At 32.6% G+C, this 59567-nt stretch overlaps 3 protein-coding genes and 1 long non-coding RNA gene across 4 annotated transcripts; 1 reads left to right on the forward strand and 3 right to left on the reverse strand.

Annotated features, from left to right (window-relative positions):
* Nucleotides 1-7508: 7508 nt before the first annotated feature.
* Nucleotides 7509-11022, forward strand: LOC132738007 (uncharacterized). The gene is made up of 2 exons (XM_060725420.1): nt 7509-7753; nt 9799-11022. Exon 2 carries the CDS (start codon nt 9860-9862, stop codon nt 10970-10972), a length of 1113 nt encoding a protein of 370 aa, XP_060581403.1. The 5' UTR covers nt 7509-7753; nt 9799-9859; the 3' UTR covers nt 10973-11022.
* A 1561-nt stretch (nt 11023-12583) lies between these two features.
* LOC132738009 (phosphopantothenoylcysteine decarboxylase-like) lies at nt 12584-17390 on the reverse strand. Its single transcript, XM_060725421.1, has 4 exons — nt 17267-17390; nt 15951-16079; nt 14363-14531; nt 12584-13119 (listed from the first exon to the last, which is right to left on the reverse strand). The coding sequence occupies exons 1-4, from the start codon at nt 17360-17362 to the stop codon at nt 13040-13042; spliced, it is 474 nt and encodes a 157-aa protein (XP_060581404.1). The 5' UTR covers nt 17363-17390; the 3' UTR covers nt 12584-13039.
* Nucleotides 17391-33822: 16432 nt separating this feature from the next.
* Nucleotides 33823-37184, reverse strand: LOC132738010 (arginine kinase-like). Its single transcript, XM_060725422.1, has 2 exons — nt 37041-37184; nt 33823-35882 (listed from the first exon to the last, which is right to left on the reverse strand). The coding sequence occupies exons 1-2, from the start codon at nt 37100-37102 to the stop codon at nt 35372-35374; spliced, it is 573 nt and encodes a 190-aa protein (XP_060581405.1). The 5' UTR covers nt 37103-37184; the 3' UTR covers nt 33823-35371.
* Nucleotides 37185-37398: 214 nt separating this feature from the next.
* LOC132738011 (uncharacterized) lies at nt 37399-49387 on the reverse strand. Its single transcript, XR_009626808.1, has 3 exons — nt 49172-49387; nt 38420-38584; nt 37399-37453 (listed from the first exon to the last, which is right to left on the reverse strand). It is a non-coding gene; the product is annotated as an uncharacterized LOC132738011 (long non-coding RNA).
* Nucleotides 49388-59567: the final 10180 nt, after the last annotated feature.

The following is a 59567-nucleotide window of genomic DNA, read 5'->3' on the forward strand; positions in this document are numbered from 1 at the left end:
AATATTCTTATCTAATGTGCATGGTAGTTCCATTTCCATTTGAGACACCTTATGCTGTTATTTCTTTTTAATTTCAAGTTCTTCCAAGCTAAAGGAAGGTGTATATTCATTTGCATTTAACGTTAACTGATTTCACAGACGCCAGAGACAAAACTACAGACTCATACTACTAATTTATAATAATATTGTTCCCTTGCTAAATAAATATGTGAAGCCGTTTAGAAAATTATGGAAATTTCCATCAAGAAATTACTTCATTTACAACTGATGGTTTCATAAAATCATTAAAAGGTCATCCGTGACAAATTCACCTTTGATATGTCCAACGGTTTATAATCTATAATAGGTTCAGTGATATTTCATTATCGTCTTTGTTCTTGCCTTGTCTTTGTTTACGTTAAAACATATTAATACATATTATATGTATACATGTAATTGTACGTATTTATGTTCAAGAAGTGTCTTGTTGACCATGCAATCAATCTGTCTATCTCCATTAATCTTTTTGAAGCATGCTGTACAGTACATACTGAAATTATCTAATTTACTTATCAAAGACTTTTTCTTTTTTTAAAACTAATATAAGAGTATAGGCATTTTCATACAATTATTAAAATTTAACCTTGGAACTTGTAAAAAATGTCTTAAAACCAGTTAACGATAAGTTAGCGCTGACATCGGAAATCGAAATTCATTATAATAGCAAACTTCGAGCAAGCTTTGAATTTCGAACCAACTCGAATTAAAATCGATATTCGTCAAAATTAAGTTTGCTTAAATTTCGTACCAACTCATAGATCGATATTCGTCAATATCAAATTTACTTTAATTTCGATTAAACTCGGAGATCGATATTCGTCAATATCAAATTTACTTGAATTTCGATCCAACCCGAAGATCGATATTCGTCAATATCCAGTTTACTTGATTTTCCATCAACACAAAGATCGATATTTGTCAATATCAAGTTTACTTGAATTTCGACCCAACACAAAGATCGATATTCGTCAATATCAAATTCACGTGAATTTCGATCCAACCCGAAGATCGATATTCGTCAATATCAAATTTACTTGAATTTCGATCCAACCCGAAGATCGATATTCGTCAATATCAAATTTACTTGAATTTCGAGCCAGCTTGAAGATTGATATTCGTCAATATCAAGTTTGTTTGAATTTCGATCCAACACGAAGATCGATATCCGTTAATATCAGATTAATTTAAATTTCGATCCATCTCGAATATATTCGTCAATATCAAATTAACTTAAATTTCGACACGAGTTAAATTTCAACACGAAGATCGATATTCGTCGATATCAAGATTACTTAAATTTCGAGCCAGCTTGAAGATCGATATTCATCAATATCAAGAAAATCGAAATAAAACTATGTATATAACATGTATAACTATCACGATTTTCAAAAAATAATTGTTACTTTTTGAACAATATTCAGTAATTATGATATAAGCTAGGAAACCATTAAAGTTTGAACATGTCATGTAATTATTGATGAATAAAAGATTTTTGTATTTAACATTCAACAGTAAAAGTTTTTTGTCTGTGTTATTCTTCACATGAAAGGTCAATATAAAATGTTCAGTTATGTAGACAATGTACGCTTGTCAGAACAAAAACACCAATGTCTGACATTACCTAAGATATATGAAGAAAGTTCTTGTGTTCATATAATTATATTGCCTTAAATGTCAAAGGCGATGTTGAAATTTAATCTTTTTTAATATCCATGGCGATAGCAATAAATCAGATATGATTTCTCTAATTATTTAGAAACATGCAGTGTAAAAACCCAAGTACAAATGTAAATTAATCATTCCCTTTAATAAATACAGGCGTGTCTTCTTCTCTGTTTCCCTTTAAGAAAAAGATATACATATATTTCTGAATAGAGGGACCAAAATCAATCGCAACTTTCGACCCTGTCCGTGTATCTTCGGATTTTGAATAATTTGTGAGGTTTTCCGAATTTGACCGAAATGACACAGAAGGCGATGCAGTTTCAACGACATCACTTGCATGTAAGCTATTTGACATTTTAAGAGTGGATTACATAGGCAAATTAGATCATCGTTAAGCAAATATCTAGAATATTTATTGTGCTGAGATATTCATATGTTTTTGAAGTAACATTTAATTTAGTCGGATCGGTCGGCTTGCAACTTAAATTCATTCACCGGGAGGCTAACCTGATTGTTTTATCCTGTACACTTAAGCAATATGATAATTGCGTGTACAAGTATATGAGCCGCGTCACATAGTGCGTTTGCGACCAGCATGGATCCAGACCAGCCTGCGCATCCGCGCAGTCTGATCAGGATCCATGCTGTTCGCTATCTGTTACTCTACTTGTAAAAAGGTTGGTAAGCGAACCGCGCAGTCTGATCAGGATCCATGCTGGTCGCAAACCAATTATGTTGGTTTTTTCGTGACGCGGCTCATATATCCCAACAGTACAAACACGTTTAGCTAGCCTTCATTTATGGTTCAATTTGATCAGGCGTTAAAGTTGACTGATTTGGCTTAAAAGTATGTATGCATGTACATGATATTGAACTCTTTCAAATCTATAACAAACCATCCAAAGTACAAAGCACGGCATGTATTATGCCTGGTTTCCAATACATAATAAATCGCTTTTTAACATGATATTCATGTCATATTATAAAGAATGCATGTCCGCGCGGACAGAGTGCACCACTTGTCTCAGAACCGGGTAGTTAAAAAATGCAACATAGCAAGAGGTTATAAATTTGAAAAGTAAATAGCAGACTTACCTGCCCTTTATAGCTAACAAGGATTCCAAGCTTTAAATAATGATTTTTGAAAAGAGGAGCAAATGTTCTAAGTAAAACAGGAGGATATTTAAGCAAAAATGATTTTCAAGATTATCTGTCCCTTAGAAATAAATTTTGAACAAATTTGATAGTGAAAAAACACTTCAAGAGAATGTTTTTGATATTGTTGGTGAAATGTACATTAATTTAAATGTTCATCCAGGAAATCAAAGACAGACAAGGTTGCACAACTAAGACAAATAATAATGGATAATAGAGCGCAAGTGCTAACCATTAAAAATATGAAACAAGAATAATTTCATATATATCTGCATTTTCACGAGAAATCTGTAATCTAATGGTTTCTTTTTAATTGTAAGAATACTCTGTAGGAAATTGCAGCTGCATAGCAATCATGCATTAGAATTAATCAAAGTAAAATGGCACTGGGTGCTTTCCTATCAATTAACTCATACGATCGCATATTTTCGAACTTTTCCGGCAATCTCCGAGTGTTCACTATTCGTCTGGTACCCAGCGCACTTTTACAACAGTACATGTGATCTAGACAACATTATGCATTTATTTATTGCACGTGTAATAATTACGGACATGCAAAAGTTATGTTTGTGCCACGGCAGGTATACGCACAAAATTGAAACTTAATATGAAAGCATTTCCCTCCTGTGCAGTTAACAATTGAACCGTTTACAACAACTTTTAATGGCGTCATTGAAAAGGCCTCAAGGTGAATTCTTGTTAAAAATGGTATTCATGGAGCCCATCTTGGATTTCGCAGTTTCCCGGGAGTGATTTTTTTGGAACTTTGTGATGCTACAATCTTTCAGAAAATATGACTTTCAATTAAGTCTGTTCAAATTTTGTCGGGGTTAAGCCAGTTTTTTGTATCTATATCTGCAGTTAGGTTTTGAGTCTGAATCTGCTTGCAAATAAATTAAAGAAGTGCAATGCATATTCGCATTCATATTAATATCAGTATGGAAAAACACCGCTAGAATTTACATTTATTTATTCTTATATAGCAGGAAAAGTTTGGCATCTTCAGTGATTTTCTTTACTCGTGTGGTACATGTGTAACGTCGAACCAAAATGAATATTCATTACGCATGTATCAATCTCATGAAACTCTTTTTAACATTTTTGTCTAGCATTGGCTTAATTGCTTTCTAGCAAAAAAATAAGTTATGATGAACATGATGAACACCTGAGTTACGTTTGATTTGTTTACAGTGTGTTATTCGATTCGTTTACGGTACCACTTAAAACAAAAGACATTGTTGATAATGGCGTCTGTTTGTAAGTTCAACAAGCATTCATCGGCAATTTTTCGGATGTTGATTTTATATGTAATCGTGATTGTTTTATTATAAGAGGTAATTATTTACTGAGAAAGTGTGCTGAAATTTAGCCAGAGTATTATAGGCGTTCGTTTATATACCTGAAATGTCAATTCGAGATACAATACATGTAGGTTCCTCCATTAAGAATAACAATCTAAAATTTAGATGTTTGTTTTGTTTGTCTTATGTTTTGTTTGTTGTTTTTAAGGTTTAGTTTCGCGTCGTAAAATAAACATGGCGACGTTCCGGTTTAGCTTGTGCATGAGGAAGACCTCTGTTCATTACTTCAGGCACGATCGCACCTGAGTACAACCACCGTCATTCCGTTAGCTAACTGACTAGCTTTCTTATATCCCACATTAAAGAGACCAAAGTCCCTGCATGGTAGAATTCGAACCTACAACGGTGTGTCGTAGTTTGGAGTGTACGATCTTAACCAGTCGGGCTTAATTTGTTTGTCTTTTTGTTTGTTCTTATAGTCCTCAATTAGTCGAGTCAAAATGATACTTGTTATACAGGTGCTTCATTAATTTTATTCCTTAAATTATTAGAAGCAGCACGCGTACAATCAATGCAACCTTCATTGCACAATTAATGACTAATATAGGAAACATTGAAACATTTCCAAATATGAATATAATATGATATCATCTGCACAAATCAATTTATTTTCAAACTATGAATGAAAATAAACGCCGTCATGGTAACTTTAGCTGCGTTACAAAATATCTTGATACTATTTCCATGACAATGATGCTTGATCGATCAACAGGGAAACGCACGTCTATTACATCATGTACATATTTAATTCTATTCCTTCCTAACACCTACGCTTATAATTTCTTATTTCAGTGGAAAATGCCTGGTGGTTGGAGAAATCAACAAAGTCTCTTGAGTCGTTTGGAATATATTTATGTTGCCTTATTTTTCTCGCTAGAGTAATTTTTGCATGTCTTCCAACAGGAAATGGAAACTCTCATCTTTGATATGTCTATCCATCAACAGGGCGAGCAGGCGGTGTCTTGTTTTATCGCGGATACATGTGTTGGCTAGCCTTGCTCTGCACTGGCCACATGGGTAGAATCTGTTCCCACCAGCACTCTAATGGTCAATGATTACATGTATTACGTGATAGAACGAATATTTAATTGTTGTCATACACTGATGTTGTTATATATAGCATACTATTATTTACAAACATATATTAAATTACAATGTATCTGTGGTTTTTTACAATATAAAAATGTTATTATACGAACATTGTATTACGTTTATGCCATTTAAAATAAAATCTTGAACCTTGTTAAAGTATTATGAAGAAATATAGTGACAAATATTACTACTAGACATGTTTGATTCAGAACTATCGACATTCATTGGTAGTAGATTTGGCTTATTTAGAGACAGTTAGAAACATAAATATACACAAGATATAAAACAAGATTTTCATTTTTCACTCTTAATCACAGACTTTGCTAACACCTAACGCAAAGTATGTTAGCGTCTTCAAGAAAATTAGGTAAACAAATAAATATTAAACAGGCGACATTTTCAGCAGACGACAAATTTTCCAGCGTACAAAGGTGTAAAACCGACATCGTTGTAACTTAATATTTATGATAGATAAAGAAAGGCACAATTAAATCCATATTCCACTTGTTGCCAGCAAAAGACCATCTTACATACATGTATATATACATGTAGTAGTTCTTCTCAAGCATGTACGTATGTTAAACATAATATACCTGTACATCTACGATAGGTAATAACTAAAAACAAATATGATATAAATATTTTGTATAAAATAAATACTCTTATCCTGGCGCATACTGTCCGTTTTTTAACCTTTGGTTTTATACAGAGGTGGAAATTTCTAATGAGCAGTTTTGCTTAGCAAAGGATTCTATTGTTACTGAGTGCGAAGAGTGTGCAGCCTGAACGGGACTCGTACCTGGGACCCTTCTGGATACCTGACCGCGGCTCTACCGACTGAGCTACTAATATCCATTATCTCCTGTAATAAGTGAACAATTCAGTATCGTGACATGAACTTTATCGTACATTTGTCATAAACATCAGAGGATGATGCTTTAAAAAACAACAACAACAAAAAAACAACAACAAAAAAAACCCTTTTTTTATACAACTTGCGAAGAAATTAGTAATTATAATTACTGGTTATAGTTATCAAGGGAGACCATCGAGATTTGACAAAAATGCATTGAAACCTGACGATACAAACAAAACAAGTTTACGGAGGGTAAACAGTAGTTCTCGTCGCCAGAGAATGTAATGCTTTATAAACAATGCTCATATATAGCAAAATGTCTCAAAAATATCAACAAAAAATCACCCCAAAACATTCAACCAACAAACATAATATAAGAGAAATAAAAAGAAAAAATGCTTTTGAAATTATCATAAGTTTAAAATGTCAAAATATTGAACACTGAGTTTCACGCATGTCTAGGGATTACGATGTTTTTTCCCAATCAGCGCATTATTTAAGTAGAATCTAATTTGCTGTTTAAGTAAACATATGATTTTGTGTATTATTAAATCATAAATTATAATTATTATACTTATTGCAAAGCTATGAATCGCATAACTCATTTGCTTAGAGGCGATGCAGTAAAGATAGTGTTAACAATAGTAGCAAATTTCATTAAACTGCAAATCAAAATTTAAATTATAAAAAATAACAACACAATATTCACGTCTATTATGTATTAATGTAAAAAACTAAAAATATCTTCATCTAACTTTATGACTGTTAAAGGAAATCCGCTGAGGTTTTTTAACCTGACTATACTAGAAATATATTTTCAAAATTGTTGTTCTATTTGGTGTAGGTCAAGACTAATAACTTGTAAATGTATACACAATTTCAGATCATTCGCGCTCGTATGTTTTTTTTCCAGAAGAATTATTTTCATTGTGAACAGTGACGCAAAACTGAAAATCGTTGCAACGTTTTTCACATAAATCAGACTAAGAATAACGCTATTTAAAGTACGATTTTAATTTATTCAGAGTATATTTCTTAATTATCTTGTGTATACTTTATGTTTTTCAAGTGTCCTAGCTGATCTTAGAAAAAAAAATCAAATTTTGTTTTAAATATTTTGGACCTCAGTGGAGTTCCTTTAAGTTCGTTTCGAAATTTTTGCTTTTCATATTTATGATCGACATTTGATAATTAATTGAATTATTTCTCCGTTGTAAATAATTATACTTTCCCTGCCTAAATGATAACACTGATTAGCGAAAGAACATATTTCATTTGTTCCGGTGCCAAGAACAATCTTGTACAAGACATTCTTCATACAAAACTGTGTGACTGACAGTGTAGGTATATGATGAAAGCGTTCCTATTAATAAACAGCGCGTACATGTGTTCATGTTAGCACACGCAGGTATTTCTCTTTCCATGTTATGTGGTTGTTATATTTTTGTTACTGGTCTGATGTGATGGCATATACTCAGGTATTGTGCGATTGTGGAGAAAACAGGAACCAGTTTGACGACTTGATATGTCGTTGTATTTTGAGACAGGTTGCAGAGCGGGATTAATGTGAAGATAAGTTATTACGGTAAGAAATTATATTTATAATATTAATCGTGAATTTGTTGTTTACAAAGGTATTATATAAAGAGAACATTTGAATATAATAATTATGCGCTGTATTAAACGCCATTCTAAAATTAAAATATTAATCAAAGATTAAAAAAAGAAAACAAAAATGCTGTTTTTTTTCGTCGATAATTAAAACATGTGTTAAATAATCCACCAGCCAACTGTGCGTCCCGCCCCATCCATTTAACATGTCTTTGGGTAGGTTTTGTGATACAATTTTACCGACTGTTGGGATTTGTTTTGTCGGAAAATATGTTAAACGTGCAATTTGAAGGCATTTAGGGAAAGTTTATGAAAATTCAAGCACGATAGAATGAGGGGAACTCGAAGACTATTATATTTCTGTTACATAATTAAGACGTACTGAAATAGAATATGAATAATATTAACTTAATAAAAACATAGAAAAAAAAAATATCAAGTAAAAATTATTTTACCTTTAAATTGCAAAAGGAACTGTAAAAGTTACCTCTATGTACACCATTACCCCCCCCCCCCGCAATTTCCCAAAGACAAAGAAGTAAATTAATATTTCTTGATGAATTCTTTTTATCCTAAGATACAGTTTCCATCAACAGTATAGAGCCTGTGACAAAGGCTAAAGTTAGTGTACATTTAGTTTTCATTGCAAAGAAGTAAGAATCCGTCTGGTTAGCTTGATATAGGTAGAGCGTTGGACTGTGAATCGGGCGATCCAGGTTCGATCCCCGGAAGATTTTATTGTGATTGATCATAAAATCTTTTCTACAGTCATTCGATCTAACATGTACAGAAGTTTCAGTGGAGGCAACGAGTACAGGTAAACTGCTTGACAGTCTGTCCAGGAACAAGGCCGTGACTTAACTTTGCTCTGGTAAATTCAATGTGGCCTACAGTCAACATCCCCACCACCATCGCAGAGGACTATTTATATAATTGAGCCGCGTCACGACAAAACCAACATAGTGGGTTTGCGACCAGCATGGATCCAGACCAGCCTGCGCATCCGCGCAGTCTGATAAGGATCCACGCTGTTCGCTTACAAACCCTATAACAAGTAGAGAAACTGATAGCGAACAGCATGGATCCTGATCAGACTGCGCGGATGCGCAGGCTGGTCTGGATCCATGCTGGTCGCAAACCCATTATGTTGGTTTTGTCATGGCGCGGCTCATATGAATTTTAAATCAGAAATACATTGTGTATAAACAGTAATATCGCGAAAATGGTAATGGTCAATGTCATTTTTGAACTGAATTGGTGTGGATTTTGTTTTACCAGTTAAGTTCATTATCGATATATTATTGTCAATCGGGCCAAATAATAGCGATAATTATTCTTACTATAACAATAACATACTAGTTGCTGAATTTATGTTTCATTTTCATGCGGATAATGCTAAATCAATATGCTGCAGACTCACCATTCTTATGTTACAATAATTAGCTCTTGGTATTGCACGATTTACAGTCTTTTTAATGAACTATGAATCTCTTTTTGTCGTAATTGTAATTTGTGAGGACTTGTGAAAACCGGTCGTCATGTATTTGAGAGGACGTTTTTAACATCATTCTCTGGCCATGGCTAACTATTATTTACGGGTTTTATGATAAATATATTTTTCATATACATTAGATGTGAGACTATACGAGTTATCACTGAACTGAAAATAAAATTATCGATTGGTCCTCGCTTACAAATTTAAGAAAAATGACAACTGATGTTTAGTAATCAGTATTTAGTATATGTTCACGGGAAGCAAGCATTTCTAATGAACAAATAATAATCTCAATCAATGTGAGTCAACATGAATATAGTTATTACAGGTTCACTTATTTGTGCGTCTATTTAATACATTTTTGCATTTTCCCGATTACAGCAGACAACAGCCATATCGTCTGCTATTATAATCGTCTGCCGCAATAAACGTTTAATTTCAATATAACAAAGTCGCCTTTGTTACTTAATTTGCATGCTTTGTACAATTAATGCAATCTGATGTGCTAAAATCTTTTATTACAGAATAAAAATGGAAGTGTCATAGTCGTATAATAATCCAAGTTGAATAAACACCGACAAGGACATGTCTACAATAAACACTAGTTTAGATCAACATTCGAATTACAGCGTCCCTGAAAATGCGACTGAACTTTCAATTGATGATGTTCTTCATCTTACCATAGTTCCAGTTATTACCGTCGGAAAATATGTGCATTTGGTGTGGTACGCTATCGGTTTTGTTGGAAACGTCATTTCCGCTAAAATATGGAACGCAAAGCGCATGTACGAGGTGTGCTCATCGGCGCACTATTTGGTGACGATTTCCATATGTGACATCATATGCCAAATTTTACATGTGTTCTACTATATGAAATTTTACTGGCGTGTTCATCTATTCGACAAGCCGGAACTCTGTGAATTCTGGAGTATCATGTATATGATTCCGTTATATATCAGCGAAATTCTGGTTCTCGGTTTTACGGTAGAGAAGCTTATATCACTCCGCAATCCGTTCAGGAGCGGCTGGTTTTCAAGGAACCAGAGGGCTCCAAAAGAAATAGTATGGATAGTCGTGTCCGTAACGGCATTTTCCTTGCCTCAAGCCTATTTCTGGAAAGTGGACAACAAAGGATATTGTGACGACAACAGGCATGATGACGTCATGGAGCATCCAATATGGATCTGGCTAACAGAATCCATTATTTACCTTGTCATTCCAACCAGTGTAGTTATTCTGAACTTTATAATAATTCATACAGCAAAGCATTCCATAATTCGTGTACGACACGGATTAAATAAGCAGGTTCATGTTAGAATAGCAGAAAGACTGAGGGAGTCCACAGTTGTTTTACTAGAGCTTTCATTTTTCCGCGTATTGACATTAGTTCCCGCGGCTGTTGTGGAAAATCTGCAACAGCTGGACTATTTTAAGCCTATTAAACTACCACCTGTGTACAGTGTTGATGAGGTATGGGGAAATGATAGGTGGCACAGATTCGTAATCTATTCAGCGATTTCAAATTGTTTATGGACAGTATGTGCCGCCAGATTGGCGTTTAGTGTCATCATTTACAGCAAGTCGTCCAGTCACTTCAGAACAGAACTAAAGAGAATTTACCATAATTTCATAAATGAGGCATGGACATTCATACGGAGAAAGTTGAATTATAATATTATAGTCCGCTCTGAAGACTAACCAAATAATTATACTACAGATTTCCGAATAAAGAATTAATATCAAGTCTTTCTTTGAAAGTTTTAAATTTATTACTATTCTATATTCATAGAACTGAACAGAACGGAACAACAATTTTATTCATGACTTGTACAATAAGTACATTATCACATATACAAATGAGCCACGTCACGACAAAACCAACATAGTGCGTTTGCGACCAGCATGGATCCAGACCAGCCTGCACATCCGCGCAGTCTGATCAGGATCCATGCTGTTCGCTATCAGTTTCTCTACTTGTAATAGAGTTGGTAAGCGAACAGCATGGATCCTGATCAGACTGCGCGGATGCGCAGGCTGGTCTGGATCCATGCTGGTCGCAAACGCACTATGTTGGTTTTGTCGTGACACGGCTCAAATATATACAATTTATAATATCAAATCTATATTGATAATCTGTTCAAAAATTAACAATTGATATAACCACATAAAATATTACCTATATAATTGAACTCATATAACGTACGTCTTTCAATATATAGTTTTAACAAACGGTGTTTGGTGTTCGTTGTGTTTCGGGTATAGTCAGTTTACTCACGGACTTTAATTGACAATTGTAATATAAATCCGTGGTTTACTGTAGGATTGAGGATTTTATTCGACCAAACCTCTACCAGTTGAAATATATTATTCACAAGAAATCTTATAAAATGAACACAATGATTAAATCAAACTTTAATACATCCGTGTATCGTACAGTACATGTTTTCTCTTTCATTTCAACACGAATCATTTTGTAAGTTAATAAACATCCGGTCTTAGTGCAAAGCAACTGTTAGCATCGTAAAAACCTTTGTTTCCTTTATTATATCACAGAGCTACATTGTATATTAAAACAAAAGTCTCTGTCAGGTACGTTATCTTTTACCGTGTAGTTGTTGCATACCAAATCACCTTAATTTTTATCAATTTCTTTAATAACTTTCATGATTGCCAGAAACCTTTATATTTCTTTAAACTTACTAAACATTTCACATTCACTCTGATCAATGCTTTAATTACATGCAATGAAAGTTGTATTTTTCTGTAAACTTACGAAGAGTTAAGCAAGGCTTGCGTCATTACAAACCAAAATATGCATTGGATGAAAAAAAAATCACTGAAATACCATATCACAGCTACATGGGTGCAAGTTAAAAATATCAGAAAATCTGAAAACCCTGAATTAAGCATTATTTTGACAGGTTTTACAATGAAGAAGAGTGCTTTTAGGAGTATAAAAAACCTGAACTTCAGGCATATTCCTGAAAACTTGTACCCATGCAGCTAACATATTATACCAAAGCTACATGTAGTAACATTTTCAATTCACTTTGACCAGGCAGCTTTAATTACATGTAATTAAAGCCGTGCCTTGATTAACTGGCCTTTAAACACAATTGAAGGTTTGAGAGCAACTAGAATCCTTTAACTTGGAACTTCTTACTGAATTTGTCTAATTTTAATGAGAGAATACACGCTGGTTAAGTTAATTTGGTCTATGTATTCATACAATCTTTCCCTGTATTATGTAGGGTTATAAATATAACATATATTCTCTGTACGTTTTCAAAAGATTTAAATGAGACTGTATACATAGCAATTATCAGTAATTTCAAATATATTATTTGAACATAATATATCTTTAAAAACTATGCTTATTGACCGATCAGAGTTCAACATAAGACGGCTTATCCAGTCAGAAATCAAATGCCTGTTTATATTATGTCCAAGAATAAACAAAAATTGTTCTTGCAAGCTTATATTGTAATATATGTGCCCCTTATGTATGTGGGCATAACATATGTGGTATAACATAAACACTATCCATTTAGAATGACATGGTGAATTTAAATTAACACCTGCTGATCGAGTTCTTAGACACTGCACTTATCATCACTGGACCAGTCACCTTTAAAATTGACTGAGAAGTTGTGCACATGTAGTGGAGAAGACACTCTAGTCACATCCAGCAAAATTCTGTAGACAAGATAGAATTCAACCTCTATCATTGATGAACTTGTGAACAAGGTCAAGGTATTGCAGCTGCTATCTTTCATCTAAGAGTTTACCGCGCTCTTCTAAGATAACTTCAACTATAGTGGAAACTTCTGCCATTGCACCTGCTCCTTAATAACGAAAAGAACAAAAATGTCAGATAACTTACAGAAATTAAATAAAAATTATTTATACTGAACAAAAGTCAAGGGTGTTATTTCAGTTCAAGGGTTGGTAATATGCAATTTTAGCCTATGCAACATGCAGGGTTATTTTTCATTATATCGAACCAATATTTGAATGTAATATTTCTCTGCTATGCATTATTACTCAGATAGCCATTCATCATTGATTTTTACCATACAAAAATGTACACTTTTTAAATGTATAGCAAATGAAGACTATCAAAAAGCATACTAAACTTAACAATATTGATAGTTTCGAACTTTACAATTTAATAAAACAACATAAAACTGTAACAATGAAATGCTGACTAATTGTGAACATTATTTTTCGCATTAGAAAAAAAAATAATCAAAACTTTGTAACACTTGTCTTAACAAGTCAATCACAGAATGACAGTAATATTTGTCTGACGCACACCAAGCAGAGCAATCAGGGGAGAGCACTAGAACATTACATTTTCTTAAGACTATATAGATTACTCTCCACTTGGAAATATTGAAAAAAAAATTGACCAGGTGATATTCATTTCAAGGCTGATTGTAATAAAAACCATGTGAGTTCACATTAGGCAATACAGTAAAAAGTTTATGTGAGGTATAACAATCTGATTTGGTCCCTCTGTCCTGATGGGCAATCGAAACATACAACATTGAATTTACAACTTCTTGATTGAAGGGGTAGTGCAAATCAAACGCACAGCATGTTTTAGAGAACAAATTTACAAGTACATGAATGCATTATCAAGTTCTCTTTCATGTCCATCCTAACATAAATTGAGAGTATTCTGATTATTTCATAAAACACAAAGGCCTACTTTGAATTTTTGTTGAGTTAATATTCATTGCATTTAATCCATTTATATAAATCCCTATGACATTTAAAGAAATTTTGCAAGTAAAATATTATAAACTTAATTCCAGAAAATCTTAAAAATTTCCAGGCATTATCTTTGCAGCAAAAGTGTCAATTAAACTTGCAATCACTTTAGTTTTTACAGAATTTATTTTGGTTTGATTGTGTAGGAAGCCATAATCTTATAATCACACTCTCGGATCCATTTCTGGAACCAACCAGTACAGAGCAATGAGTATAAAATTTCTTGCTCAAGGGAACAATCACTTGCCCCTAATGAGGTTTGATAAATATTCTGGCGGCCATGCTGTCACACAGTCACTTTAATACATGTACCTTTATCTCCACAAATAAGTGTTTTCTCTACAACTGGTATCTGTCTGTAACCCCAACCTTCTAGTTTATCTGTCTGCTCTCTGGTCAATGGATGCTCCCACATATATGTATTCATTGCCGGAGCAAACAGTAATGGTTTCTTCAAGTCCCATGCTCTTACAACACATGTCTGTAAAAATAACAACACAAACATATTTACTATCATAAATATTTTTCTACTCTTGGCATATTTAAATGGACTTGTTTATCTTTCAATCTGGACAAAACCATTCATTAATTTTTGTGACAATTTCAAAATATGAATTTATTGAGTACTAAACAGTGCAGACCATGATCAGACAGCACAAGTGTGAGCTAAACTTGGTCTCTATTGGTCATATGTGGGTTAACAATTCTAAGAATTAATTATAATTGAAATCAATATTGTTAATATATGCAAACAACTATTTGTCTTAAAATTGACTTTATCTATCTTTTATTATCATCTTTTTTTAACACTTAGCCTGGTCCTACCAATGCTACCAGTGAAAACCAAGATCAGCAAGCACTGATAAGGGTCTGCACTGTTCACTATTCAGTTTGTACATATATGGCAATTTCCTGTAAACATTTAAGCATGATAAGGGTTAATGTTGGGTTCGAAATATAAAAGAGAAGATTCAATGTGAAATAAATTTTAACATTTGCAGACTGTACCCTTTCCCCTATAGTATCCATGTAAATGTACACATCACTGAATACATTTCTTTCATGAAAAAAAAACACTGTGAGGCCATCAGACAATTTTACATGTCAGAAAGACTGTATCAACTCATCTGGAGATTTATTTCAAAGAAAAGGTGATATCTAAAGGTATTCACAGATTAATGGACCTTTCCTGTGATAACATGTTTTTGCAAATTGGCTGACAAGCTATCAAACTGTTACACTGGGGTAATACATAGTCACTGGTTGATGTTAAAACGCAACAACACATGGTTTTGTTTGGGATACTTTTTGTGAGTAGTTGATGTAGCTATGAATAGAAACGGTGGGGCTAAATCTTTCTCTGCTTAAAAACTGGAAGGGTCAACTCAGGTAGAGGACAGTACCCCTTAGGAAATCCTTCTAATATTTCACAGTGGTTAAAATAACCACTAACTCAGCAGCTTTTCTTTTGGGCAATACATTGTAGTTGAAAGTAATAAGATAATAGCAACTTGCTTGTAAACTTCAAAGCTAATTTCTATGATTTTAGTGAAGACAAAATACCTAAAGAGAAACATAAGTAAAATTATATAAACATTTTCAAAGAAATACATGGCAACCCTTTAAGTTATACCATTTACATGACTGCATCAATGAAAGACAAGAATTTTTGAGTAAACATTCTTCACCAGTCAATAGATGATATCCCATGTTGGGTTAACTGTTATTTTAATGTACTGCCAGAATTTACCTTCAAGTTAAACTCTAGGTTATTATAACTTTATAATAATGGCATTATTATTATTAGTGACTTAATACCAACTCAATCAATTGAACCAGCCAGTAACTAGCACACTTTCTTTATGACTTAAAATTATTCAAAAACCATGACATTTCTTACCAACAGGTTATCACATATTCCATGAGAGATTTTAGCTAGAGTGTTGGCATCTAATGGTGCAATCACCAATATATCTGCCCACTTCCTCAAATCAATGTGAAGGACAGGATCCCCTCTCTTTGTCCAAGCCTAAAATAGGATTATAGTTTACATTTATAATCAGACAAAGAAAGTGTACATTTCTAAACACTGTTTTTTTTTTAAATTGATTCATCTACAATGCATATATTTTCCATCAGTGTTTAAAATATTGATAAAACATTAACAATAGAAATATACCATGATTTGGATATTTTTATTGGAAAAAGTGTTTTATATGAACATTTTTAAACAAATCTGAGGGAGGGGGGTTTTAATTAAAAAATCACCCTGGGGGTTATGGATATAGAGTCAAAAAATATCCTCCACTTTTTCCCGAAAACTACTCCCCTTCTTTGATGTAACTTACAATTTAAAAATTTAAAGAAAAAAATGAAAACAAATTTTAAATCCCAACAAAACCCGGGAAAAGTAATTCTAAATGTCATAATTTTTTAATTTTTAACCCCTTTTAAAAATATCCGCTAGCAAAAACAGACAAAACCTAGCGGGCACACCCACTCCCAACTGATCGGTTTTGCACATTATTTATTAGTCAGAAATATAATCTAAATTTTTTTCCAAAAAAATGATAAAAGGGTTTTGTCCAGATTAAAAACAGGGACGTGTCCTTTTAAGAATTTTAGTTTTACCTGGGTATTACATTCCTTTAAATTCTGCATCTTAAGTTAAGGCAAAATTTAGGGAACCCTCTTTTCAAAGAAATGTAGGGGCTCTGCGGTAGAGACCATTTTAAAATTTTCCCGGGCAGTAAAAGTCAACAAAAAATATTTTATAGACTATATATATTTTTTAAAAATATTTAAAAAATATTTTGCAGTATAAAGTACATGTTATTATAAACAAATTCAAAAATTGGACAAACTGTCACTAACCAAGTGTAATTATTATAAGATTTAATATTGAAATGGATTTTAATCATTTATAACTTAAAGGAAAAAAGACAAATTAAGGCAATTTCTGTTATCATATTTGAACAAAGATGCCATTTTAAAGTCATAAAAACAAACCTTTAATTCAATATTTTACTAATGTTAATAATTCAAAGTACGTTGCCTCTCATTAAAATAAAGAAAAAGCACTAAACTTTAAACTTGAAGGAATCTTAATGGGGCGAACAATCAGTGGGGCGAATCGTTATCATAATCAATACACTAGAATCTCACTACCATCATAACATTTTCAAACTATCACAAAAATATATGAACTATTTTTACATTTTCTTGTTTCAGTCGAGTTACAATATCTGGAATTTTCAAAGCAGCCACACTTCCAGTGCAACAAATCAAAATGTTTATTTTTCGTTCGGCCATGAAAAGGTCTGCTTGATTGTAAACACGGTTGAGGAGAGCCTGTTAAATTTTTCGTATAAAGCGCGAAACTTTTCGTATAAAGCGCGAAATGTAATTCTTCTCTTTTTTACAAAAGGATTTTTCTAATTAGTGTTAAATATAACGTGTTTCTCGTTCGCATTATCTATTATTTTGCTATTTTTTGGGCACTTTTTTCCGTTTTAATAGAATTTTACAGTAAAATTCCTGTTTACAGACGTATATTATTAGCAACTAATTATATATATTATAATAGTTAACCATAATCATGATTTAATCGCCATTTATTTGCCTAATTTCTATATACAAGTTCAGCGATCTTCCTTTCGCTTGCATAGAAAAATACGAAAGTATTAGATATAGAGTTTAAATTGAAAATGTACTAAATTTGCAGTTTGTAGACGAGTATTATAAGAAATTAATATTATTTATTTTCTAAATTAATCATTATGATGATTTATAGTTTTATACCCCATTTTTTGCATAATTTCTGTATACAATATCAGCAATCTTCCTTTCGCTTACATTGAAAAATACAAAAGTGACTTGTAAAATATCAAATATAGTGTTTGAATTGGAAATGTACTTAAATTGCAGTTTGTAAACGTATATTATCAGAAATTAATAATTTGATATTCAACACTATATATTTCAATTTAAAATTCACTGTAAAATTCTATTAAAACGGTACAATTCAAATTTTAAAAGTCACTTTCGCTCACTTTCGTCAAAAATCTCACTTTCGTATTTTAGCAAACCGCTTTTTTCCATCTTAGTCATATATTGCTGATTATCAACAATTCTTTTTAGGTTCATATCCCTTTTCACACTCCAAATAACCACGTTTTCATTTCCACCTCGTCCAATATAGTTAACATTGTGGAGTACAATATTGAATTATATTGGACAAGTACACTGCTGTGTACTCGTCCAATACAATTCAGAATTGCACTCTACAATGTATAATAATTATATTATTATTGTTTTTACTTATATTGCTGCACTCTGTTCCTAGTGCAGTATACTGATTTTCTGAAGAGGCTCCAGTCTAATTAATCAATAATTGACGAGTACCTATATATATTTATCAATAGATATTTCTCAGATACTGCACAGAAATTTTCGGGACTGAAACTTGAGGATTTTTTTCCCGGTGTCATCAGCTACGATTCACGTACATATGTAAGTCACACAATTTATCACGATCAGTAGTGTCAGCAACGTCAGTGATTAAATAGAGGATATTTGTTTAGTTCAGTGTAAGATCGGAATATATTTCACCGAGTGAGCACCAAAAGGTATATTTCACGAGTGGTGCAGCCACGAGTGAAATATGAACTTTTGGTGTTCAGAAGGTGAAATATATTTCGATCTTACACTAGACTAAACAAATTTTCTTTTTATTATATGCAAAGAAACGTTTTAAAAAGACATTAAATCTAATGCTGAATGAAAAGCGCGCCAAATAATAATACAACGTGACGTCATTTTCGACTTCATGTCCAGCACTGTGCACGCTGGTATTTCACTGAAACAACGTAAGGGGCTTAATCAAAGTGGTAATTTCACTGTTTCAAACAGTGAAATTACCAGTTTTAAATCACTGATATATTTCTATAAACCCCCGAAAAGCATGTAATAAAGTACACGAGCACACACAATTGATGTTTAGATAAATTCATGCCGCAAATGAAGCAATTTTAAAGCAATTTAACCTATATCTTGATATTAGTCATTCAAAATTTTAGAAAAATGAAGATCAACAAGCGTGCACATGCACCCACGCACTCAGACACAGATAAAACTGCGCAAAATGGCAAAATTGAAAATGTTGCAGATATGGTATTTTGAAAATTAACAATCAAACCACGAACGATTGTGGCGCCGTTATATGTCGCAACGCCGTTAAATGTCGCACTTGCCGCTAAATGTCGCATCATTGACGCTAAATGTCGCAACCGCCGCTAAATGTCGCAAAATCATTTGCCGTTAAATGTCGCAATGTTAACGTTAAATGTCGCACGAATTTCCCTTACCGTTAAATGTCGCAACACTACCGTTAAATGTCGCAAGATGTAAATTCATGTTAAAATCATGTTTAAAGTAGAATATTATTACTTTTTAACATTCTCATAGTTATTTTAATTGTAATTGCCATTATACGTTATCAAGGAAGACTGGGATTGCTGGTTTTGTGAAAGATTTTGTCAGTTTAAACCAGTTTTTCGTTGAAGTATTTGATGAGTTTATTTGATCAATTAATTTATTTTTATATTCATTTTTACTTTTTCTTATTTGTTTGGTAACCGCATTTCTGATTGTTCTAAATTGTTGCCAAGATAACTCTGTATTCATATGTTTTGCTTTTTTGTGGGCCTTTTTGCGTTTTCTTATTAGTTTACGTATTTTGTTGGTCATCCATGGAATATCGTGTGGTCTTATTGTTAATATTTTGTTAGGAATATTGTTGTCTGCAGCATTAAATATGGTACTACTACGGTTGACTGTTTCATCTATATCATTGTCAGTGTTTATTATGGATTGCCAGTCTGCTGAGTTAATTTCATTTCTGTAGCCAGAGTAATCACCCCTGTCATTAAGCCATATTTTGCGTTTATATGTGGTACTCTTTGGTTTCGAAAATTTCATTACTGATACGATTGGACAATGAAAACGAATAACATCTGGAATAAATGGGTCTGCAACAAAACTTGTTAAGATATGATTTGTGTTCTTTACGAACATTACATCGAGTAATGAGCAAGAGCTTTCTGTAAAGTGGGTTGGTGTAGTAATAAGTTGTTCTGCATTGTTAGAGGCTATAAGATTAAACAATTTGTTTGAATTAGAATTAAGAAGATTTATGTTAAAATCGCCAGAAATCAGGATATTGTCAGATCTCTCGGAAAATGCTTGATCTATACACTGTTCAAGAAGAAGCCAATGCTAATTGTTAGAGTCTCGGGGTCTATAAATACCACCTAGAAGAAGTTTACGACTGTTTATATCAAGTTCCACCCATACACATTCGATACCACGTACAGATAAATCGGATCTTGTATGAAATCTTAAGCCCTCTCTGACATAGATTCGCCACTCCACCACCGACTCTGTCTGTTTCTGTCGCAACGAACCGGGCATTGGAAGTTTGGTATTTCAATGTCATCTTGTTATGCACTTCGGACGCAGCCCAGGTTTCAGTAAAAATAAGAATATCATATGGCTGTGATTCGAGTTCAAGTATATCTAGCTTAGGTCTAAGACTCTGAATATTTAAACACATAATAGTTAACCCACTATTTATAAGCTGAGAAGTAGAAGATGCAAAAGATGAGTCGGTGCTAGAGTTGCTTTCAACAGATGGACCAGGATTAGAATGAATATCTCCAGCACAAAGTAATATTATTGATAGCCATTGAGGAAGTATAAATACAGAGTACAAAAGGGTGATGATATCCAGTGTGTATTTGTCATTGCTTCCAGGTTCTGTCTGTGACACTGTCGTATTTGCATGCATAAACGATATCATGGGGATGGTATCTAACAACATTTAATAAGTAAGGTATGAGAGACAGAACTGAGAATATATATGTTTTATGTGTCACATCCTCCACGAAAATACCGTGTGCAGGTACATTAAAAATGAAACTTATAAAACAAGAGCACCGCTAGGCGGAGCATTATATGCCCGAAAGTGTTTTTTTTTTAGTAAGGATGAAGCATTTGTAAGACATGGGAATTCGCTGTTCATCCTATAAAATTTTACAGCTGTAGGTTGATTAATACTTAAGTTATTTATAATGACCTTAACCTTTGACCTTGTGACCCCAAAATCATTAGGAGTCTTCTACCTTATATGGACAATAATCCTAAGAAGTTTGAATATTGTGTGCCAATTGGACCTTTGATTATGCTCTAGAAACTGTTTTCAGTATTAAGGTAAAAGTGACTTTGACCTTGTGACCCCAAAATCAATAGGGGTCTTCTACCCAATATGGCCAATCATCCTATGAAGTTTGAATATTGTGGGCCAAATGGAACTTACGTTATGCTCCGGAAATTGTTTTTGGTTTTAAGGTAATTGTGACCTTGACTTTGACCTTGTGACCCCAAAATCAATAGGGGTCTTTTGCCCAATATGGACAATCATCCTATGAAGTTTGAATATTGTGGGCCAAATGGAACTTAAGTTAAGCTCCGGAAACTGTGTTCAGTTTTAAGGATATAGTGGCCTTGACCCTTGACATTTTGACCCCAAAATCAATAGGGGTCATCTACCCAATATGGACAATCATCCTATGAAGTTTGAACACTGTGGGCCAAATGGAACTTAAGTTATGCTCCGGAAACTGTTTCCAGTATCAAGGTAATAGTGACCTTGACCTTTGACCTTGTGACCCAAAATCGATAAGGGTCTTCTACCCAATATGGCCAATTATCCTATGAAGTTTGAATATTGTGGGTCAATTGGAACTTAAGTTATGCTCCGGAAACTGTTTCCAGTATCAAGGTCATAGTGACCTTGACCTTTGACCTTTTGACCCCAAAATCAATAGGGGTCTTCTACCCACTATGGACACTCATCCTATCAAGTTTGAACATTGTGGGTCAATTGGAAACTTAAGTTATGCTCCGGAAACTGTTTTCAGTATCAAGGTAAATAATGACCTTGACCTTTGTCCTTTTGACCCCAAAATCAATATGGGGTCTTCAACCCAATAATGGACAATCATCCTATGAAGTTTGAACATTGTGGGTCGAATGGAACTTAAGTTATGCTCCGGAAACTGTTTCAGTTTTAAGGTCATAGTGACCTTGACCTTTGACCTTGTGACCCCAAAATCAATAGGGGTCTTCTACCCAATATGGACAATCATCCTATGAAGTTTGAACATTGTGGGCCAAATGGAACTTAAGTTATGCTCCGGAAACCAAATTGCTAACGGACGGACGGACGTACGTACGGACGGACGGACGGACGGACAGACAGACGGACGCCAGGGGGTATAACATAATATGCCCTTTCGGGCATATAAAAATGAATAAGAAATGATTCAATTGTAGTCATAATAAGAGTGTTGGTGCAGCGTTGATGATTAAGATTACAACGGAAATGTGTCTTGAAAATCTAGAGAATTGTATTTTTCTTTAGTGCCGATAAATATAACTGTTTTCTATAAACTTTATATTAAGTCTGTAGCAAAATGCATGATATGAAATAGTACTGACACAAAAAGGGACAATAACTAATATTTACAAAATATGACAAGTACATAAAGACAAACATTATTTACAAAGAAAATCATATACATGAAAACAAAATAATTACAAGTATTTGAGTTGAGCATGGCTATTTTGATTTTTTTTTAAAAATGTTTTGTTTCTTGTTAAATTTGAATAAAGACTTTTATGCAACTGAACTCTTTACCAAATATGACTGGTGCATCATTACTTTTAATTTAAAGAAAGGACAATATTTATCAGTTCAATAAATATGAAAAGTCTGAAAAATTTATATAAAATTTTGCAGTATAAGTCCAATATCAAAACAGGAAATAACAAGTTAAACAACATGGTAAAGACTAATAAAACTTTATCATCCTTAATTTAGTATTCAGTTCAAAATAATTTTATTCAGAATCGACAAAGTTTGATGCCTGGTACAGTAATTTATGAGTTTTGGCGCCTATTTTACATGGCTTTGCCTGTAGATAAGATCATTTGATCATTTGCAAAAATAATGGTTCACTATTAAAGCGGTACAGAAAAAAAAGCAATAGAACAAACAAACAAATCACGAGACAAGATAAGATCATTTACAAAACGAACGGTTCAGTATTAAAGTGGTACAGAAAGAAACAACAACAAAAGAAAGCAATAAAAAAAACCACGAAAAACAGTAAAAATGAAGTAAGATAATTGTTATCAATTACATAATTATATGACAGGTATGTAAAGACAAGTCAATACTTTTTACACTGAAAAAAAGAACAAAAAAAAAAGAAACAACAACAAAACGAACAAACCAAAAAACAACAACAGGGATTTTACAAGTTTATGAAACACGAATATATGTTTGATTCTTTTCCATGTGTTATATTTCCATGATATATAAATATAACGGGGAACTTAAAATTTAGGTACGTCAAACAGGACAATTGCATTTGTTGAACTAAGTCAAGGGAATCAATCCTTATAACAAAAATATAGAGTACACAATTGGTTGTGTCCCTTATATTCGTCAGCGCACCGTCTATTATAATTATACAATCAATATTTTTACTGAATAAACATCGTTTTTATTTGAAATATGTTTTAAGGTTATTGTTATTATATTTCCCGTGACATTTTATTAAATGAGATATTCACTGTATGAAGAAAACATATATTAAAAATAAAAGTACAAGTATATAGAATTACGAGAGAAAAAATAGTTTATAATCTAGTTGAGGCCGAATTCGTATTAAGGATTCTAAGGCCTTCTTTAATACGAAAGAAAATAATAAGCTGGTATATTCGTAACGGTCAGTTTTAATTCGCTTTAAACTTAAAATACTTATTTCATATGAAAGTACTAATGCATTTCTAAAGGACAGATGACCCTGAAAGGTATTTTTTCTAAAATATCTCCCTTTTTATATTTTCCAAAAAAAAAAAAAAACATCACAAATATTCACTTCAAACGTGAAATATTGATTGAATATCAAGGCAAATTTTTTATTTTAACAGAAACGGCAAATACGTGAAAAACATAGTATGAAATGCACGGTCAATACAAAAATCGAAAAAAAAAATATCATGTAGTACTCCTTGATCATGTAGTATTCGATACGCAGTCGGGTGCTAGATATGAGCGAATTTTACGATTGTATGCACCGGAATTTTTGTAAGCAGCCAGTCCGCATATCGCGCGAGACTTGTAACCTCGACCTTGTTGGTTCTATTCCCGGGCTGGCCAACTAAAATTACTGATCAGTCTTTCGGATGATACTTTAATTCGAGGTCCCGTGTATGGGTGCTAAAACAACTTGGCACGTTAAAGAAAGGGAAGCTTCTGGAATCGGGGCATCTTTCTATATCTGTAATTGCATTATCCTCTAAAATCTAAAATGACTTGTACTCTTCTGGAGGACTCGCCCATATGGGCAACCGGTGGCGAGTATAAATAACGCAAATTCACACACAGTAAGCAGATGTCAAAGTTAAAATAAGTACACAAGATTTAGTACATTTTACGATTTGTCAAACACTATTTACGCTTTGACATTGTGGCAAGTGATATTTTACTCGCCAAGTCGCTTTATACTATGAAAGATTCTCAGTAACTATCATATAATAAGAATACAAATAATTGATTTAGCTCATAGTGGCCTTGCTGTTTGGCTGAAGACAGCTAGCCGTTTTGGCAAGAGAATTTAGGCTTTTTATATCATTGCTTTGCTGTAATGAAAATCTTAATCTGTACGTTTCATTATAAATTTTTCAATGAAATTAAATCTGACATTTTTCGAAAAACACAAGACATGAATTATACTCGTGCATATGTAACGACGATATTGGTTAGATATCTGTAACCACTTTTATGTTCGTCCTAAAATGCGCATGTCGAGTACGTCATAGTGAAGTTCAAATGACCAGAAATACAAACATACGCACAATAGTGTATCTATTTTAAGATAATTTTTCAAAACAAAAAAATGGAACAGATGTGTAAAGAAAACATCTTTTTAATTTATTGCAACAATAATATGAATGACCACTGCCTTTCTGGCGTTAAAATAAAAATAAAAACACGCATACGACTAGCAAATTTGATAAATGTGTGAACTTCATCCTGCAAATTAAAATCTTTTTTAGCATTTGTGACCATAACCCATTGATCCCTTCCTCAATATAAAGGAAGAATACCATGCAAGTTATCTACCTTCCAAATATGAAATACATTTGTCAATAAATAAAGGCTGTAAAAGTGTAGAAATCTATTTTAGAACTGATGACCTTGACCCAAAGGAGAAGACCTCAATTCCATGTTCCTACCAAAAATAAAAGACATCTTTCAAAAGAATAATGTTAAAACACCTGTAAAAATGTTAAAATCTATTTTTGGCATTGGTGACTTTGGCCTTTACCCAAAGGACCCAAACTAAACCCAAAGGAAGAGGACCTTCCTTGGCATGTTTGTATTAAACATGAAATACATAATCTTAACAATAAAGGCTTGATGGGCAAAAATGTTATAAAGAATTCACACCAGTGACCTTGACACTAGAGACCCCTTACTCCATAAAAAATACACGGCCATTAATGGTATCCACTTACCAGATATGGAAGATATCATTAAATAAAAGTTTAAGATAAATCCAACTTACCGGAAAAGGTTAACCATACAAGGTCCTCTTTTCAAAGTGAAAAAAGGAATATAACTTGAGATAATGGATGACAATCTCATGAACTTTTTCTAAATAAGTAAGTGTGGAAATTATGAAGCCATAAGTATAGACAGTACTTAAATAAATCCAATGCCGGTTTAGGTTAACGAAAATCATTCTCAAACTCCTGAAAATGGCATTAACTTGATTAAAATTTTAAAATTTATGCAATAATTATGTTACTTGCCATGATCAAGTTTATTGTATTGATTAAAAAATGTGTAAATTATGAAGCCCTTTGTACTAGTAGATTTTAGGAAAAATCCAACTTGCCGTTTTATTATTTTGATCGTTCCATTTTTTATAACATGACACCAATTTTAGGCTGCCAGGCTCCTAGACTGCCAACTTTAGGCCATTAGACTACAAAGTTAAGTGCCCTAAAGGCAAAGGCGTTTCTTTTCCATAATCATGCATGTGTATGTGCTTTTGCATGACCTTTCATAGTGATTTTACTGTATTTTAAATTGTTTCCATATTTATAATATAAATAATATCACTAACTTTAAGCTACTAGGCTGCCGACTCTAAGCTGTTAGATTGCTAACTTCAGGTTGCAAAGCTGAAATCGATAGGCTGTTAGGATGTTAGGCGGTCTCCTCAGGATACTAGGCTACCAACGTTAGGCTTACAGGGCGTTAGGCAAACTCTTAAGGTCCAGGTCGTCAGCAATTTAGGCTTCCTCTTCCGTAAGCGAGACAATTTGCCTCCTCAGTCAACTAGGCCATCAGACTGCCATCTCAGGCAGCCTGTCTGTTCTGCCATTTTACAGACACAATTGTACTAAACTATTCACAGAACAATGCCAATTGTGCAGTTTCATACAAATAGTAGACAATTGTATAATCATCAATATGTACTTGCATAAGATCAGCTAAAAATCAAACGCAAAACAATATATATTTATTTACAAGATGAGTATTATCGCCGCCTAAATTGTAGCGCAGTTCCATATATAATAAATTCACTCGCTTTCAAATTGAGAAGGCAGATTTAATAAATATGATACAACAATAAAACTTGAGTTCAACATAAAATTACATCTTGCGACATTTAACGGTAGTGTTGCGACATTTAACGGTAAGGGAAATTCGTGCGACATTTAACGTTAACATTGCGACATTTAACGTCAAATGGTTTTGCGACATTTAGCGGCGGTTGCGACATTTAGCGTCAATGGTGCGACATTTAGCGGCAAGTGCGACATTTAGCGGCGTTGCGACATATAACGGCGCCACAACGATATTAATATAAATCTTCCGATTGGGGAGTTTCATTTTCTTAGCTATTTGGAATATGACGTTTGTGTCAATAATATAAATCCCGTCAAATTTACAGTTGGCTATTGATATAAAATATATGTTAACACCTGTGTCGAGTTTATGAATTGCCACACTTTCACCTTAGCGATTCTGTCCGTTGCAATATATCATATGTAAATGTAGTATGAAGATTACAAGCTGTTTTGGCACTATAACACACGGGAAATCTTTGGTAAATTGTTGGTATATAATTGATAAGGCGGGTAAATAATTAGTAATGTTCACCATTTTGATAAGAGTTTTCTCGATAGTCGGCATGTATTTGTCTGTTTGTTTGTTTGTTGGTTGGTTTTAACGTTGCACTATTACAGTATACTAGTAGGTCATATGCCGACTTTCCAGTTTTACTGGTGGCGGAAGACCCCAGTTTCCTTTCCGTGCATTATTTCAGGCCAAACAACCGACCGACCGTAACATAGCCGGATAGCTTCCTCAGATGTAATCGTTTTATAGGTCTACCAAAGTTAATAGTATTTATATGGTAAACACGATTTCATACTTATTTGGTAAGGTTTTAAGTCACGAGCGTTGAGAGATAGACCTCGTGCGCCTCTCTGAAAGATTATCTCAACTACTAACAGAACTCTGAGTTGAATCACGGACCTTCTGTAATGAACTCGTAGTTGGCTTGCGTTCTGATATATGATAATTTAAAGTTCATGACGGGACTCGAGCCTACAGTTGCTTGCGGCAAGTTATTTAAAGTAAGTGACCTCAACTAATCAGCGACGAAGGCCCTTCCCCACAAGGAAAAGTAGTTTGAATTTTCATACTTTTTAACAAAAATTGATTATGCAAGCATCGTATCAAAAACATACTAAACTGTTTATATCCATTATGACAGTTAAGTTAGTATTTAGATATAATGGGTATTACTAAAATTACTTTTTTGTAATAAAGTAATAATTTAAAACCTAAATAAATTACAAGAAGCGTCCGAATGATTAAGGTCGTTGACTTCAATCCACTTGCCTCTTACCGATGTAGGTTCGAGCCACGCAACGGTCGTAGGGTCGTAGGATTCTACATGTAAGAAAGCTATTCTGCTAGCTTTCGAAACGTCGATTTTTTCCTGAAAAATCTACAGAGGGGTACCTACAAGATTTTCACCCACCAGTAAAGCTAGAAAGTCGCCATGTGACCTATATTGTATTGGTGCAACGTAAAACTTAACCAAAAAATACAAGAAAACACGAAACCTGTCGATACTGTCCTTGATATTGAATGATGTCTCAGTTGAAATATGATAACCTCGTAAGCATTTCATTGATTGCAAAAACAATATCTGATAATTTAAAAATAAAAAAAAAATAACATACTACATACTCGTCATCTCTTTTAGTAATATTTCAAAATAGGATTGTTACGCTCTTAAAGATGTTTTCATTATCTCCTCTGCAGGCCATTTTCAGGATCATTTCAAATATACACAATGTATATATACAAATTACATACAAATTGCATATGTATACACCTCTCTCATTTATATACCATGTAAACTGATATAAAAATCATGTTTACCTGTACAAGGTAAAAGCCTTTTTGATATAAGTATTATAAAATATTTATTTATAATTTTGTCTATACTGATTGCTTTTGTCATTTTATCAATCACATTTAATATTGTATATCTATCACATATACATGTATCTGTGCAGCTTTTGCGACTCTGTTAAAACGTAATATGGTACGGTGCGTGCTTTTATTTTGACGTGGTGTCAACAACGATGTTATTAATTAACGCTCTCCAATAATTTAATTAATATGTAAAAAGTACTCATTTATTGTATAATGACGTCTATACCAGCTGCTACTTTTGTCAAGGCAGCTCAACCTTACCCTAACCCTGTATCCCCAATGATATGCAAAAATAGAAAATGAGTGTATTGAAATAAATAATTCGAATTAGTTATTGAGGAACAATAATAAATCAATATAATTCGATATAGACTACACTCGTCGGAACTTTGATAAGACCGCCCTTTATTAATTGATCATTATTGAAACTTCTAGCGCCGCCTAAAATGCTTTTTGTCTGTACAATCACGTCATCTGAAACAGGAACTTATCGTTCTTCTCTAAACCTACACAATAGTACATGTATTTTTCATTTCTGTCCAATTACTTTTATATAGAGTCCCTTCGATTAAAAAAAAGTTAAAACAAAAAGTGCCCAAGAACATGCGGCTCAAACGTTTTGAATGCATAATTTAAGAAACTACATTTTATTCGCGCCGTTATTTACAAAAAATAATTAAAATAATATTTCTCTGGTCATTTCCTCTAGTTTCAACTGAAGTTAACTGTAATTCACCTATATGAATATTTAAATCTTAATATCATTTACATTAATTTCCAGGTTCTGCAGTCTCAATAGTAGCGGAATTCATCGTCCACATTGAAATTACACACAGTACATTCTAGTTCCGACTTATTCGCATGGGATATTATCACTTAAACATTTTGATTATAATTTATGCTTCATGTTGTATATAGAGCAACGTCTTATTTATATTATTTTTTCTGATGAATATTCTGAATATTCACTAACCCACGGGGGAGGAAGTGTTACACGAAGGATGGAGTTCTTATAATAACTTGTTCAGGAGTTCTTGTGATAACTGTCACGGAGTTCGTCGGAAAACATCGGTATATACCAAAAAAACACTCGTCAAAAGTGGTTATTTTCATCGTTCAAAAATGAGTTTTAGGTGCTAAATTAAAATTTAATGATTAAGCTTGTCTTACATCTTGTATTATATGTCAAAAACTAATACACAGGCCATTTTTAATCGCCTCTTGCTTCAAATCTGGTAGTTTTGAGTAAAATTTCCAAATTATTTGCCAAGTTTTGACCGGTTTATTTCTAGTCTTCATCCTTGCCATACATAATTACCTAATTATTATGCAAAACTGCAAACATAAAGCAGCGGCTAACAGATTTATACCCGATTTTTCAAATGTCCCGGAGTTCTTGTGATAACACTGAAGATGTCACAGAGTTCTTATGATAACTTTTGTTATTGCCAGTGTGTTTCTTGCGCTAAATCACGGCACGTTTTGGCGTTTATTATCTTTCAATAAGATTGTAAATCATTATGAAATGCAGTACGATCATCCTTTGCACAAAAATGTGGATAAAACGTTGGATAAGTGTCTGCAAAGGATAAATAGGCTATCATCTACAGTAAAAATTGAACCAGCGGCCACTGATATTCAGCAGTATAATGGCTTAAACCTCAAAACAAAAATGTCTCAAAACGTACACGTTGTTCTCAGCTTCACATGTTTTAAACAACCACCTTTCTTAAGCAGACAATATATAGGCATGCTTCCCTTACCTTAGGGCTAAGTAATTTACATCATTTATACCATAATAAATAAGTATATAACCAGGATAATTTCCACACGGTCACCCATGTCTTAAAAAAGTACGATGCATGATAAAAACTCAACTGCGGTTGACTCTAACTACCGATCTCTCGAACAAATTTGAACTGTCCTTCCAGGTTCGAGCGAACTAAGTTTGACTAAATATTTTTGTTATCAATTACAGCAGAAGTAGCAGAGTTTCCTCCACTAAGATTACATAGGGGAAATACTCATCAAACATCGACAGAAAAATATACATGAAAATACCATATTTGAGTATTTCAAAGCGCATTTTTTTCACGTACATAAATGCCCTACTGGTTTCATAGCAGTTCCCGGCCCCAAATCGCACTTTTTAACAAATAAAATAAAAATCTGTCTACCGAAGAGTGCAAACTTTGACAGAACAAAGTTAGGTACCTGTCCAGCATTACCATGTTTTAATGTTGCTCTTTTTACATTTTAATGGAATAAAGACCTGAGATGTAACACCTTTGCTCACCATTATTCAAAATTTCATAGCAGTTTATCGGACATTTTTATTTTGAATATAATACAGTACCAATAAGCAATGTTAAGCTGGGTTTTTCAAATAGATATAGCTTCCCAAGCTTTTCCTGCAAATATATTGTTTAAAAGTAGTGATTTAACTAGAATGGGATTTCAGTTATTGTGCATGGGTATTCAAACTAGAATTCCCCAGGTGTTGCTTGTAAGTGTCGCAAGTTTTGTAATGTAACTTAAAACAACAGACAAAACTTTAAAACATATTAATCGCTGTACTATTATAACTGCTGTATTACATAGAAAACAAATGTTTCTCTGATTGATGCAGTAACAGATGCTTAACTGATAAAAAAAAAAAAAAAAACAAAAAAACTGTATGCCTGGATGAAAATGATAAAAGGTCAGAATACTGCTAGGAGCCGGAAACTGCTAGGAAACCAGTACATAAATCTTTTTTGCAGTCTACGAAATCTGCGTCAAACAAGAAATAAACTATGAAAAAGGAACGGGGGTAAGAAATAATATCTCTTTAACTAAAATTCAATCAAAACCAGCATTATATATCCTATTTTGTGTGCAAAGGATGAGCGTACTACATTTCATAATAATTTACAATCTCATTGAATAATAAAAAACGCTAAGACGTGCCGTGATTTAGCGCAAGAAACACACTGGCAATAACAAAAGTTATCATAAGAACTCTGTGACATCTTCAGAGGTATCACAAGAACTCCGGGACATTTGAAAAATCGGGTATAAATCTGTTAGCCGGTGCTTTATGTTTGCAATTTTGCATAATAATTAGTTAATTATGTATGGCAAGAATGAAGACCAGAAATAAATAGGTCAATACTTGTGAATTGGCAAATAATTTGGAAATTTTACTAAAAACTACCAGATTTGAAGCAAGAGGCGATTAAAAATGGCCTGTGAATTAGTTTTAGACACATAATACAAGATGTAAGACAAGCTTAGTCATTAAAGTTTAATTTAGCACCTAAAACTCATTTTTGAACGATGAAAATAACCATTTTTAACGAGTGTTTTTGTAGTATATACAGATGTTTTCCGACGAACTCCGTGACAGTTATCACAAGAACTCCTGAACAAGTTATCATAAGAACTCCATCCTTCGTGTAACACTTCCTCCCCGAAGTTCATACTGTTCTAATCAATCTAATAATAAAAGGGAAATAATCGATATAGGCCTCTTGTATAAATTGTATGCTAGTACATTCCCTTCTAATTATTACTTCTAAATTCGTTTATCTTATGATGAAAAAAATCATTGCACTGTTCAATAAACAATTAATAATATTTAGACTAATAAAGTATTATAATTTTACCTAACGTCTTTCTACATGGCGTTGTTAATCAAAGGCGGCCATTTACTAGAACAAAATCGTATAGGAAACACAACAAGATTATTATATAGCTTCCACACATTAAAAGGCAAACGAAGTTACCGGAAGTCCCCATGGTAGGCCATTTCACTTGTTCACGGCTTTTGATGTCATAAATGTGGTCACTGACACTCAAACTCTTTCGTCAATAGGTTAAAAGGCAACCAGATTAACCACTTAGCTATCACTCACAATAAAAATATTTTGAAATATATCACTATTTCTTAAATTATGCATTGATTCGATTCACAAATATAAACAATCGCGCAAAAACATCATACACCTCTCTATTATTTCTCTTAGTTTCCTGTGTTATTCGATTTAGTAACGAGGGACAATGTGCATTACGTATTATATTTGCCATATTATATAATATATAATACATGTATAATGTACACATAGATAATAAACGTTTGTGAATACATCCACTATAGGATACTGAAACACAATATTCCCATTTTTTGTGAAATAAATGAAAGATTGAAAGATGAGTAGAGAGATCGATTTGTCATCTGTTTGTATCATTAATTGTCCGCAGCTGTTCACAGATTAATGTTATATTAGTGCCTATACACTTCACAGTATTTTCTTTTTTTGCCAATTAAAAAAAAAACTAATATCATGGTCAAGAAAACAAGTTTCAAGTTCATAAATAACTTTACTTAATAATTGTGTTTTTTAATGGATTTAGTGGAGAAAAACGGTGAGTCAATTCCATGTTAGATACTATATGCCTGTCCGCCATCGGAAAACAAAAACAAATTTAAGGCCAATTAGTTTCAGACATATACAAATTTTAAAGTCAAAATGAAAATTCAAATTAGATATATTTGGTTAGAATTAAATAAATTTCAATAAATTTCTGTGATTAAAATATTTTACTAAAGGATCAGCATAGTATAGTTTTTAATTTGGCATGTTTTAGGACAGAACAGAACAGAAGATCACTTATTTGCTTTATTTGTACATAATACATCATGACATACAAAATACTTTTCAAGTAACATGTACACTTCATTGCAATAAATGAATGCAGTTACATTAAGCAAAATATCATTGCAATCAATCAATGGTGTTACATAAACAAAATGATAATTGTAATCATTAATTGTTGATTGTAATTAACCCTTAGTGAAAGGCACAATATGCCTCAGAAACGAATACATTCGTCATTTTAAAAAAAAGGACAAACAGTAGTTTAATAACGTTTAAATAATGGTTCTAGAGCATGTTAGATACTTATTACCCATAGAAAGTAGCGCCGAATGTTAACTTATATGTCATAAGTGTAGCAAAATGTAAATAAAGTAGTTTTTTGACATCAATACAAAGTACTAAATCACAATAATGATACTTATTATCAAAATGCATCATAAGTCAAAGATGGTACATGTAACAGGCCATTTTGTACATAAAAAAGCTTTAGATAAATACAAATAAAAGCATTTCTGAGTCATAATGGGCCGATAAGTGAGGATGAACATATACAAGAAGAATACATAACTTTTCTTCATTGATTTAAAATAATGAACTGTAGAGGTAAAAGGATGTTGAAATTTTAGACCAATAAAATTAACGTTAGTTAATCTATTGTTTACCAGACTGAAAAAAGGAGAGAAAAAAAAAGCATTTAACTCTTAAAATTCAGGGGCATTTTTAATTTTAAATTTTGTTTGAAGTTTTTTTCCATTTATTTTTTTAAAATTGATATGGCTCTACTGTTGATAGTTTTTGGCTATAATATTCTTAAAATATTTTGTCCTTTATAAGTTTGCATAATACATGTATGCAATTTGATATGGCTATGAATGTTATAACATTTAATGCTTTATAAATATTATGTTATGATATTATGTTACAATGTTATTATATAAATATTTTCCTCCCAGCTTTATTGTATCAACGTGTCAGGTTATATTTCTTTGAAGTTATTTATGCAAGGTTCAAGAAAAAAAAAGAGAATAAAACAAAAATATAAAACAGTACTAGTATTCCAACACAAGATTTTTTTATAGTCTATCTAAGGACTGCCTAGCTATTGTTTGCTAGATTATATAGTCAATATGCACCACTATTATTATAAATCAAACACATGTAACCGGAGCGGATAAATATTCGCTTATATTATTGCATTATATACGGTGTAAGTTTTCGTTTGAAGTTGAATGGCGTGCATTTAGATTGTATTGTAATGGCTTAAGTAGCAATGGATTCATTTTTCCTTTGATGATTGAAAACAAAAAAGTTTTATGTTACATGTATTCAACATTCAATAACTGAGCACCTGTATCGTATCTTCTTGTCAAAAAGGACAAACACACATTTTTTGAGCAAAATAGTGATATATTTGTGTAAAACTCCATGTAAACTCAAAAAAAGATTTATTCAGTTTTTTCTGCTTTAAATAATAATAATAATAATAATAATAATAAATGTAATAATAAATATATCAATAACAACAACAACAACAACAATGGTAATAAATGTGATTGAAGAAGAAGAAATGTTCGTTGTGTTGTCAAACGTCAACATTTAATTTGCATTATTATTTTGATCTTAATATAGCTGCAATCTCATTGGTCCAAACGATAATCAACCAATTTTATTCACTGGGTGTAGTATCATATTCACTGGCTGAATTTATTTTCCCAGTCTAAGAATTTATTGAGACTCATATTTAATGAACTGTAGTGCACCTAAAAATAATTGCGTTTTGTTCTGTATGGCATATTTCTCGATTGAAATATAAAAGTTAAAGGTTACATCACAATGATAAGTTTAAACATAAATTAATGCTTTTGTATGCGCAGCAATCGCGTTGTTTTTGTGATTGTTTTTATTTGCCTTTTTCATATAATAAAACAATTATTTCACCGGCAGAAAGCCATAATGACATCGGCTTTTGTCTGGGTTAATATGTCATCTGCCGGTGAATATCACATCATATTCAATGGCACATTAGTCAATAATTGTATATGACAAATTTTCTTCTTCTTTTATTATTGCCTGTATCCCATTTGTCATTTCTACAACAGCTTGGATTTCCGTAACACCCATACGTCTCTTGTTGCTTATGTCATACGTGTCACCAAATATACCTGTCCCATCACCATGGTATCCTCGCACCTGTAAATTGTATTTCTCACATACTGTTTCTAACAAGTTCTTATTGGCAGAAAGCTTTGGTATTTTGATATGAACGGATGCTCTCAAAGTTGTGCCGAGGTTTGTTGGGCAAAATGTTAGGTAGCCGAGACGTTCGTTGCGTGCGAAACGAATGCGCTCTTCCATCAGGCGAACTCCTTTCACAAGTCTCCAGTACACCTCGTCAATGCGGCCACCTGCTTGCATGGATATGATACGGATGTGATCCGTTTCGCTAATCCAGATTAAAAATGTTTTTGTCTTGTTCATGAAAATACCTCGATTTTTCGGCCAATTACGATAAACTCCCGCTGAGCGTGAAGATCTGTGATTTGAAATAAGAGAATAGCCATTGTCAGTTACTTCCTATCAATTGTAAACGAGTCAAAACATAAAGTCCAAACCTATTTATCCTCTTACAGTGTTACATAATTCAGACCAACATTTAATAATCTAAAATAAAATATAAAAAGCTGATGTTTAACTTTCTATGGGATAAGAAGCCAGGCAAAATTTCTAGATTAAGATTATTCGAGATTACCGTCAAGGGGTCTTTTAATATTAGACATTGAAAGTTTCATATACTAGTTCTCCTTAAATGGCGTTGGTTTAAACGCATTAAATTGAAACAACGCTCAAAATTGGTTCAAGTTTATGAAAATAGGTTAAATAGATATGACAAACAATTTATATCTAAATGTAACCTAAACAAAAAAGATACTGCAAATCTTGATATAAGATCTAGATTATGCGACTGTTGCATCATGACATCAGTATCTATAATGTACTTTATTTTGGGAATGCTTTAAAGTTCAACCATTTTAGTGTAAAATTGATTAAGGCACCTTTTACAAATAAAATATCCTACAAAAGGAATTTTGGTATCATTCGAAACTGTCAGTCTGTGTAATGTGGGTAAACAATATATTATGAAATCAAACTGCATTAACTATATCTTATTCTTAGGGAAATAATTCATCTTTAAAAAAAAACAAAAAAAAAAACAACAACAGAATTTTAAGTGTACGAAACTTCGATAATTTTTAAATTACCGTAAATATAAACTTTGTTTTGAAGGACTCATTGCTGAAATGAAAAACAAGGTCGGTGTCCATAACAGCAAGTGGAGCATATTTTTACAAAGAAAACTAATATATGTATCTGTAAAACACTTTGATACGAATAATACGAATGGTCATTTTGAAAAATTTATTTCTTTTGACACAACCAATAACGTATTAAAATTATTGTTTACTTGCTATCCTTAGATTACAATGCATCATAAAATTAGATTAAGTTCGGACATTTACATTCATCTCGAATAGGTAGAATATGAGTATATCCAACCTCACCCAGGTTCAGTTAACAAACTACAAGAACACGTTTAAATAACAAGTATCTCTGAAAATCTATATATGCTTTTTGTTCTTAAAAATATTAAAACATAACATTTGAAATTTCAAAAGGAATGAAATATACATACGTATTAGAGTGGTTATACAGCAAGTGGTTTTCAATGAGATTCACTTCCTCTGCTTCCGTCATTTTCTCAATTGGAAAGTATTCTCCCTTATATTCGTCCTCCAACTGACCTAAAGCGACCTTGACCTTTGCCTCGACTTGACTTTTTTCTCAGAGATAACAAAGTTTGGGAATGGGAAACCCTTTCTAATTTTTCGTCCACACAACCCCGATAGATATGATACTTTTTAAAGGGTCAAGGTCAATTTTTTTAAGATCATCTTCTCCCCGAAGCATGGGGGGAAAGTGACGGATTGACATCAAGGGGTATTTTTGGTAGCCTTATTGGGGGGATCGAAGAGAGCCCCAAAAAATGGGATGAGGCATCCGGGTCAGTTGCCCGAACGCCGATTTCTACATCAAGTTGTTCCACACCTATGCGAAATACAACGCCATTTTTATAACATTTTTATTATAAGGTTTTTTCGTTTATTGTGATTTCACAGTGTAACTCATCAGAGTGTCATAGAAAAGTAATGTCCCTTGCAGTGCCTCATATTTATTAATAAATAGTAATAAAATTGTTAAAAATCTCTAATTTTATATTTTCTAATAAAATTATGCTAATAAAATACAATCAGCATTAGCGTAATGAACTGTAATAGGAAGTTATTCGGGAACCAGTGGAAAAATTGATATTAAGGGTAACTGGACAAATGCCGACTGCTTAAGGTCGTTCACTTGAAACCACATTGCTTTCATGTTAGGAAGCTTTCGACGTTTCCAATTAGTGCCTTAAAATGTGCTTTTGGTTGTATTTCATTCTGAAAGAATAAATTCATCTAAACTACTGTAAATGTAAAAAAAAAAAAATGGTATTGATATAAATGGAGGTTACAACTTAAAAAGTTGATACTATTTGTTTCATCATCGGCATTTAACTTTTATCTCAAAATTATTTGTAGTTGTTCTAAGAATTGGCCAATACAGACATTAGTAACCGTTTCTTTCGATACTGTAGGAAGCCTGAGCCTTATAGACAAACGCTCAATCTGTTTATGGAACTAACCAGTTCTAAGCAGTAAGTGTGAACTTCTTGTGAAGAAAACGACGGCTTGCCCCTGACAGGGTTTGGACCCGAGCGTCAAACAATACTTTGAATCTGATGAATAGTCCGACACGTTAACCACACAGATTTGGAATATTTCGTTAGTAAACTTATTGTGATGATTTTTGAAAGAACTTTTCCATTTTGTTTCGAAATAAATATTTATTTTTTTGTTTTAATCATCATGTTTTGTCAGATGTTCTAGAGAGAGAGGAGGATGTTGTTTATTTAATTTATTATTTTCTTATTCTAAATATCACTTTTACCCACGATTTAATAACCTATACCCATACCTGAATTGATACATTGTGATAATGTTCCACCGAACTTTGTCTTTTTATCTTTCAGTTTTTCAAATGTTTCGTTAGTAAGGTATTTTTTCATCAGAGACGTCGCATGTTTAGCTGCATTCAACCTCTCAAACTGTTCATCTATCGTCATGGAAGGTTCCATACTTTCTGAAACGTGAATTAATTAATGTTAATAAATAGAGCGGCGGCATGGCAAAGTGGTTAACGCATCAGACTAGAAATCTAAGGATTGCTGACCGCATGGGTTCAAACCCTGTAAATTTTAAGCCATTGTTTCCTTGAAAAAGAAACTTCCCTTGCTTAGTACTGGTTGGTTCCAGATTGCATAATGTGCGATAAATGGTTCACGTAATATTTGTGTTTAGAAATTATATTATTTTAAAGTAATGTTTTATTCATTAACCAAAAATATAACTTAAAAGGAGAGGGAAATCAAATTTGAGGTACACACTTGTGTGTCTTAACGATAGGAAAACACAATTTATTAACTTAACTGCCGCATTCCATTCAATTCCACCCCCGCCCACTACCTCAATATACAATGCAACGATGAAAGTACAAATATTTAACTTGTTATGAAAACATTAATCTTTTTTTAATGGACAAATCATTATTTATATTAAAATAAAGCTTTCCCATATTTATTGCTACCTCTCCATTTAACAGTTTTCGTCTTATATATACGACCGTTAAATACTTAGGAGCAAGTCTGTAAAATTGAAAATATAAGTGCCGTAAAGTATATAACGTAAGTAGACATGTCGTAAAATCAATGCTTAAAACCGGAAGCATGAAACATAACATGTTTTTATTAGTAATCCCTCTAGGATTTAAGATAATGTTTGTTATGCGCTCTTAGACAATACGCTCTTCATATCACATTTAATGTAAGCTAGACATAAAATTTAAGTATGGGGTATATAAATGCCATAATAATTATTACTGAAAGTGTAGTTCATTTTCTAATTCGCTTCACGAAAATAAATCATGTATCACCTAATAAGAGTTATAAGACCTTTAGTCTGGAACAGAATAAACAACAACATTGAAATAGGATGAAATACACATCAATACAAAATAATTATACCACTTTATGTTTACGGAAGCTGAACTTCTGAACTAATACAACGTGTAAATTAAACTATTATCTTAAATTGATTATTAACATGTCGATATCTACGGATATCATTAACCAAAAGCTTTACTGCCAGTAAAACATGCTTTTACTAACTCACTGACTACAGGGTGCACTTAAACATGGAAAACATACAATTATGAACATACTTCCCCAGTCAGTATGCTTCGAGTCGGCTACGCAACCCTACTCCAACGTAGGAGGGGGTGTAGTAGGAAACCAAGTCTCAAGATCAGCCATCTTCCTTAAGTGTCCTGACATGATTTTTTGTACAGAAGAAAACCTGAGAAACTAATCCATTAATTTTAAAATTGAACTATATTAAGAAGCCTAAAACGTACATTCATTAAATGCATACCCTCCATATGCAAGGTAACTGCAAAAATAATAAAGTCTTTTAACATAAAATTAGAAGTTATGTATATCTCTTTCCGTATTTTAGCTTTGTAAGTAAACCAAAATAAACTGGAAACTAAGAAGCCAACAAAAGACAACTCAGAAAACAATAAAAATAGCCTTCAAACTATGATGTTTCTTGGGAATATAAGAAGTGACAAAACTTTCTTCATACAAATATACATAAACGAATACATAACACTAGAATCCCCGATTCCTCAAAATCCTCAATTTTGTTAATAAGCCCTCGGCTATACATCTTGACCCTTGGTTAAAGATAATTCTGCATTAAATTATAACCAGACAACTCACAATGTCCAATGCTAAGCTTGCGTCTGTTATACCAAAACATCTAAAACATTCCAATAGCCCCCGACTATACATGTATATCTTGACCCTTGGTCAAAGTTAATTCTGCATTAATTATAATCAAATAATTCATAATTTCCCACGCTAAACTTGGGTCTGTGATACCAAAATATATTTATCTTAAACATTTCAATAAGCCCACGTCTTTACATCTTGATCCTTGGTCAAAGTTAATTTTGCATAAAATTTCTAATCAAATAACTTCTATACTTAAAACCTTTCAAAAATATCACAGAAATAACACATATTTAAATTTAAAAATGGTATTTTATTCATTCATAAAGACAGTTAACACCTTAATTGAAGAAATATCCTACCCGTTCATACTATTTTGATGGAGGTCCTGATGGAAACGGCAGAAGATGTGCCAATGTTTGTTTAAATCAAACACGTCAGAATACTTGTGTCTAAGAACTAATCTACGTCGAAACTTTTATTAAAATATATATTATATATTATAAAAATTCATTCATAACTACTAGCATTGAAATAAGTGTTACAAATGTCATGAGTATTGTCTGCCATTAATGATATATAATTCTTAGATTATGCTTTTCACGGCTAAGTTCAGGAAAAACGTGTCACCACCCTACGTACATGGTACCTTTACGGAAGAATTGAACGGATTAATGAAGTGATTGTTATTATCTCTTTGTAAAAGACCCAAAAGATTCTTAAAATCTTCATTCAGCCTACTAACTTAAGTAACATGAGTATGAATTATTAAAAAGCCACTAAATTATCATTGAAAGATCATTTTAACTGTTGATGCAATAAACGCACTTCACTCTTCAGTCAGTCTGAACATTAGTTACGGTGGATAATTCCCGCCAATTTACTCAAATGGAAACGAACATCTTTGGCAAAATGAGAGTCGCATCATACTACGTGTAAGCTGTATCATCTATCATCATAATCCATAGTTATGAAGCTAACATCAGATAAGAATTGGTCGAACTAAACATACCTTCTCTCAGTACCAAAACATGTATAATTTTAATCGAATTCTTACTTTAAATTCCATGTTTATAATGCATGTGCGATAATTAAACAAAAAAACACCATAATTTTCGTCTTAGGCATGTAGAAATAATAATTTTTGATTGGAACCATCATTAAAACTATGTAAAAAGAATATGTGCGATTGTTTAACTTTTATTTTATAAGATCGGTCTCCCAAAAAAACCCATGGATGATTATTAATAGCTCTATCTGCAATTAAGTGGACATAAAAATGTTCATTACATTTAGCCAGCCGAGTGCATTCACCTTGGCTGTGCCCTCTCTCATGCTTAACTGTTTTTCTAAAACACAAATTATCTTTAGACATCAATAAACACATTTTCCGTGCATTTTCTCTAAACCTGAACAAAGCAAACCCCTATCTCACTTGCACGATAGGCATACGATATTCCAATTCCCACTGAAAACCTTTTTTCTGCCACCTTTAAACGGATTGCCAATGCAAATCTTTCAGCTTCCACATCAAACCTCCGGCAACAAACCCCACCTCACTCCAAATGAAAATTATAAATGGAACATATATCAAGTTTTTTTTCACAACATGATAATCTGCTATTTCACCTAGCCACGTTTGGTGCTATACTGTAATATTGATGTGCAATGTTTAATTTCAAATTGCCCAACTTAAATTTAAATTCACGACGACTCATATGTACTTTTGTCATAATTTTAAACCAGTGTTAATCTGTTAATATGATTCATGCGTTTTTATCAAAATTATTTTAGGATGTATATTGTATTGATATTTATGCGTGATCCAAATCTATTAACTCAAACTAATGCACATCTTATTCACTGTAAACATTTAGGCTAATATTAATCAGAATAGACTAGCACAGAAAGCGTAATGAAAACATCTCATTGATGATGCAACAAAAAAAATGAAATACCACTTGAACATAAAACCGTTCTTCATTTTAAACACCACGAAAGCCCATTGAGGCCGTTTTGAGTTACAAGTTAGAAGGCAACAATTCAAACTTAGATCTTAGATTTTAGGTCTTAGTTCGAAGAACTAGAGGTTTTTAAAGGCGGGACTGCAAGATAGATATGAAGATATATGTGAGGTAATATTCTAATAATATTTCTTTAGTTTTATATTTTGTTTTAAAGAATTTCATTATAATGAAATATATGGTGAGTATATCTGTATAACTTAAAAGGCGTGGTGAAAAACAACCAATTGAAGTGGCTATTTAGCCCATTGTAGCTATTTTAGTCAAACCTTGCAACAACAAAAGAAAGATGAGGGACACAAGCGTCAAAACTGATACTTTTTGCCTGTCATTGTGTAATTCACCAATTGTCAAATTTGGAACAGTATCTAAAATTGTGTAACTGTCAGTTTTGTTTGTTAGTTTTGTTATGTATACAAAAATAATTTGATTATTTTTCCTATTGCAGAATCGTCTGTATTCCTTTTCCGGACGACGAAAATGGTATATACATGGGCATGGATATTTGGAATTGGCTGTTCTAACACCAGTATCTAGTGTTGTGATCATGGATTTAGCTGTCATTCTTTAACAAGCCTAGAACTGATTAAAATTACTTATACATAGCTAATTTTACAAGGATATTAAACTAATACTAAAATTTGACGAAATTGTCCAACGCAAAACACGTACACCTAAAGACGAAGTAAGGGACCCCATTATTGTTGTAATCCATAGGAGTGCCAAGTATGTAGACTTCGATCGATGTTGCACAAATTAGTAAGACTGACTAGCGGTTGCATTGTCATGACTGTCGAGATATTCTGTAATGAGGCTAATGCCACAAATCGATCCCGAAGGAACTATAGCTAGTTATGCAACAATGGCTTGATAAGCCATCATATGGTACCCTGCCAAGGGGACGGCCACATACTTCCTTTGTAAAATTATATTGTGCCTATTCAGTAATGCGATTTCTTGTGAATAGACTGACGGCCCCAATTTGTAGCCAAGAGCAGGTCACACCATCTTTTGTGGAGAATTATGCCACTGTCTCCTTAGGAAATTGTAGCAAATGGCAATTTATTTCAATACTATATAACTTTTTATATACCTATATGTCATGGTATCTCCAGTCAGTATCAAACCGCTGATCATCAAATATTGATACAGAAGTGCACTTTGTTACAATTAAGGCAATGGTTATCTTTTATTTAAGTGGCCACTGTGATCTTGACCTAGTAGAAATGAAAACACGGAAGGATTGACCGCTGATGGAAATTGCAAATTAAAATGTAGAAAGGACACACAATTTGATCGGGCCATTTATTGAAACTCTGACTATACCAGACGTTTCACATAAACAGTTATCTTGAAATAGTTCAATAGGTTTTCAAAAAGATTCCTGGCATCATTTAGCACAAAACACATTATTGGGACACACAGGTTGAAGGGTTTTAAATCACATAAATCTTATGTTAGAATTATGATATATATAATGTGATAATTAATAAATAATATAAATTGTAATTAATAATCAATAATTCCAACACGAAACCAAATTACATGTTCATTGTAAGTCATTGTAAACGCACCACAGTCATCTGTAAAAATTCAAGGTACAATGTTGACGATTAGTTTAATGGCCGTCAAAAGCTTTCTGCTATTCAACACTCGAACAAGTTTCTCGGCTTTGTTATAATGAGGCCGTTTAAGTGATGACATATCTGTAAGTCTATTTAGGTTTAGCTGATCATGTAGAGTTCTGCTTGAATCAAATCCATAAAACAATATCTTAGGCATTCAATGAGTACAAGATTTGTTATATCCAAAATTTCAAATCAATGAGATCCACGAAAAATGAATTCCACAAGTGCATCCTTGTCTACGAAGTTATCCCTACCAGGATTCTAAACGCTGATTTGCTACACTCTTTCCATAGTAGTGTCACGTAAAACATTTATGCAGGAGTGTAATAAAGCGATTTAATAAAAGCAATATAACACTAGTGTTATAACATTTTTACGTGACTTCATTTGAGCTATATATACTACTCAAATTATTATACTATCACAAGTATAAAACATATTTCTTTCAAATATTTGAAAATTTTGATTCAGCAATGTTTTGAGATAGTCCCCTGACATGAATCTGTTACAACTTGTTTAGGTAGCATGGAAACCATGCAGAATGGAGGCCGGCAAAGGGTCACAACACCAGCTCAGAATCGGTTATTGGTCGTTAAGGCATGTCGTGCAGCAACTTCTCTTCGAAATGACCTTACAAATGCTGCGTGGGATCGTGTTTCCACGCAGACGGTACGTAGGAGGCTGCATGAACGTAATTTGCGGTCGAGAAGACCTTGCGTATCCCCTTGACGTATCGACATCGCTAGGCCCGATTGGAATGAACCATATGGAGCATACACAGTGGACATGCAACACTGGAAACACGTTCTGTTTACTGATTAGTCTAGGTTCTGCCTGGACTTCACAGATATGCGTGCTAGAGTCTGGAGGTGAACGGTTTCAGGCTGAAAATATTGCTGAGCTACGGAAGTGGTTCAGTTATGGTGTGGGGAGGCATCAGCTGGGAAGGATGAAACGACCTGGTTGTGCTAAATAGGGGCCGTTGATAATCAGTGGTACATAGACAATATGTTAGACAACCAGATTAGGTTTTATGCTGGAGATAGCGACGATCAGTTGTTTATAATGGAAGATAATGCTCGCCCCCATAGGGCGAGGGTGTTACTGGACTTGAGAGGGAGTCTATTGAGAGCATGGACTGGTCAGCTCGCTCACCACTTAAATCGAATAAAACACATGTGGAATGAGCTGCAGGTTAGAATTTCCGTTCGTCAACTGCAACCAAGTACCACCCAGGAGCTTGGAGTCTTGTTGGTCTAAGAATGGGCAGCCATACCCGTTAGAACGATCAGAAACCTAATAGGGAGTATGGGAAGGCGCTGCAAAGCTGTCATTGATAGGACTCCACGGCTCACCCACACGGTATTAAGTCTAACATTGCAAGAAAAAAAACAACAACAAAAAACAACAACAACAATTTTAGAAATTTTGAAAACACGCAGCATGTTCTGAAATCTTCAGGTGAATCATCCTCTTCTCTAGCACAACATCAGTGTAAAATTTCTAGAGTTAAATTCATCCTTCAACTGAATTGATAAAACAGTGAAACAATATTGTAAATCTTTCGCACGGCGTTAATAAAATTTCCCCAAAACATATTTACACTTAAACACATGGTGCTTGGGAAATGTTGAGTAGTATATAGATTTTTAGATTTTAGATTTTTTTTAAGTAAATTCCAAAACGTCATAGAACCATGAGGACAATATATTTAAAAGTAAGCAACATATTAACATAAAATGAAAACGCGTATAAAGAAATCGGCAGTTAAGTACATAATAGATTTTGACTTTTTTTTTATTTTTCCGACGATATAATGTGTAAATTACTTTCTGATGATCTTTTATAGGCGTCCTTTAGTTTGTGGGAGAGCAATAATTGTATATTTTATAAATCCTGGTTCTAAATCATCACACTGGAATATAATCCTTTTCACACAATCTTTTATAAATCCTTTTAATAAAAACAACAATCCATTTGTCTTAATTGTTTAACTTTTATTTTTAATCCTCGTTCACCTTTAATAACTTTAAACTTTACAATCATCAACTTTTAACACACTTTTAAGAATACTTTTTTATAATACTTTTCAGAATACTTATACCTTTTAGAATGAATCAATGAACTGAACGAACATTGACAAATACTAACAATATATACCATCAAAGATTATTCTAGATGAAATTACTAGTACATCCAAAATCGAGCAATGAGATATTTTTTAGGAGTTGGGAAATATACACCTAATGCAGCGGTTATTGGGGAATGGGCTGGAAACCATCATCAGTTAAACAGTGGGGTTCTGTAGTCAGGCACTTCTGCAGAATGTCAAAAATGGATAGTGGTAGAATTAACCAAAAAATCTTTGATTGGACAAGACGGAGTGCTTCTTCCAGATGTAAGAACCAGTATTTTAGAATATGTAAGATGTTTAGAAGTATTGAGATAAATATTAATGATGTACATGTTTTTAGTGCTAAGAGAATAGTTGAAATGGTCGAGAACAAGTTACGGTCAGTTGAATTAGATAAGTGGAAACAGTCACTAAATAGGAATGATACCAATAGAAATACTGGTGGTAATAAACTTAGAACATATAGTTTGTTTAGAGGTACTCCGGTTGTTGAAAAATACCTAAAGTACAATTTACCCTTCCATCATAGAAGTTCTTTGACAAAATTTCGTTGTGGTGTTGCGCCTATCCGGTTAGAGACAGGCCGTTATGAGAATTTACATGTAAATGATAGAACATGTTTCAATTGTACCACAAATGTTGAGGATGAGATTCATGTAATTTTACACTGCCCAGTATATAATGATATCAGAGAAGATTTGTTGGTAAAAATACGTCAAATTAATACTGTATTTGATACTCTGTCTGACATGGATAAGTTATGTTATGTACTAAACAACTTTGAAATTGTTAAATATTCTGCCAAAGCCTGCTACCAAATACTGCAACTTAGACGTTTAAGGCTGTATAGGAGATAATTTTTTTACTTTAACTAATCTAGTCATTAGTTGTATTTTTACTGAATTTTATATGGTTTTTTTATGTTTTAACAATACAAATTGTTGTAAATACATGTATATAAGTAAAACAAGTTTGAGTATGGTGCTTTTAAAGTTCTTTTATCAAGATATTTTTTATTAATAGGTTAAAATAGGAATATTGCTATTGATATAGAAAACAGGAATGAAACTGTATGGTTTTAATGCCTATGTGGTATAATATTGATCTTGCCAATTTAAAAAGCAGCCTGGAATTTCCAGGTGTACAGACTCCTTCAAAGTATTGCAATAAAGGAAATTTATTATCATGAATTTTATATTTAACTTTTAAGGGTATTAGCTAAACGATTTTATGAATTAAAAAGTATTAATACACAGGGTTAGCTCAAACAACAATTATTGTCATAGTAATATAATTAATAGACAGACAGGCACAAACTTGACCTATATATATATAATTCATGTTAGATTGTGTCTAAATATTGACTTTTTATTCTTAAAAAGTAGATATTTTAGAAATTATTTTAGAGATTATTTTAATAGTTTTACAGTCTCTTATAACTCCTTATGTAGGAGTGGCTTTGTGTTGTGTAAAAATGTTGTGTTTTATATCTTAAATATATGTAAAGATGCACATAGATGAGACTTAAATAAAATATTTGAGTTGAGTTGAGTTGAGTTACATTCTAAACTACTATAGAATACAGCAGAACAAATACATCAATCATTTCTAGCAGTATCTAGATAATTATAAATGTTATACATCATTGATTTTAAATACAAATCCTTTATCAATGTAACCGCTATAAAATGAAAACCCAATAACTCTTCATCAATACATTTATAATCCTAATCCCCCTTCAAATAATGACAAAAGGAGATAATCGCGATCATTCGCGACACTCATTTTACAATATTTTACTTTCTAAATCTTTCAAGAAAATTTCGTGAAAATGTGCATAAATCTGCAGGCATGCTGCTTTAAAACGATTGGACAATGTATGTGAAAAGGTCATCTTGTTTAATAATTGCACCATCAACTAAGTCGCTGGAGTGAAACTGGAAGCTGAATTTATAAAAATGTATTTTCAATCTATCCTTTTTTGGGGCATCGGTGCAAATAAAGTTTGCCGCACTCAAAGGAAGTACATTGTAGTCTATTAAAGATTCTTATGTTCTTAATGTGAAACCAGTAAATTATTTTAGTCAAAAGAGTAACAAAAGTGATCAAATCTTTTTATTATCGTACTCAAATCAAGCAAAACAATATTGTCACAAATCACGTTTCGTTTTCAACTACTTCATTAAAATATTTGTGAAAATCATACCATGTACATGTATATCATTCAGCAACATCACATCAATGTGTTTTATTAAACTATAACTGTCTACATTGATGAATTATTGGAAACTCGATAATATCTTTATTTGAGCCCTGTTTTTTTACTTTTCTCGTTTTATCATTAAATCTGCCCATTTCTCCTTTTGCAACAGTGGCTGTGCTTTGCTTCTACATAGCCAAAATGTTATTCATACGCTTTATCAAAAAATATCAGGAAATAATGCCATCTATATACCTTCTTACCACTTTCGTAAGACTGTATTATTTCTGTTATGTTGGGTGCACATGATTCTTAGCTTCGCCATTATCATAATTTTATATGAATATTGAATTATCGTTGCGGATGATTCCTAATTTCACCATTGCCATCTATGAATGTTGAAAGCTCATCCTTAAACCGCTGCTAAGCGGTGCACTAGACGAAAGCAATCATTAGCAGACTAAATCAAAATCAAACTGAAACATTTTTGTTTAACTAATTTGATGGGTACCAAATTGAAATGCATTAAGTTTTTGATTTAACAAGAGTATCATTCGAAGAGGATTTTATTTAATATAGAGTTGGTCATCTTTTAATCTTTTGCGGACTAGCAAATGATATTATGATTGCATATAGTTCAGTGTAAAACAGAACTTCAGCCATTTCGTAAAACAATTAATGGACTTTTCCCTACAATTAATACCCTTTAACGTGCAAAATGAGCGCAACCAGCGATTAAAAGCAAAGAAAAAACATCAAAAAGCACTTACACACAAAATAACGACATCAGTTAAGAAAAGCATTGATGTCCAGATAACTTAAACATTGACTAATAGACACAGATTACCTGTTAAATACTCGTATACAATGTAAATAGAAATATTATAACTTACATGCTATGCTGTTTGTGCATCCCATACCCTAGTTATCCTATAAAATACAGCAACTTAATGTGCATTTGCTAAGCCTTTTATATTTCAAACATGTGAATTACCCATTCGCATTTACCGTCGAAATAATAAAATAAACGAGCATTACATTTCGACTCTCTACACCTTGTAATATACACCTGGAAAGAAGTAAAGCACACCCGCCATTTTGCCTCAATGTTGACATGACAACAACTGAAATTTTGAATTTTATTTGACAATGGTACAAACCACCTCTAGTCAACCTACAACAACTGGAACAAGCTCTGCACCAAGAATGGCAAAATTTACCTCAATATCGCATTAGACGCCTTTCTTTAAGTATGAGGATAAGGGTTGAGGCTATCATCCGGGCACGTGACGGTTATACACGTTATTGCATAGTGTCATTTTAGGTTACGTAATCGTCAATATTTACCAAAAAATATCCACTATAATGTTTTGAAATCGCTTATAAACACATCTTCAGTTATAAACTCTTACATTTTAGTTAAAAAAACAACACATTTGCTTATGCTTCAATAATTTGGTTAAGAATAATCAAAACTTATAAATTTACTGGTTTATGATTACTAAATTGGCAACTTATCAAAACTAAATTAAATCGTCGTCTCATAATCACAACCAATTTTAAATTTCCGGGGTGTGCTTAACTTATTTCCAGGTGTATAGTAAGTTACGGTACGGTTATATGCATTTACACCAATCATTAAAAATTTATTATGTTGAAACTTGAGTCTCTCCATTAACGCGTCAATATCTCAATTCATAAGTCAAGTTTCAAGTTTCATTGAATATATATCCCAGTTTGCACATTTACGATACAAAAACATGAGGCAATGACATGTGTAATAATAAATGATAATTAACAGTCACGTGAACATTAAATCCATATCAGTCATTCTTTTGTAGGTTCTATTCTTTGTTATGCATCTGAAATATGGGGTAACAGTAAGTCAAAGGAAATAGAAAGAGTACATCTCAGATTTTGTAAAAGGATATTAAATGTTAGGTTAAATACATGTAATGCAGCTGTTTACGGAGAACTCGGACGTTATCCATTATTTGTAACAAGATATGTAAAAATTGTAAAATATTGGTTAAAGCTGCTACAAACTGATAATATTATTTTGAAAGAAATATATCATATGTCTTATAATGATTGTACAAGTGGTAAACGTAATTGGTTATCTAATGTCAAAGATATGTTGTACACTTATGGTTTTATGGATGTATGGGAGAATCAAGGTTGTGTTTGTCATAAATCTTTTATCTGCGAATTTAAGCAACGTGTAATAGATAACTTTTTACAAAACTGGCATTCTGACATTAATGGTAGCCCAGTTTTGAATTTGTATAATAATTTGAAGAGTGGGTTTGGTTACGAACATTATTTAGATCTTATACCAGGAAATTTTAGAACTTATATAAGTAGAATACGTATGTCTTCACATGCATTACTGATACAAACCGGACGTTATGGTGTAAACAGAATTCCTAGAAATGAACGATATTGTATATATTGTAATCTTCGTGATATTGAAGATGAATACCATTTTATATTAGTATGTACCTGTTTTCTTGAAATTCGTAAAAAATATATTAAGAGATACTACTATGTTAGACCAAGTATGTTCAAATTTATTGAATTGTTAAATTGTAAAAATAAGAAAATATTGTGTAACTTGGCTTACTATATCAGAGATGCTATGGCTAATAGAACATCCATGTCTTATAATATGTAATAATGAATGGTTAATCCTCTATGTAGGAAGTAAATAGAATATTTCATGTTGTATTCTTTATCTATATTTTCATTGTTAACAGTATGTATGTTAAGATCTATAGCTATATTTATATACATTAAGTGTCATGTGACTATTGTATAGTATATTTAAATTGTACAAATTGTAAGATGATGTACCATGTACAAATCTTGAATAAAATTTCTGTTCTGTTCTGTTCTGTTCATTATGTCGAAAACGACCTCCATCTCGAGTTAATATATAGTTCATAATTTGTCTGATCCGAAGCATTTAGTTTTCAACAACATAAACAAATTGAATAAAAAAGAAAAGAAAACAAGGAACAATAAGTTATACATGTTATAGATAGATTTTTTTATTTCTCCAAATTTGAAGAGTACAACACATAAACATGCAGAACAGAATTTGACATAATATACAGCGTACATAAACCACGTTCAGGATTCCTTATAATAGTCCCAACGGCTGTTCTAGTAAAATTCACGCATATATAATATTTTGAGCATAAGCCATCAGGTGTTTGAATTACATAAAGCTTCTTTCCATAAAAGAATGCGTAAAACTCGCAGTTGAACTTTAAGCATAAAATAAGAAAAAATTATTTAACAAATGTATTTAACAATAAATCTTAAATGGTAATATAGCTTTGGGTTGGATATTTAACATTCATTTATTATCAAAATTAAACATGCTTAGACTATGCTTTCATTTTTCTTAACATGGAGAAGCAAGTTCTTAGTATACGAGCAAAGTAAAAAGTACACTACAGCGATATTAACATTGTCATATAAGAGTCATTATGATATCATTCAAGAGAATTGACTAATATAAAATAATGCTAGTATAGAAATATTACTATTACTGCTACTTTTGACTTTAAATAACTGTTAACGATTTTTGCATATAGATTCGTGTATAATTTCCTTTAAAATACAACATTATGTCTTATGGAGATTCAGTATCTTAAAGCCAAAACCGAAATTGCTTTAAGAACTTGGTCTATGCTAAGCACATTTTATGCTATCAGGTCAGCCAAATTAAACTAGTATTTTCAAGAGTGTGTACTGACAGCAAGTCGCTTGATTAAACGCCAACGCTATAAGCTTATCAGTCTGTTTTTCTCGAGCACACATTATCCATTCTGCATACGCATTTATCCCCACATAGTTTCAAACATGTAGGGCCAAAGTGATTGCCAGATATCTGTCATTTTACTACAAAAGTTTAGAACATGGTCCACGATATTAAAGCACATGGCGTTGCACAGAGAACAACTCTGAATGTATCGTCTAGAGAACAAGTGCCCGACGACCGATACAAGGAACATGATTATCCATAGCCGCACACCTTTTGAATATATTTCACGTGAGAAAAGTGCACATGGATTGTTGTTATTCGGAAGGAACTCTGGAGCTGATGGTCGAAGTTCCAAAAGAGCGTTAAGTCATTCATATTTAGCAGGCATCGCCACACATCCTTTAACGACATTTTTCCACTGACTTGTTTTTGGGATATAACAAACTTTTAACATACCCGTAAATTAGTTTTGGAGTAGGGGCGAAATTATCTAATTGGCTATTATGAGATGTTTGTAGGTTATTTTGTCTGGAACACATGCTTTTCTTTTGGGGCAGGATTTTTTTAAGTTCAGCGATCGGTGTAACAGACACAGTTGCATTCGTATCCGGAACACTAGTGTTGATAACATTTGACACGTAACTGTTAACGGAATCTCGCCATTGATTATCATACTCGGGATTCACTATTGGCGTATTTAAGTCATAGACCCATGAATTGAAGCATGACCTGTTTGATACTCTACACAGTGTTACTAATAATTTTAATTTGTTCTGTGCGAATTTTTTCATTTGCAACGGATGCTTGCTTGAAGGATAAAACATCGGCTTGTAACGCTGAAACGGTATCTTTTAGTACGTTTAACTCGAGTTAGCATTGGCATTTATGTTCACCACTTGACTGAACAGAATAGTCTTCATCTTCAAACACAGAAAAAAATGGCATATATGCCATTTGCTTATTTCAAAGCAACCGGTTTATTACGCGTATACATACGTCTTTTCAGTTCAGAGTGAATGTCATACGAAAAGTCATCATTTGATTCTACGGCCTCAAACAACTTAGTTCTGGTTGCATCTAAGTCACTCTAACTGGAGCTGTACTGTAGCAGTAGATTTCCACAAACATACCTGAGGGATAATTCTGGTACATTTTAACCAATTCGTCAAGCTGATGAAGATCCTTAATATTGTCATTGCTAAATATATCATGCTCGCCTTCAGCTGTATATCATCTTTCTCCCGTTTTTTTGTATTGACGTCACGTGCCAACACCGGTACCTTAAATAATTCTGAGTTGTCGCTTAACATCACCGGTTCATATTCTAAATTGCTACAGGTAGCCATTCTGATCAGGGGTCAAACATAAGATTAACGGTCAGTTGTATATTTTCTCGTATCCGATATAATAGTGGCCAGTCATGCGTAACGGTTTTTTGGGCGTGGACCTCTTTTGACTTCACTTTTCAAAACGAAAATTTACTAAGGCCGAAGGGCGATGGTAAGTTTGGCCATGTGATTATATGATATAAAGTCTGTTCAAATTAAAGTCAGTCAATACGGTAAAAAGTCACTTAGCGTTCCTTAATCCAATCCACTGTTATTTCCCGAAGGCTAGAACACAGTTCTCCTTTTATTGTTAAATCCAATATAGTAAGTTTACAGAGATAAACGAGATAAATATATCAACTATTTCTTTTATAACAATAAATTATTTTGGAAAATTGTGTTTGATCGTTTTAAAAAAATGATAGCCTTCCCAATAATAAATCTGCTGCTTGATATGTATTACTTTTATCTTAGGGAATAAACCTACATTGTTTATTTTTCCTGATAAGAAAAGTTCTTTTTTAATTTGCGTCATCAGTAATACATCGTAGATGTAAGTTTCATCATCTAATGTAAATGATTTTGAATAGCTTATAGACAAATGATTTTGAATAGCTTATAGACAAATAAATAGGGAATACATGGTTTATGTCGGGATGGAGAAGGCTTATCCGGTGAGCGAGAAAGCGGCCAAGATTCACTTTCGTAGCGAACCGGATAAAACTTTACCTCCCGACAATAACCATGTATTTAATTTATCCTGCTTTTTCTAGTTTTATTATGTTTTCAAATTATTTCATTTTACTTTTCCCCCGAAGTTGTGTTTTCGCATTCTGTGGAGAAAAAACAAACAACGATATTGTGAAAATAAGCCTAGTTTGTCCTACTATTCTCAAGAGTTCACATCTAGTGGCACAAATTGTCATTTTTTTATGTAACAATTGCCTCGATCTTTTGCCACATAATTATGTTATAGACAGAAACACTCTTCTGAGCGTAACTCCTCTTATATTTCATATCACTCTAACGGAACTAACTGTATCTTACTCCTATATCTATAAGTGTTGGTTTATTATATGATTTGATCTTTTTTTGCAGAATTATGGCACTGAAACCATCTCTTTGTTTCACATGTTTAATATGTAAAATTATATTTTTCTTTGCGTAACACTTGCTACATTTCTGAAGTTGTTGACTCTTCCACGTATGTAGAGGAATATCCTTATGCATGCAGTTTTACGGTTTTTCAGAATCATTTCTATTATAGTCCGTCAATCAAATTTTAGTTTGTCATTTTCATGAGAACATTATTTCTGTAGATCTTACTTACAGCCGTTTTGCATTTACAAGACCCTTGTCTATGAAGAATTACATATAAAATCTTTCACTCTGCGAATTCACTTTGCGATTCAACTGCCTAACTGTTAATAGGGGAACCTTTTCAGGTATTGCGAATAGACATTTTTATGATGCGGTCCGTTTCTAGAAAAAATGACAGGAAACAGTATTTTCTCGCGCACGCATCAAAAACAATTCCGAGTTAGGTTAATGTAATAATAAGTAATCATATAAAATAGCCTTAACAGAAACACAAAACCTTTATAGCTTTGTGGCCAGGATTGCCATAAACAGGCATGGAAAAGACGATTGTTTAAGAATCCCACCTTACGATCACGGACCTTACATTGAGATAATTGTTTTAGAAAAGTAACAAAGAGTGTGGAAATATATTTATTTGCAAATAAAGAAGTAAATTTAACTGTTGTTGAAATCGTCCATATAAAAACCAAAGAAATATTAAAACATATAAAATCGAGGTTAATTATCATTCTGAAAAAAAAGTCGGAACACGTGATAATGCATTTTTAGTTTTCTGTTTACCTTATTTTATCCTTTATCCGACTTGGCTGTGATGCAAAACATATTTTTTTTAAAGTCACATAAATTATTTAGATAATCTTTCAAACTATTGAGAAGTTAAGATGGGTGGTGAAATAAAACACATTTTATCCGGTTCATCATTACACATGAACATGCACGTCACGTATAATAGTGTATACGCTCTTTGTCACTTCACAAAATTAATAAACATTGATGATATTGCATAACTTAAACGTCCCGGTTGAATGATATTGTAAACTAGCTGGCAAATAACAACCGGTCACGTTTGAATCTGTTTGACACATACTGTCTTGCCAATCCACTTTCAAAGGAATACTAATTGTGTTATATTATGTTATACATGGGTAATAAAGTTTTATCTTTAACACCCTAATGTTTCAATTTAAATAACTTATGAAATAGTCTTGTAATGATACCTTGAACAGAGGACTTTTGGTCATTAAATTATTAGTCCCGCTAATTTTGTACATCTGTTTTAAATATCAATTCACGTTTTAATTTCTTACCGCTTTCATTCATCCCAGAATTTCTGTTTTCTATGTGACAAAACATATAATCATGTCTTTTAAAGCCTTTAAGTGCGCTAAAATGCTAATTACCGTTATTGCGATTTTGCCTGACGCAGAATGCGCATGCGCGAAATACAACATCCGTTTCTATGAAAAAATCGTACTGTAAAAAGGTCTATATCGTCGATATTTATTTAAGTTGTTGTTGCAACTTTCAGCTGCAAATGCTTTTTTTCTAAATTTAGTAACCCACGTACACGTAAATCTGAGGGACATTTGATCATTTGATCTTCCCAATAAATACTGCAAACTTCACAGAGAATAACAAGTGGACTTTAGGTTATAAAACGTTTTTTTTCTTAGTTCTGTCACAACTCAACTCTAATGGTTTTTCATTGGTCAGTGAACGTGGAAATTTCAGACCAATTAGATACCTGAGATCTGAGATTGAGCTAAGATAATTATTTTACAACCTCGGACCGAGCATCGATCTTCATTTTCTAAATCGCATGACAAACGAGATACCTTCAAATGTTATGCTTCAGTGTGCATCCATTTAGTTCGAGTTATATTTGTGCAATTTGGCACGATTTTCACGACATTAAGCGCAAATAACATTGTTTCTTAACATCTTCATATTTGCATGTTTTACAATAATATAACATAATTCTTGTGAAAATTATATTTTAGACCAATATGGAAGTGCGTAATACTTTCTTTACACAAATTTATATGTCGAACTTAATCAGCTGACGTTTGAAATAAAGCATATGCTCTGTGATACAATCTAACATTCAATGCCATTTTGCTCAACACCAAGATACAGCATAAATCAAAAGAAAAAAAACAACAAAAACAACAACACAGATGAAACAAAATAAAATTCCCACCCCCTGTCCCACCCCGAAAAAATCAATCAAAAAGAACAATTATAACAGAAACAAAATAAATAACAGCAAACAACTTACTGAGCAAGCATATAGGATCCAGTGATGTCGTTATATTTATATGATGAAAAAATCAAAGTCGATCAACATATCATGAACTAATGTTTTTATTATACTATGATAAAATCTACTTTGTGTTCCAAAGGGTAGATCACATCAATAGTTAATCAACAGAACGCATAAAATATTGAATTGAATTGTATTTCTTCAACCAATTACCAATGAAAACATCGCGCTTTAAACATTAATTTTTAAAACAATAACTTTAGTTAGAATTGCGGTTTGCGAAACACACCAAAATAATGTTTATTGCAATAAAGCAATGATATTTCTTTATGATATCTCAAGTAAACTTTTAACTAAAATGCCTTATGTCACGTCACATGGTTTTATATATTCACACATACCATCACTTACGGGGCCCATATATAAGACCGACTTGAGTGGCATTATTTCATACAGTCAGTTTTTATATATGCCACTATGTAGGCATATAATGAACATTTCCAAACAACAGAACTAAGGGGTACTAAGTTATATATATCAACTATATATTTAATTTTACAATAGGCGAAAACATTTTGACAAGAAACATAAAACCCCATTAAAAATACATACATTTGTGTTGCATATAGCATTAACTTTTAAAACCGGCTTACAAGCACTATTTTAGAAGGGTAGCCTACACCCCCTACGTCATTTAAACATACTAGAATTGCGAGGTCTTATGTATGCCCCACATTAGATATAAACCCCACAAGTATGGTCTTAAATAGACCGATGCCCCGTAAATGGAGGAATGTAACTGTATTTTGAAATGAATTTCACCCGGCTAATAGTGTTTTGCAATATTCGCCAGGGGCGAGTAATTTATATAAACTTTAGAAAACGCAATGTTCTAGTTCTCTCCCATGACCGCTAATATGTTTTAATATATTAAAATGATGTTGGTTCGATATACTAGTAAATATAAAAATAACACATGTCACTCAGGTTTATGGTGCATATGTTCAACCCTTGAACTGAAATAACACCCGGGGCGAAGACAAGAGGCTCCGCCTCGGTGTTATTTCAGTTCTCGGGTTGCTAACATGCACTATTATCCTTGCTGTTTTATAACATACTACGTACTTTTGTGTAACAGTGTTTTTATCATAGTAATATTTAGTTTTTATGCAAGAAAGCAAGGTGTGGCGTTTATCCGTATCTAATGGTTTGTGGGTCTATAATTGAAGCTCTGTAATACAATGAATATAATTACGTTGACAGTATTTAGTATCAGACAACAAACCACAAAATAATTATATAGTAAGTGTGAGATACAAGATTCGATATAACATTTACATGTTGACATGTGTATTTATATAGCAGATAATAAAATGTTATAGAACAAAATATTATTATTTGTCATAGAGATATTCATTCTAAGTCACTTAGAACTATATCAACTTTATTTTGTAAACATTTTTTTATAAGAATATCCGTATGATACATTTCTATTGTTTTTATCCATAATTGAAAAATAAAGCAAAACAAAAACAACAACTAAAAAGACAAAAAAAAGCATACCGCCTCTGTTAGTTTTGAGAACTTTAACAATATATACATCCCGTACAGCTAAATATGATGAAACTTCAAAGAAACTATCCTTGGTTCTAACGAATGATTCTTTGGTGACGACTTAAAAAATATGTTCCTTGAAGTCAAAGCATGTACAATGTGCATGCTGTTGCCACTTAAAATGTGTGTGTCTGTCTCTCAAACCGTGCATGCGTGCACGTGTAATCCATCATTGTTATCCAGAGTATAAAAGATGTCGCAATGTAACATTACTGACTGAAGTATATATCATTTTCACTTTTAAAGTCGTTAATTGAATAAATAAATAAATAAATAAATAAATAAATAAATAAATAAATAAATAAATAAATAAAAAAATAAATAAACATATTACTAATGGTATAATGGCATAACTGTAAAAAAAACTAATAACAACATTGATAATCACTAAAATGAAAGGAGAACACATAAAATTCCATTTTCTTCGTCTTTTCCTTACACATTTCGTTTATTTTACGAGAGTATCAACACAAACTTCGGGCGTATCATGCTTTGACACGAGTAGCTTTTTTAAGTTTTGTTTTTGTAATATATAGATTTTTATGGTCTTGATATTTGTTAGAATCTTCGCTGTCTTGGCTTGAAAGAAATCGTTTGTCCTAACGAAGAAGCCATTGATGAAACTGGATAAAATGTAAATTCAAAGGACAGAAAGAACCAGTCAACATGTCTAAGGATAAATAGTGACTGTGAACAATGTTGAAAACTTAAGAACTATACTAAAAGTAGTGTAAACAACCTGATTAAATGTCAAGGGAAACATCTCAGACAACAATTGATATAAAGATTCTAAAATATGAAACCTTAAAAATCTTTTAATACCGCCAATCTACAATGTTTGGTTCTATTAAGCAAGCTATCTTCCACACCCCTAGCACAAATTTCAGTACAACTTACCTTTTAAATATAAAAATGGTGTATAATTTAGAATTTAGACAAGAAAAATTTAGAAAACAGATAGCATTTAGTTACAACCATGAGATGAAAAATGTCGAAAGATTTAAACGTGGTACAAACAACAATAAAATTTCTTTACATTTAATCATTGATCCAACTGTGTGGTACATTTGCAAATTTACGAACAATATACAGTCCCAAAACAAGGAAACTAGTAGTTGCCCTTTTCTTCAACAAAGTTTTGTAAACCTTTTTTCCTTTTCATACACGAAAATATGAAGAGTTCTTGTGGTATATGAAGTTGTGCCTGAAAA

This window comes from Ruditapes philippinarum, unplaced genomic scaffold (genome assembly GCF_026571515.1).
Source record: "Ruditapes philippinarum isolate M1 unplaced genomic scaffold, ASM2657151v2 ctg788_1_1_1_1, whole genome shotgun sequence".
NCBI lineage: Eukaryota > Metazoa > Mollusca > Bivalvia > Venerida > Veneridae > Ruditapes > Ruditapes philippinarum.

Coding starts and splice junctions, on each gene's coding strand:
- LOC132738009 (XM_060725421.1), bottom strand. CDS start 17,362: ATGGCCGAACGAAAAATAAACATTTTGATTTGTTGCACTGGAAGTGTG. Junction 14,532..15,950: donor GAATATGTGATAACCTGTTG/GTAAGAAATGTC, acceptor TTATTTTTACAG/ACATGTGTTGTAAGAGCATG. Junction 13,120..14,362: donor ACTTATTTGTGGAGATAAAG/GTACATGTATTA, acceptor TTCGTTATTAAG/GAGCAGGTGCAATGGCAGAA.
- LOC132738010 (XM_060725422.1), bottom strand. CDS start 37,102: ATGACGGAAGCAGAGGAAGTGAATCTCATTGAAAACCACTTGCTGTAT. Junction 35,883..37,040: donor CTGTATAACCACTCTAATAC/GTATGTATATTT, acceptor TTCAAATCACAG/ATCTTCACGCTCAGCGGGAG.
- LOC132738007 (XM_060725420.1), top strand. CDS start 9,860: ATGTCTACAATAAACACTAGTTTAGATCAACATTCGAATTACAGCGTC.